Here is a 72,089-nt window from a genome sequence, read left to right as displayed (position 1 = left end):
ACCCTAGCTGGTTCGGTACAGCACGCCGGTACAACCCAAAGATCGAGAACGGCAGCCTCCCGGTTTGTCGTCTGCTAGCGGAATCGGGCGGGTGCCTTGTCTCTCATTTTACTGCGCCGAACCCGCTGAACTTCCCGGATGTGTGGAGAGGGCGCTGCGGTCGAACAAAATGATGCCGCCCTGAGAGCGCTAAATAGAATGGTCTATAATCAATTTAGACGCAAAGTTGTTGTTTTTTTTTACACTTGAGTCGGGTAACATTTTTTGTCGTCCCAACCCATGGCGTCCACTGTCCATCTTCCTTGTGGAACCGTAACATCGAGTGCATCTAAAGTTAGTGAGAGGAATGGCGAACCACTTAGCGTAAGCGGCCTCACGGCAGTATCACACACACAAACACACACACACACACACACAACACCACTTGAAAAGTTGAAGGGTCAACAAGTTATAGTTACCTGTCTGTTACGACAGTTTAGTTCGTTAAATAAACCTTTCTATTGGCATGAAACTTTTATTTACTTATTTATTTATTTGATCTCTCCAATCATCCAGCCGCATTACAGTAGATATTACGCATGAAGAAATCTCACAGAACAACAGCGATGAGAAAAAAACTTGGGGGACTCTTAGGCTTCGCCTTAAAGAGTGGAACGCGATAGCGTTACCGGACCCCTTTCGCAAAGCCTTCTCTAAAAATTCACGCTCGTTCCCAAGCCGTGCAAGCGTGTGTGCGTGGTCTAGTTGGCAGCGTCTCTTGTGATGTCATGTCACGTGCCGCGTGACGTCACACGTGGCTGTGTCCTGATGACCCTATCGTGCCACCAAACTTAGCGGAAATATTTCTGCTAAAATTGGTGGGAAAATTTTCCGCTAAACTTAGCGGGAAAATTTTTCGCTGTGACGTGTGACGTCACACGTGGCTGCGTTTCTTGCATTATGAAAGTTTTGGTCCCACCGACGCCGGATTTTTCGCTACACGAGCTCCTAAACGCTATCGTTTTAATATTGAAACAAGATGAACAGTAAAGACTTACAACAATCACATAAAATTCATAAATAATTTTAAAAAGCGAGCAGTGGGAAGCTTTATCAATCGATCGGACAGAACGGCAACAAGAAAAGAAACATATATATTCATAAAAAAAAGTTAAAAAGAGCGAGATTAACAAGCTCCGCCAATTTGTCCGGGAGCATATTTCAATCACAAATGGTCTACGAAAAAAAGAACCGCGTTAGCCGTTTTAGAGCGCAGCTCTTAGGCGCCCGTTTCCGGCTTGAGCGGCGTCGGCGTCGGCATCGCTGTCGGCGTCGGCATAACCGCGCTGTGCACTGTGGGTAAATTTCCCCGCTAAAGTTAGCGGAAAACTTTCCCCACTAAATTTAGCGAAAAATTTCTCCGCTTAATCTAGCGAAAATATTTTCCCGCTAAATATAGCAAAAAAACATTTCCTCGCTAAATCTAGCGGAAAAATTTCGCCGCTAAATCGAGTGAAACAAATCGTCTCGCCAAATTCAGCGGGAAAATTTTCTCGCTAAATCTAGCGGAAAATGTTCCCCACTAAACCTAGCGGAAAAATTTCCCCGCCATATCTAGTGGAAAAATTTCCCGCTAAATTTAGCTAAAAAATTACCCCGCTAAATCTAGCAGAAAAATTTCCCCGCTAAATCTAGCGGAAAAAATTTCCCCGCTATGATTTAGCGGAAAATCATCCCCGAAAAATTTAGCAGAAAAATGTCCCCGCTAAATTTAGCGGAAAAATGTTCCCACTAAGTCTAGCGAAAAAATTTCCCCGCTAAATTTAACGGAAAATTTTCTCCGCTAAATTTAGCGGAACAAATTTACCGCTAAATCTAGCGGAAAATTTTTCTCCGCTACATCTAGCGGAAAACATTTTCCCGCTCAATCTAGCGAAGAAATTTCGCCGTTAAATTCTAAATTTAGCGGTAAAATTTCCTTGCTAAATTTAGCGGAAAAATTTCCCCTAAATGGGAGGCGAGCAGCAGAGGAGGAGCGGCATAGCCTCCTTTCCGTACCTTATCCTCCTTTTCCTCAAGAGCTGCACTCTAATTCGGCGTTATGGGGAGTTCTAAACGGCTTTCATTTTTTTAAGGTAGGCATAATATGCGTGGTGCATTAGTGACTCTTGGGCCATACACAGGATAGAGGCATACAACATAAACTTGCTTCTAATCCTTAGTTGTAGCTAGGTTCAAAGCGAAAGAAAGAAATGTACATGATTGCCATTCTTTTTTTTTTTTCTCCAGCGTTTGCGTAAACAGGGCGAAAAAGGTAAGGTCAGAGCTGCCCCAAATACCGCGTTGAAACATGTTACACACTTCTGGTAACTTTCCTACGTGCCAGAGGGTCAGAATATCAATTCAAAGACAGCGGTAACATTGTAGTGTCGACTTCATTCATTGTATTTTTCACACGGGAAATTGCCCAATAAAGGCGCTTTTTCGGTGGTAGTTTGCCGATCGAAAACATCCGCCAAGGTTAAAAAGTTTCGAGGACACCGAAGCACTTCTTATGAGTTGTGAATGCGAAAGCATGAATGTCGTTCTTCCCCTTCTTTAGTTCGTCTACGGTGAACTGGCGCGGATGACCACTTTTCGCTACTGCCGAGGTTGCGACCGCCGACGATATAGATGCCTCAGGCGCCGAGAAAAGCAGAAGCGACTGATTATGAAAAATGTGTTTCCAATCGTCGCATTGAGTGCCTCCAAGTGGCGTCCATCGAGGCCAGAGATCACGGTTAGTTCTTACACTTCGGCACCTGATTAGGACTCGTGTTACATTTAGATGGATAATGAGCGTCCGAGCGTAGAAGGTTCGGCGTGTAGAACATTCTGACCTCGAACAAGGTCCTGGGCTTACTACTGGTCAGAGCCGCTAAAAGCTTCTTTTTTGTCCAAATACAAAATTTAAGTGGCGCGAAACATTTTAATTACATATAAAAATAGTTCTTGTTTACTATTCTAGATCAGAAAAGAAACAAATGCAGTTTAGAAAGTACGGAGACAAGAAATGATCGCGTCGACATACCCGCCACCAAGCGGTGGAAAAGGCAGCGCGTAATAGAAAGGTATTGTGGGATCAGGCCCCAAAGAGCGGCGAGCGTAGAAAGGTCCCTGATGTACGCGGCGGCGCTGCGGTCGTACGGACTGGAGGATCCGACCGGTCGCGAGCGTTCCCAAGGCCTTCGGCAAGCAGCTTTGGTTGCGGTTTGGCCTTTTGGCGGTATGGCTGCGTGAAGTGGCTCCCGTTTTGAACTGATCTTTACCCCGTGTTTGCTGTCATTTGTGGCCAATGAAGTGTCATGCCGAATTAGTGTTTAATCGCGAAGAAAATGCATAAAGAGCCGCCCTGGCTGCCCGCTACATACAGCCTATTAAGAACATGCTTTAGTGGCGCCCTCTCGATTCGTCGACACGGAGTGCGGCAGCCGTGAGCGCTCGCTGAGCTCACTACCCTTCGTCTAGTTCACGGCCACACAAGCAACCAAGGACGTTATGAAGAAGGCTATTTTTTGCTTGTTTTTGTAATTTTGATTTGCCTACAACTTTTAAAATAAAGCGAAATTCGAGAAAAGAAAAGTTTCATTAAGTTACTACGTTCGGTGCGCTTAGGTTCGGTGCAAATTAAAAACCAGTAAAAAAGTCCTTGCAAGGCCCCTTTAAAGGGCCACTGAAAAGAAGAAAAAAACTTTCAGCCTTTCCACTCTGATGAAGAAGGAAGACCAGCGAAGCTGTACTATGGTCAGACGACCTCAAGGACGACGTCTTGAACGACTTCAAGGACTACGCCTAAGGACTACCTCAAGGAAGACCTCAAGGACGACTTCCAAGACGACCTAGAGGGCGACGCCTACAGGACGACCTCAGGGACGACATCTAGACGACCTCAAGGAGAACGTCAGGGACGACGTATAGGACGACCTCTAGGACGATTTTGACGACGACGTCTAGGACGACCTCAAGACCGACTTCTTTGACGACCTCGAGGAAGACGTCTAGGACGACCTCAAGAATGACTTCTAGGATGACCGAGGACAACCTCTCGGACAACATCAAGAACGACTTCTAGGACTGCCTCGAGGACAACATCTACACTCTAAAAAAAGCCTCTGCGTGAACTTTACCGCACAGCATTCGGAGAGCCAATCACCGCAACTTACGGAGGCAGCTCAGCGAATGACAATGCCGCAACATATGTTTAGACTGAAAAACGCAGTCTGAGTTGTGACATTAAAGGGACACTCAAGCGGTTTTCGGAGAAGCTACTTTTTGGTGCGATGGTGTTAAGGAAGTGTCAGTGAATGAGTATCTTCAGTTTTAGAAGGCAGAAACGCCTATTAATCACGCAGGAATAAAATACGTGCGGACTCTTTTCTGTACTTGCGAGGACCAATGAAATTATCGTATGTTTGAAAATTTTGGCGGTCTTTTGAAAGTTTCGCTAAAAAAACAATTTTCAGTACATTTAAATATGTTGTGCATGATAATTTCACAAGACGTAAAATATTTCTAGTTTAGAATACGCGATAGCGCAATTATCGTTTCACAAACAAGGGACTATGTTTTCTATTTGCCTTCCTCCGCGGGGAGTGAATTTCCCGTTCCCCAGGGATGCGCGGAAGCGCACGTATCTCCGCGCGTTGCAGGCCGGCCGGCTCCTTCTATCCGCAAACGTGGCGTCGGTGGTGATCGTCGGAATGGACGGCCTGGTGAAAGCTCATCGTTCCGCGTAAAAGCGCTATCCTTGACTGTGAATTTTTTTTTCGTCGTGTTTCGCTATGATAACCCAGCACGTACTAGAAGGGAACATCCACCTACTCGTGCGGCGATGTCGTGGCGGCACTCTCAAGATAGCAGAAACGCCCGTGTCGTCGTGTTTGTTTACTTCGACTACAGTGGTGCTTTCTAAGCATTTGTGTCCTCGAACATCGCCTGGATTTCTGATTTGGCGCATTTCATGCGTGTGCTCAAGTTCAAGGTATTACTGGCGCGTACCGTATAAAGGATACGAATTTTCACGCGTTTTCATCACCGGAGAAAAGTGATTAGGGTTAGCAATCCTGAACGCTCGCAACGTCTATCTGATCACGAAATCATATTTCTACGTTGCTATATCGCTGCTAAGATTACATTGTCTTTTATAATCGTAGAAAAGGCGTGTGGCGATATTTGTTCTATTGCAATGTCGTGTATTAGAGTCGTGATCGTCCAAGACGGCGCTGCATCTTTTTATTTTATTTTTTTCATTCGCTGTACCCTGCAAGCCTATCAAGAAAAAATAATAAAGCTTTAGACTAGAAAACTGTCTGTCTGTATTCTGTTACGGCATTGAGTAGCAGTGCGTCCCCTTTTTTAGAGGGGCCGCTGACACAGCTGACGGCGACGTGCAGAAGCGGTCGCCGTGCTGACGACCCGCTGCGCTTGTTGTAGTGGTTACAGGTGTGTGTACGCGCGGCGCAGTGCGGTCGTTCCGGTTGCAACGGACGCAGTCGTAGGTACGCGCTCGTTGCACATGTCTGAACCAGCCTTCCCCCCGTTCTCCCGAGGCGAAAGTCAACGTGGCGACATCGTTTGACATCACGCACCAGAGGTAACGCTGCGATGTCAAACGTTGGTTTGGTTACGACTTGCCCCAACCGCAAATCGAAGAACGCCCGAAAAGGTCTGCGTTTCGTCGTCCTCGGAACCCGAACATGACTCCGAAGCGCTGCTATCGTCCACATCGCACGTCGGAGTGGCGTCATAGGAAATCATCCCCAGGTCGGCTGTCCGCCGAAGAACTTCAACCTCTAACGGCGTCAGGTCCTCGAGCGTAGAGAACTCCGCCATGATCGAAGCTCGAATGACAAAGAGGTTCGGCCGATGCGGCTACCTCGGGATCACTGCGCGACGGAACGTCGTCCAACGCCATTCGCCCGAGATCCTTTTGATAAGCGTGCGACGACCAATGAGAGTGGTTTCGTTTTCGGATGGATCCGAGGTTTGGCGGCCTTCAATTACATTTTTATTAAAGAAATAATCACCGTATGACTATACTTTTTGGTTTTTAGGGATACTTAAGGCGTCTAAATTCAGCTGTCATTATCAAAACACGAACTCAAAAACCACTTGACTGCCCCTTTAAGCAATGCAAAACGTCACGCTTGCATTGCTTAATGTCACAGCTCAGACTGCGTTTTTTGGTCTAAACATATGTTCCGGCATCGTCATTCGCTGAGCTGCCTCCGTAAGTTGCGGTGATTGGCTCTCCGACTGTTGTGCGGGAAAGTAGACGCACGAGCTTTTTTTAGAGTGTAGGACGACGCCTAGAGAAATTTAGCCTTTCCAAGCTCTGGTGAAAACCAGAGTGAAAAGGCTGGAAAGGTTGTCGCCATCTGTGAGCAAGGCCGGCAAGCCGATTGTCTGGTTGCCGCCGCCGCTCATCGATCGCGGTAGCTGTCCAGAGTTTTGTGTCGACATTTCTTAGTGGGGGACACGATCATGGGAAACTAGCCCTTAACAGCTCCGCTGTAAAAGTTTTATTTTAACATTCTGGTTGCGACACGCGTGCCAACAAAAAAAAATTAATTCTACGCGAAAAATACATTTAGAGGATTATTGACGGCGCGAAATTTTGAAATTAAGCGCGCAAAGCCCATGATGTCACAATATGGTCATGCCCTCTTTCCACATTAACGAGATGGTCATTAACTCTCTCCACCTCAAAGTGATGGCCAAGCCGATCCACGTCTCCTCCACGCGCCCGAAATACCGAGAGAAAACAAGGGGAAAGGATCGAGGTGACTAACGACTAAATCCAACTCAAAAAGGTAGGGCTAAGGTAACACGAATAGGGGAGGAGGAAGCAGACAGAACGCTAAAGAAAGGAGGAGGTTTCCCCCTCTCTTCTCCAGCGCTCCGTGTGCTTCCTCCTTCCCGGCTCATCTTACCCTCGCAATACCTTCTTGAGTTGCAACGGACTGTAAAGAAGCAGAAGGCCTGCGCACCGTCATCACAGTAAGATCGATTGAGGCCTGAGATTGGGCACGAGTGCTGCGTCACTGTTCGGCCGGGGCTCGTGTTCAATGAGCGCGTCGAAGGTCGGACTCGGGCCAAATAGCCGAGTTATCGCGACTCAACTGTGATAACATTTCATGAAGGGAAAGGAGGCGATGCGGAGGCTTCGATTATTGTAGGTCAAGGGACGCGGCCCGCAGGCAACCGGCTGTGAGTCCCTGTCCCTGTTCACATGTCTCGAGTGCTAGAATTTGAATGCCATATAGTGATTTCATGTCGTTGATACATTTTCTCTCGAAAAGTAGCTCTGATCTTTTAACGTATTCCCATTGCTTATACTTATTTGTGTTCATTTGCTTTTTGTTTCGCATCATGTTTTGCTTCCAAGCTTTTTGCTATGCACAGCAATTCCGCTATTAGGCTGCAAGTGCGAGCTATTCGTTAAAGGATGCCTCTCGGTTACGCGAGCCCTCAATCAGCAAGAGCAACTGCTAAAAATAAAGCTACAAACTCAAAATTCTCGCTTTCAAAAAAAAAAAAATATATATATATATATATATATATAACCATTGAAGGGGATACTGAACCAAACATGTTACTGTCCATGATAAGTGGCGCAGGGTTTTTCCACGAGTCAGCAGCTGCCGGTGTGCGCGAGCCCATGCAACGCAATTGACATCACAGTCCTCCATTCACGCTTAATACGAGAGTGAAATGTATGAGATCCGGGTAAGAGGAAAATAAAGACAAGCTTTTCATCTCCAGAAAGCTACGTGCTTTGTAGAGAACGCACATTTCACTGTCATCCTAAGCTTGAATGGAGGACTATAGCGCGAAACACGTGTGCGACGAAACCGTCCGATCCGACGTGCGGACTGCCGGAATGACCTTGGGGGGCGAGGGTTTTCGTAGCATCGGAGAGCGTTGAAAACCCTCGCCTCCGACCGTCGTATTGCGTGGTCGGACGTCGGATCGAACGGTTTCGTCGTACATGTGTTTCGCGCTTATGACATCAATTTCGTTGCGTGTGCACGCGCTCACCGGCGGCTGCTGGCTCGTGGAAAGATCGTGCGCCACCTATTATGGACTCTAATTGTTTTTGGTTCACCATCCCTTTAAAAGACAAGTATTTGTTCGAATGTTGTAAAAAATCGTCAGATACCCAAAAACTGTCAAATTAACGGGTTTTTTTTTGTTTTTTTGTTTTTTTTATAGTGACATGTTGAGCTAGGTTAATTCCTGAGTGAATTGAGCAACGCGAACGACAGTGCACTTGCTCTCTTGTTCTATTAAAAATTCCAGCACGCTGTCGGGGCGGTGTCAATTGAATTTTCGTTATCACATCAGGTCATAGCCCAAAGGAGTCATATAAACAAATAAAATCTAAAGATATCATTAACTAGTTCACAGCAGCGCTGATGGCAGCGTTCTGGATGTTTAATATCAAGTATGCTAAAGGGTGCCTCAATGCAGCATCTTCCATTGAAAGGTTGTTTTTCAGACTGAATATAACTAGGGTTCGGAGTTTTCGGTTTAAATCGATAAAAGTACGCCAAATCCATTTTCTTAAATTCGTTTTTAACCGAAAAAGGTCTGTTTTTAGGTTCGGCGTTTTTGGTTAAAACCGATAAAAGTAAGCCGAATCCATTCTCTAAAATTCTGTTTGAACCGAAAATGATCAGTTTTTTACGGTCGCCTCGAGATGGGCGGGGGAAATGGTGGGGGCGGGGAGAGGGGCGTTGTAAGGTTCGACACTGTGTGACCTCTTCCAAGGTTCAACATGCAACAAAAGAGGTCTTGGGTTGTCCTTCGCGGGACATCTGTGTCCTTTCTGTGATTGGGCTTAGTGTGTCAAGTTCCTGATCCTAAAAAAAAAAGGTTCGGGTGTGAGCTAGTATAAGGTTTTTATCTTTATGGGCAAAATATGCAGCCAGAGTTTAGTGAGTGCATGAAATATGTTGTGCTTCAAAACGGTCGCACGGTGGCCCTTCTGGTTGTCACATTTGGTTGACTGACCAATTCTGGTTCAGGCAGCGCTTCATCTCCTCAGCCTGCCAGATTCTAGTGTTAACGTTGAGAGGACACTCTCGAAGCCCAGGGGCGTGGATCAACGAGGAGAACCTGGGAAAGTGCATATGTGTTTATTATAATAAGAACACGTAATCCTTATGTACAGAACGTGAAGTTTCATGTTTTTTGGGCACTGACTTGTTTCGTTCGTACTTCTGTGTTATTTTCTTTTTTTTTTCTTTTTTTCTAGAGTTGCACACATTTGCCAAAGAAAGTGCCGATGTTTTTGTTGTTGTTTTTTTTTTTAATGTAATTTTACCGTGTTTCTTGAAGGATCAGAAATATCAGAGTTACAAGGATCATCTGATCCGGTGTCCGATGGTGTTTCTTTCACAATCACCGAAAAAAAAAACGGTAAACTTTTGGCTGCCTAATTATACACAAAAAAAACAAAAAAAAAAAACAACTAAAATTGAATCTTAAAATAAGCCCCAAAAAAGCACCAAAAATTTTGAAAAATAAAAACCGAAAACGCGGAACCCTAAATATAACGAACCTGAAGTCTCCTGCGGTAATGTTCATGACCTTGTACAGTGATTTTGTATCACAAAGTTGTTGCCAGGTTAGCGGTTTTCCCTCTAGCTTTAGCTGTGTTGAGAGTAATCTGGTTGGTAATTATTAGTTTTTTTGTTTTGTTTTTCTTGCAGGCGCCAGGTTTTGGGGGGGCGGGGGGGATTTTTTGTCATTTTGCTAATTTCTGATGGTCTATTATGTTTCATTTTATTTTTTTAATTTCTTCATCGTGAATGGTTTAGTTTTTCTGTAAGATAGGAGCCGTAGGATAAAGTCAAATTTGCTTACTCGTGGCAAAATTTTAAAAAAAGGACCCCTGTTACTACTGATTCCAGGCGCGTTTCCATACCTGCCGACGTAATCCACATGATTTGCAGAAAGTTCTGTTTTGGAATAACGGCATATGGGAGTCGTCTGATGATACATGCGATTTTCAGTAAGCAAGTCACAAAGTTCTGGGCTCTATAGCCCCCTTTTTTTTTTCTGAAGTGGCTAATAGGACCCGAAACTTATAAGACATGACTACTGGAAGTACCAAGTACTGTCAGACGACCCAGATACCGCTACTGCTAAACAAATCTATGGGCAAAACATGCGGATAACATCGGGATCGCATGGCAGCACACCTAGAATCGGAAGTAACAGATCACTCGGATGTGTATTGCTCACAACATATCGTGATGAAGCAGGGGATATCTTCATTGACCAGATAAGGTCTAACAAAAAGACAGGGAATGTGCAGGCGAGCTGGTTATAGTTAATCATTATGTGTAACAGACGAGACTGCGGCGAGGAAAAGAGTAGACAGTGACACAGAGGGGAACGTCCCTAGAAGAAAAAGAAGCAGGAGGGGTTCTATGGGACATGGACGACCAAAAGCGTCGTTTTGGTCGGCATTCAAAGGTTGCCCAAACGTTCATTATGATGTCTTTATTTTGAATAGTACTACTTTCGCCCATGGAAATAAGAACAATGTGAAACTGTCAACTTTCATGGTGTTATCTTAAGAAAGCGATGACTCCAAGCTTCCATCGTGCTTTTTACACACAACATCGAAATTAGTTCCCAACTGATAATAGTAGCCGAGATTACAACTCGTGACGTCACAGCGAGGCAAATCCTGGCGGTGACGTCACGAACGGAAGCTATAAGAGGGGGCCACCGAAACATTTCGGAGCTAATAATCTGTTGAAGAAGAAAGAGCTTTCGTTTGATTGTTTTATTGATTTATAACGTTTATGGACTACTAAAATAATCAACTGCATGACAATGTTATTCTTGCCTTTTCTAAATTTAGCGGTTTTTTTATTGTTGAGTTTGCAAAACTGATCATAAAAATGTACTGTTATTGAAGAGCCAAAACTTGGCTGTGATGTTTGGATATGAAATATCACAGTATGTCTGTTGAGTGCGAGTCCCTCCTTAAAGAGACATGCATGAAATGACTTTTCATCTTCTTCCTCCTTCACTTTAATCACCAACTCAAAAGCGAAATCACGTGGTCGTAACGTGCTTGGGCACCAGAGGCGATGACTCCAAACTTCCACCGTGCTCTTTAAAGGGGCACTGACACCCCAAAGGTCGTATTTATTTTTATTGTCTAAAACGATGCAAGTTGCAGCCATAGACACGCAAAAGAAACCGCATCGCGAAAAAAAATTTTCCCGCGCGCACGCGCGCCTTTTTATTTTTGGCGTTTGATTTTCCCGCCTCTCGCCTCCTCGCTTCTTTTGATCGGTGACGTCAAAAATCAGGAAATTTAGAAGCTTTGTAGGCGGCATCTTTATAACATTTAATGACGGCAATCGTAAAACATGTTTTTTAACGCAATTGCGAACGCACTACGGCCCTTCTTTTTGAAATACCAAAAATCGGGAGTTCGTTGTGGTGCCGTCTCCTGGATTTGTATCCTCCAACGGAAAACAAGCGACACCGCTCAGAACCGGTCCGCCGCAACGCCGGCGCTAGCCGGCGCTCGCTCCTTTCCTCCTCGCTTTGGGTCGCCATGGCAACAGCAGGGAGTGGTGACAGGAAAGGGGACTCTCAGGTCTCCGCAATTTTTGACGTCAAGGCACCCGCGCCGATCACGCGGGAACTTCGAATTCGGCATTTGGAAATTGTTTTTTTACTTCACGAATACTGAATTCCCAAATTTCAAATTTTGAGGGTAATGTCCCGGCATCGTTTTCGACCGTTTCGGATAATAATAAAAAATATGATTTTGATGTGTCAGTGCCCCTTTAAGCACACCATAGAACGTGACACTCTCAAGTGATGATAAGTGCCGCCGGCACTCATTGGCCACAAACGCGACTTCAAATCTTCGTCGACGGATTGATTGTTGACCAGCGATAACGTCCGAGTGACGCACTGCTCGGGTCCAGTGCTTGAGCTGCGTTCGGGTGACGCGCTTGGGCACCGTGGATGCATCATAGTTAAAAGTAGGAGAGCTTTTGATGGAAAGGGGGTACGAAATAGTCTTCTTTTTTAAATTTTATACCGAAAAGAAGGTTTTAGGCTTTCTACGCTCGTGCAGTAGTTTTATTTGGCGCACTAAACTAAATGCGATTAGTAAAGTCCTAATTTATCCCAGCCGAAAATTCATTTCATTGGCCCTTTAACTTTTCTCTGCAGTGCTACTCCTATACTATGAAAAATTTAGTGGATCAAATAACTTTGGGTTCTGCCCAAATATATTGGCATCCTTGATTGACAAAGCAAACACATCGACGGAACTGTTTTTTAATACGAAAGCATTAACGTCCCATGGAGTGACCCGGCGTTATCTGAGTGTGGCTGTCGTTATCGTTGTCTGTAGCCGCGATAAGCGGCACTTAAATTCCCATTGGCTGCGCGAAATGGCGCCTAAATTCCATCTGTAGGAGCAAAAACGGCACCTAAATTCCCCCCCCCCCCCCCCCCACCCGAGCGAAACGGGACCTAAATTTCCATTGGCTGTGACACGTCGTGTGGCTCCATAGCAACGGCGTCATCGTTGCTAAGGGGTCAGCCGAACTGCTGGCGGCGCAGCGGGAGGGAAGGACGCCGATATGCGCTGGCCTGACGTTAGGCCTAACGTTAGAAGGTTATGACAAGTGAGGCCGGATCTTTAAGCAAATGCCAATTTTGTTCCTTTGGTGCCTATCGTGCCTCTTCTACATATGAGCACGAACCATGAGTTAAGAAGCGTTTTAAGAGTGGTTTTATAGTGCCTATAAATGCCTATTTCGGCGTTTGAGCCAAAAATGACCGTTTCCCACCTATAAATGCCTATTTTGACTTTTTTTTTTTTTTTTTGCTTCACTACCCCAACATGACTTGTTGAGTTTCAATTTCAAGCGAACTATTTTTCATCTTGCTGCGACGCATGGCAACAGGCTTCTCTAATCTATCCCGAGATCCACCACAAACATCGTTGTTTTTTTTTTTTTTTAAACGGAGCTGTTAAGGGCTAGTTTCCCGAGTATCGTGCCCGTGGATTAACAAATGTCGACACAAAGCTCCAGACAGCTACCGCCATCTATGAACGACGGCGGGAACGAGACAACCGGCTTGCTGATTGTCTGATTCCCGCCGTCACTCATAGATGGCGGCAAGCTTTGCAGCCTTTTCACTCTGGCTTTCACTAGAGTGCAACGTGGCTTAAAGCTGTAGAGTAAATGCGCCATGACACTTTCGAGGACACTCTCGAAAGTGACATGGCGCATTTGTGCTCCAATTTAACGTTTCTGGCGGACAGAATCAAGAGCCTCGAAAGTGCTGGCGAAACCCTGGCTCAAAACATCAGGCTCATTTCGAACGTTCAAGAACGAGTCGACGCCGTCGCCGCAGGCCCCGCTGCTGTACAATCTCGTTTAAAGCATCGGTCTGTCTTGAGCAAAAATAGTGGGGTTTCTCTAGTCAAAGAGGTCTCGAAGGCTCTTACCAGGGAACACTGCATTGTAACAGAGGGTGTGGAAGCACTGAATATTTCTAAGTACAAGGATGCCCCACTCACATCAGTTGACGTGGAACAATTTTTTTCAGCGTACAAACTGGTTCTAAGCGACAAGAGGCAGAAGTTTGAACCCAAGAATCTTGAAATGGTGCTTGTTTGCTACTGTTGTCATAATTTTCCCATTGTTTCTAGTTGGACTGTGTACAGTAGGGACAGCTTAGTACCGGTATGGGCTTGAGTCGACTTTTTTTTTTTTTCGAATGTTGGACAGACTAAATTGTAATTTCTATTGTACCATTTTATTCCGTATTTCTTTGAATGACAGAGGTCATAAATGCTTTCAAAAGCACTCTGTGAATAAAAACCGATTACGTCTATAAATGCTTATTACGAAGTTTTTAGTGCCTTTTATAGACGCCTAAAAGTGGCTTTTTTAGTGCCTAGATATCCGGCCACTAGTTATGACGTTACGCTTTGAGGTCTAACGTTGTCAACCGGTACCGCGCAGCTAAGGCGATGATGATGATGAGAGGACACATGATTTCAGCACGCGCCGCGCCGAGCTTCACACTCCCGCCGCTGTCTCACCCAGCGGCGAAGCAGTCACCAGCAAGCCAGGGATGCTTTGCACTCGCAACTCGTAAAAAGTGCTCAAATGTCCTCGGCTTTTTTTTTTTTTTTTTTTTTTTTTTTAACCCTTTGTGAGGCGCTACCAGTTTTTCAAAAATATTTGCCAAAGTTAATTGCTACTTTGTATCTAGTGCGAAAAAGAAACCGAATGACATTTTTTTCACATTTGAATGTTACATATTTATTGAAAAAAAAGTGGTACATATTTGTACCACTGACTTTTCATATAGTTCATGAAAGTGGTACATATTCGTACCACCATCTTTTTTGCTCAAGGTCAAGTGAATTAAAGGGCGCTAATAACCTTATTTCCCCTTGTGGAAAGGTCCGAAACAAGTTACGCACAATGGCACACGGCATTCTTGACACAAGTAGTATGTGCGGGCCTGTCGCGTCTTGCTGGAGCACCATCTGCACCGCCTCCTGCTCGCACAGCGTTGGGGGTGGTGTTGCTGGCCGACAAGCCTGATCTCTTCGGGGACACCAGTCATCTTACGACCACTCGGCTTCCCGTTCTTCTTGCCTTTGTGGCTGTTTCCTGACTGGTTTGATCTGAAAGTTGCTCCGTCGATCAATTGGCGGCCAAGGGAAAGGCGAAAATTGAGATACGTGGTCTCATCTCGGGAGCAGTACTGCAGAAAGGCGTTGACCACCGCAGCATCGAGTAAGTAATAGAAAATCCTATGCCACCATTTTTTGGAGCGGCGGTCAGCAACGTAGGTGTTACGTTTCTGATCAAATCGGTCAACACCACCCATCCATTTGTTGTAGTCCGCGATCACCTTCGGACAGCTAACGCCAACCTTCGCACCACTGGACAGCCTTCTGTTGACTTCGCAGGTCTCCTGTGGGTTGTGGAAATTGGACATCATGTTGACATTGCGGTTTTCCTTCCATTGGTAAGCAGACACTCTGCCCTTTGCGCTCCAGATGAAATCTCCTTTTTGCAGCTTGTTGTCAGTCTTCACCTCACTCGGAAGATCTTTGCGGTTGGTACGAAGCGTGCCAGCTGCGAGCACGCCTTGCTCCGAGAGCTTCTCCATGAGGGCTGTGGTAGTAAAGAAGTTGTCGAAGTACAGCTGCGTACCTTCTTCAACTCCCTCGGACAGTACAAGCACCACATGTTCACCAAGTCCTAGGTCAGGAGGTCGTCTTGAATCCTTCCCTTCATATATTTGAAACTGAACAAGATATCCAGTTTCAGAGTCTGCACGACACCACACCTTGTACCCTCTCTTGATTGGCTTGATGGGCATGTACTGTTTGAGAGCAGATCTTCCCTTGAATGCGATCATACTCTCATCCACAGATTGGTGCGTTGAGGGCCGGTAGTGCTCAGCGAATTGCTTGTTTAGAGCCGACACAAGAGGACGAACTTTGGCAATCTTGTCATGACCCTCCTCTCCCTTCTTTTTTTCTTTGTTTCGGTCATTGATGTGCAGACAGTTCAGGATGGCTTGGAACCGCTTGAACGTCATTACGCGAGATATCTCAGTGACATTGAAGAAAGGGTCACTACTCCAGTAGAGGTAGACGTGATGAGCTGGGTTGACGCTCATCAAGAAGAGCATCCCCAAGAAAGCTTTGAGCTCTTCTTTCGTGACTTCATACCACTCTCTTCTCATTTTTTGACTAGCATAGCGGTTTGTTTCTGCGACGATTATATCCAGAATGTCGTCCGTGAAGTACAGTTGAAACGCTTGTCTGGCGGTCGTCAGCTCTTCTTTGGAATACTCCGGGCCCCACGTCTTTGGATTTTCTACGAAGTCTGTTGGAAGATTTCGGCTCCACTCTTGACCAGGATCCTCGCTCTCCTCTTCCATGTGGAGATTATCGTCGTTTTCCAGGCGCTTGGAACGCTTCTTTTTTGGTGTCTTTCGCTGATACGAGGATCTCTTACGTTTCTTTTTTGTGCTGGTAGAAGGTTCCGTAGACATCTCTAAATATTCAAGCTCCTCAGCTTCGACTGGCGCTAAGTCAGGATCAAAGTCGTCATCGCTCGAGGTGTCCGCTTCTGCTTCGCTAGCACACGTGTCATCTGGCAGGCTGAAGAGGAGATCGACAGCTTCATCTTGTGTCAGGCTCCTACCTACACAAATATAATACAATCATATACTGGCTGTGCACAAGATCGTGGTGCGCATAAATACAAATCATACGAGTTAGAGTTGTGCGTAAATATACATCCCTACTTGAAACAGAAATAAAATTTGTATAACCTATAATGGCTTCTATTTTCTAATTTTAGCACAACAGGGAGTTTTAGGAGACCATTATTGCACTGTGATAATGACACCCCAGAAAAATGCATTGGTTGTTTACATGCCAAACCGACGAAAGGCATGCAGCACGCCCCCAGCAGAGAACTTGAAATTAAAATTCACTACCCGGAGGCATTCTAACGTAGAAGCGAAAATCTAGCTAGCGCTGCATCTTCTCCACAATACTCGGCTGCGCTGCGGGCGCTTCGCGGCAAGGATCCGTCGCTCAGTGCATTGTTTCGGAAACTCCAAGGCAACGACGAAACTTGGTGTATTGTTATCTTGAGGCAAAAACAATCCGCTAAAGCTTCACAATAAACGTTCGCCAAAACACGCGTTCCTATAAAGTTGCACATTGCTCCGTCGACCACCACCACCACCTGCACTGCACAGGAGACACGTTAGGCTTAGCATTTCGGAAGCCTCGTACAGCTGCACGCTGCATTTTCGAAGTTTCAGCGAATATCAAGCTGTTCGCAAGTTCAAATTTGTAGTGAATGAAAAGAGCAATGTTGAATGCAAAATCGAGTAAACAGAGAAGCTTACCTGTCATTGCGGAGCAGCACAATAGAGTGTCCAGTCAAGCAGAAATTTTCGCGCTAGCCGACAGAAGAAGCAACGAAAAGAAACACCTGCGATAAATCTGCCACCTGTCGAAAGCATCTAGAAATATTTTGAAAGCTTGCCACAACTTTCACGAGATGGCACCACCTTTGAAAGTGGTACAATATTGTACCATTGCCGCTACACGTGCGCCTGAAGACAGGTTCGCAAGTGGTACACATGTGTACCGCTGTCTCACAAAGGGTTAAGTGCCGGACTGGAAGCGCACGCTCTCTTTCTCTTCTTGCGGCCTTTGCAATCGCCACCTCCCGCCGCAATTCGCGGGGGCGCTGTCACCTCACCCCTGGTAGAGTAACTGTATAGGCTCTGCTTGCAGAGCCAGAGTATCGCGTTCCTTTTCCTTTCGCCGCCATCTCCGTATTGGCGGAGGAGTGGTCACGTGGGCAGAACTGGAGCCGACCTCCGTGCGGGAAAGCGGCCTTCCAGAGCGCCGAGTTTCGGGGGAACATATTTTCCGCTTTGAGTTCGCAAAATATAGATTCTAGACTAAACTCGAACGAACCGAAAGCTTCCTACGTCATTGAACATTATGTGCGTCAGCTGGGTACAATACAATCCTGTTTTTCATAACGCGAGCGATGTTTTAGAACATCCGTTTCCAAGGTATGGGAAGCAGACGACACGGACGACGATCGCGTTCACAGCGATCAGTGATCGCGTTGCTCGCGTCTCCGGCTCTCGCGGAGTGATACGCGATACGCGACCGGCGCATCTGGCCTTCTTGGCGAGTCGGCGAGCTCTCGTCCGAAAGCGAGGGGACGGCGTCTTCGTCAGCCGTTGCGTCGTTTACCGCAATGAATTGACGACTTCACTTCACTCGCGACCAGCAGGATCCACGGGTGCGATTTTTGCAATCGAGGGGGAAATAGGAAACGACGGGAGAACGATGACGGCGCATGCGCGGCTCGTCGCCGCACGCCGCACTATTTTCCTTCCGCAACGCGCCGCAGCACGCCACAGCACGCTGCCTCGCGTCTGCGCCTTCGCGTCCCCTGCAAAAACCGACCGTGGCTTCCCGCAGTGCTTGGCTCCAGAATGGCACCATTGCGGTACTCTGCTCAGCAAGCGGAGCATATACAGTTACTCTAACCCCTGGTAGAGTTCCAACTCATGTTTACAAACAAACCGGAGCGCCCGGAGCGCCCCTAGCGGACGCCACGGGCGCCGCGCATGCGCGATGGGGGTGTGGGCAAAAAGCTCGCCGTCGCCCATAAACAAACCCTTGAAATGCGATGTTGTCGGCGTCGGTATGAGTCCCCCTGCCCTGTTTCGCGTTCGAATTGTTGGTTCTACGTCTTCCTGGCGATGTCTGACTACTTGACCGGCGTCAGCGAAATTACCGAGGCTCGTTACACCGCAAAACTTCGCGAGAATAATGTGACATGTAGAGATTCATTCCGCGTGGACGCCGCAGATTGTACGCTAAAGCCTGATTCGCATGATGAGATTTCGCTCGGATCAGTCGCGACGCCGCTCGGGCTGCAAAAGCGTGAACCGTAGCTGAGATGGTCGACGACGATACTGAAAATCGCAAGCAGAATCGGACCAACTGAATTAGGCATAACAAGTCGGTGTTGGTCTCTGGTAACAATGACCAACATCTCCTTGTATCTACTGTTTACATCGAGCCTGCTTACCAACCTTCAAATGTAAGTCTTTTGAGGCCTGCACTCACTTCTTATCGTAAGTACTGGGCCAACATTTGGTCTACAGACCGGCGTCACCTAAGAGAGCAGACGACAAGCAGAAACGTTTGAAAGAGCAGACGACAATTCGAACAATCAGGCGGCCGTTTGAACTCGAAGACGCACTGAACGTAGTCCACAGGTGGTCCGCACAACTTGACAGTTTTCTGGCGTTCATGTTGGAACAAAACAAATAAATCTGATGACCACAAGTATCCGTGAATTCAACCCAAAGTGCTTTCCGTCCAAGCAGTCGTTGTCCGACGGCGTCTGCTTTTCCCTTTTCATGGCACATATCCAGATTCTCGGACGAACTGAGCACGGGAAAACTGACCTTCAAACCTTTCTCGACACTTTTGGTACGGCCCCAGTCGCGGCGTTTTGACGAGAAGGCAGATTTTTGTCTAGTTCCTTTCAAAACAACGCAGGAATACACGTCTGGCATGGGGACTTGTGCCCACAGCCCCAGACCGGAAGTGCGACCGACGCGCCACCACCGCGCCGTGACGTCACAGAGATGAGTTCGTGTATAGGCTCCCTACGGGAGCTAGAGTTGCGCATTTGTTTTCCCCGCGCCGCTACGCCGCTATTCGCCGAGGTCCATCACGTGAGGAGCAAAGCATCCGGTGGCGTGCAAGGAAGCCACCTTTACGGTCGCTCCGCCGACGTTTCTCTTGCGAGAAAAGAGTCAAAGTACAGGCTAGCTGGTGGAAGTCAACCATTTCGTCGTTTACCCTGAGACTGGGGGGTTTTTTGAAGAGCAGAAGAAACATCATCATTTCATAGGCCGCGCGGCTCTAGACGAGGGTGTAGTAGTCTGTACAATTTTCGCACAGTGCATATTACAGCCTAAAGTGCTTCCTCGAGGGCTTGTGCACATGTCCAGCTGGTTTTTCGTTTCTGTCCATGACCGTCTTTGCATGGTTAATCAGAAGTATCCTGAGGAACCGTCGCCAAAACAACAACCTACGAAGCTCAAACACCAGCGCAAAGCAGCTCGAAGGGACTCTCCGAGTGGGGTGAAGTGGGGTGAGGTGGTTGCGCCCCTGTCGGCAAGCAAGTGAACTACATACGGACAAAAAATGCCATTGACTCCCGGGCGATTGCAAAGGACGTAAGAAGAGAAAGAGTGCGCGCTTCCAGTCAGGCCGCAATGTATGATGCAGTTAATGTTGTTACCTTTCTTTATAGGACCATACATTTCTGTGTTGTATCAACATCTTTTTTTTTTTTTTTTTTTTTTTTTTTAGAATGCAAACGCAAACAGCCTTGTGGAGCAGTTCAGCAGCACACGACTCTGTGTATGTTGCTTTTATCGTTACAGCGCTCTCTAACAATGAAAAATATTAAGTGTCATGTTTAGCTGAAGTGCTCTCCAAGGCTGTGTGTACTGCATTTGCTTTCGAAAAAAGTTTCCACAACAGAGAAATGTAGCGCCCTACAAAGAAGGGATACAACATAGCTTCATGAGGCGTAACACCACCTATTAAAAGGTGGGACTTATAGACATTGGATAAATTGCCGATTACACCTGTTTAGGTGTTTTGAAGTTTACTGTGTGGCGTCCGGGAACGGGTGGCATTTTCTCATTGAAATTTTTCTAAAAATCGCTTGGAACTTTTGAATGAGATGAGAGTTAAGATCTTGTTAAACATATACAATAGCGCAAAAAAGACAAGGACAATAGTATACAGGACAAGCGCTTGTCCTGTATACTTCTTCTTATCCTTGTCTTTTTTGCGCTATTTTATATGTTTAACTAAGATGAACCAACTAGCCCAACAACGTGCCCTACTAAGTTAAGTTCTTAAACTTTTGCACCTTGTCCCCACCGCCAGCACTACATTTGGGAGGAAACAAGCGCTCGGTAATGTGTGTAGTGTATATTTCCAGTGAAAAAAAAAGCATGGCTTTCTTTCCTCCCAAACCTCCGGTATTTTAACCAACATAAAAGTAGTAAAAAAAAAAAAAAACTAGTGCGCTGTTTGTAGATAATGAAACTTGCTCTCGGTGCCGAACCAGCAGCCGCTGCCAACCACCTGCCTCTCTCGTTCGTTTAAGCTCGCCTCGTGGCACTATGCACCAGAAACCGCGTTTTTCTACGGAAAATATATAGCTGCATCTTTTTTTTGCCGAACATTCGGGTGCAAGACTCGCTGTACAGGATCGTAACCAGGCACTTTTTGCAGTTTGTTGAACTTCCTTGTCTCTTCGAACTCAGCCATGGACACAAGCAGAAACTGCGAAGCACCAAAAAACTCCACGAGAACGAGAAGCAGCTCGAAAAACAACTTCAGAAACCTCGAAAAGAAAACTGCCTCTTCCCGTCACACTTTGTGACAATCAAGTTGAAGAGATACGTCCGAAGTTGCCACTGTGCTACCATAGCCATAGCCAGTGTTCTTAACTTTAGCAGCTCATCTTTCTGCTGCCAAAAATGGAAGCTGAAGCTTTTTAATAATACTATATCTCATTCAAGCTGCGTCATGCTTTTTTTTTTCTTGATCCCTAAATACTATTACCAGTAATAACCGGGTGTCTATGCAGCCAGGTGAACAGAACTTCTCCAGCCTCCAGGAAACACCTCAGAGATCGCCAGGGAAAGGATAACAAAGTATTGGCTACAAAACATATTATTTTGTAGCATTCCCATACATGAGCGGGCATGTACCGGAACTTAGACGGATATTTCGTGTTATCTACCATTCAAGCGGCCGCGATAGAAGCATCAGGACGTTTCACTCGCTTGTCGGCGATCACATGGTTGACCAGCCCACTCTCCCTTTCCTTGCTCCTCATAACTACTGCAATTGGATTGTTCTGTGGCACTCTATTAAGTTTATTACTCTAAATGAATCCAGAAAGTTAGTTCGAGTCTTCAATATTTCTGAAAAAAGTGGAACTGTATTTTCTTATTATCACTAGAAATATTTCTAAAGGTTGAAAAATTTTAACTAAAATTTAAAAAAAAAAGCTTTATATTTTTCTAGATACTCCAGCGGTTTATCACCGATTATCAAGAACAATTTAGTATTTTTTTTTTATATTTCCTTAATGGCTGATTCACACGAAGGGCCGAATAGCGACTTTCGACCGCAGACCGTGTACCACATGGCCGTCACGTCACCAATCCCTGCCATCCGCGCCTCGTCCTTGGATGCGCGGACCACTGATTTCTATTCTAGGGAGCTGGATGGCGCATAGCCGCTCTCCGATATGAGCGCAAGTGAAGCCACCGGAAGTTTGATGCTTGTCCCGGAAGTCGGACGTCTGCTGGGCTTCCAAGTGCACTCAGTCGATGTTTCGGTACGTAATTTCCAGTGTCTTTGAGTGGGTTTTAATAACCATGCTCCGAATTAAGTCCCGAAAATGAGGCATTTGAACTTGGGACATATGCACACTCGATCGACTAGAATGTTTACATTGTATGGTTTCCCATGATACTTTTCGGGTCTGCATGCGCTCTTACTGCGCAACAAGCAGGCTCTCTCGAGGTGACAAGTGAAAAGCCAGCGCCCTCGACGCTTTTCGAACCAGCACTCAGGAGGGTTACAAAGCCTGCCAAGCGCTTACTTCCGGTGACTTCATTCCAGCGCGCTCGACGCGTCATCTAGGCCCCTAGAGTAGAGATCAGTGGTGCGACTAAAATGACCGATCGCCTTTTCACTCGCGGATTTTTTTTTTTTTTTTTTTTTTTTTTTTTACGCATTTTGAAACGCGTTCAAAATGGCATCGGTACGATTTTTTTTTTTTTTTTTTTACGAGCAAAACAAGGATGACACGTCATTTTGTTTGCGCTTTCGCTGATTCATGTTACCGCGCGATTCTCGGTTCCACGCGTGAAAGGAGCTGCAGAAACTTTGCCCGGCTGACGCGACGCGGGTTCGAATCTTCCAATGCGCCGAGAAACTGGGGGAGAGAAGGAGACGGGAGCGCTTAGAGACGTCAGAACGCCGAGCTCTGGTAGGAATGATTAGCGGGTAGGCCTAGCTGCCTTTGTCCCCACTGCACTCGTCGAACGCGTTCGCATGCGAGAGCCAAACGTCTCACGCCGGCGTTGCGCGTTCTAGAGGGTTCGCAGAGTGCAGTGGGGACAAAGGCGACTAGCTTTATGTCTACCCACTAATCGGTCCAATCAGAGCTCGGCGTTCTGATGTCTCCTCGCGCTCTCGTCTCCTCCTCTCCCTCAGTTTCTCGGAGCACACTCCTCCGGATTCGTGCCAAGTGGCTTCTGTCAAAACTCATCTATCACGCCGCCATCTTCATATAACGCCCAATCAGCCTTTAACCTGTCGTATAAAGAAGAGCATGCGTGGGGACGCGCGTGTACAAAGGAGAAAAAAAAATACGTGGATTGTACGAGCGATATAAGGACAGTGCATGTTCTATACTCCGTTCACCCTTAACCAGCAGTGAAGCTCCGCCTTCAGCGCGAGCTCGCTGCCTACCGCAGTGCTTTGGTTGCGCTTGGCTGTGCGTTCACACTTGTGTTAACAAGGGCAGAAAGCTAGCGCCGAAGGCGGAGCATTTATACCCCTGTCAGACGGGCTAGTTTAGTGACACTACAAGCGAGTGCACTTCAACCCGTCGAAACACACTCCAAGTGTGTTGGTGCTACACGGGAAAACTTAGTGTCACTCCAAAATGATGGCAATAACGATGGGTAAGTAATGGGCACGCAACATAATACAGTGCATACGCATTTTTTTCATAAATAACTTCGTCGTCTTATTAGAAACACGTTACCGCAGATTGTTGCGCTAAGTCACGAGTTTTAATCCATATTTAAATCCAATTTCATCATTACGATCAGCCATTACAAGCCAGTGATACACGTCCGCACGCCGGTACGATACTCTGTTTCACCTTATAATGTATCGCAGAAAAGGCTACAAGCGCGAGCTCCTTGCTCTAGGGCATATCAAGGCTGCGCAAGCTCTCGTGCGTTAAGAGTAGCTCCCAACGCTATGAGCTCGCGCATCTAGCCTTGTCTGCGGTACAACATAAGGTGAAACGGAGTACAGTTCGAAACGAGCAGAAGTAGGGATTGAACCCAGGATTCCTGGGTTCTGCAGCGCGAGCTTTCGTTCCGCGTGCTCCGAGCTGGTGTGCGCGAGCCCACTCGGCCACTCGCCACTCGCCACAATGAAACATCACGGAGTGTGTGGACGACGAGCTGGAGGGCAATATCCGCGATGTTGGACAGTGGAAGCGCATGTTTGGGGCACTTTTCTCCGTGAGAGCCCAACGCCTTTCAGATAAGAGGCAGCTGGACCTGGATGCCCACGCACAGACAAGAATTTCAAGTGACATCGATCAGCAGCTGCAGGCCAATGCCTTCACCATAGCCACTCTCATGACCGACAACCTACCCGTGATCAGTCGACAACGGTGGACTTCGAAGACACCTCGCCCCATTTGGGCGAGTTCTACTTCAAGCAAGCGTTTCGCGTCTCTCCTGCCACCTTCAGATTCCTGGTGGAGTCGTGCAGGTGCCTCCTGACCTTCGTCGGCCGTCGTGCAGGGGCCAAGGCTGGAAACTAGATTAGCCGCTTGTTTTTCTACAACGCACTACTTTCCTGCCAACAGGAAACAAGTGCGCGTCTAATATTAGTCCTATCAAAATAATACTAATTTTACGCAGCGTTAATTTCTTCTATTATTTTAACTCCTTGAACACTGCTATCGAGATTACACACTTGGTCTACCGGAGCGAGCGTAGTGTGCTCCCCGAACTCACTTCATTGGAAGTGTGTTCTTCGGGCAGGGCTGGGGATTGAGCTCAGGATCACTGGGTTCTCCTTCTCCAGCGCGAGCTTCCTCTCCACGTACTCCGATCAGGTGGGCGCTAGCCCACTCGGCTTCGATACCCCTTAATAAAGACACGTTAAAAAAATTGACGTTTACAATTCTCTGAAATGCCGAATTGGAGTGAAGCTCTTGAGGAGGAGGGAGGAAGGGTACGAAGGGGAGGGTATGCCAGCTGCTCCCCCTCCGTACCCTCCCATCCTCCTCTCCTGTTCCCATCCCACTTAGCGTAAAAATTTCGCTAAATTTAGTCGGGAAATTTTCCCGCTGAATTGACGTGTGACGTCACATGACACGTCATCTGAAATTTTAAATGTGACGTCACGTGACGTCACACGGGTAAAATGTTTCCTTTAAATTTAGCGGAAAAATTTTCCGCCAAACTTAGCAAAAACTTTTACCGCAAATTTTAGCGGGAAAATTTTACCCTCGTGACGGCACACGTGACGACACGCGTGACGTCACGTGTGACGTCTTTTTGGGAAACAGCCCTTAATGCAACGCGCGGTTACGCCGACGCCGCTCAACCCAGAAATGGGTGCCTAGGAGCTGTGCATTAAAACAACGTTACATTAATGAACGATTTTTATGCAAATTGAATGATTCTGATCGATCATCGCAAGCCAAGATAAAGAACGAAGCATATCCAACTTTGGCGTTCCGCTTCGTTCCACGGAAGTCTACGAGGAGGCCCTGACACTGCCTAATCAGATCATAATTATAGTGTGGTCTCGAATAGTTACATGCTGAAACAAAAGTAGGCTCTATCATTCGCTGCGAACCAAGATAGCCATGAATGACTGACTTTGTCGTCGTCTTTTATGAATTCAGCGATCCGCTAATCTTGATTCAGATCAGCCTAAACTCCAAGTCCACCCCACTTTTTTTTTTTTTTTTGAAATGCCACTTTTTTACAGTCGTCGCTTTCTCGAATTTTTTTTTTTTTCTCTATAAAATAAAACTTATGCCACGCTTTTGGTTTCTGTGTTATGTTTTACTGTTGAAACACTCCTACTGATTCCACGCGCTCGGTCGAGCGAAGTGAGTTCGTCAAACTCACTCCAAGCCAAGTGTGTTCCTCAGGAAGGAGCCGTGTGGCACACTACAGAAATGACACTAAGGGCGAAGTGCACTCGCTTGTAGTGACACTAAACTAGCCCGTCTGACAGGGGTATTAGTCTCAGCTTAAAGGTGCTGTGGTGTCGGAACAGGGGAAAGGCAGGGAGGGGGGGGGGGGGGGGCGACCGCTCCACTCCCCCCTCCCCCATTTAGTTGAGAAATTTAATGGAAGCGATAGAGGGGAGGGGGCACAAAATCGCCGTCAAGTTCACTCGACACAATGGAAGCTACTCTCAGTATGTACCAAAAGTCTTACTGGAGCACTTTAGGAGCATAGAACCCCGACAGGCGGGAGGAATGTGCTTCTGCCTCAACAACTTTAATCATATATAAAAAATAAAAATAAACAGAAGTTGCTAGTTTGCAGCTCATACCCTCTTTCTTCGTAGGCATATCCGTCAAATATATTTCTTTACAAAATGAAAAGGTCACTCCCAAGCCAAACCTTCAATCGGGACAAAAATATCCACATACGTGTACTTACAGCAGTAATTTCCAGACCTTTGAGGAGAAACCCCTTGACAATCATCCGATACTTGATGTCAGAATTGCCCCTCCTTTAAACGCAAGCAAAGCACCAAGAGTATTAGTCGTGCGTGGAAATTACGCTGTAAAGGGAAAGAGGCGGACAGAGGGAGAGATGTTAAAGGGATTCGTTCAAATAGCTGACAAAAAATTATTACTTCTATGCATGCCACAAGTCACAGTTAAAATAACGAAAAACCAGTCTTCTAGAAGTAATTTATTACCTCAGCATTACATCACCTCATAAAAGATTTTAATACCCTGTATGCAAAAATGCTTTGTATATAAAATGGAATTAAATAAATACACAAAACAGTGTAAATACGTGATTGCCGTATTTCCAAATCCGGTTGATTGGCTTCACTGAATTCTCGATCATGATCACTGCTTTTTAACGTATTCTATTACAGGTGCACATTTCTGCGCACGTCCGAATACCCACGATACCCTTCCGGAAGCGAGCACCCCTCAGCGACGATTGTACCTTGGCTCCGAGTCGGTGCCTCTTACATGTTTTGATTTTAACAGCTTTGCGTTTTTGAGTGACTGCATATTCCTTTTCCAAAATATAATGCACATGTCCACACGTCCCGCAGAGACTAATGCACGCACAACCCACGGGAAGTGATTGTACTCTCTCTGCCTTTTGCACCAAGTCAAAAAGTGCACATCAGACATGAACAAGGAACTCTGAATAGTGCGGTGACAATGACAATAAAATCTGTACATTTATGCTACTACAAAAACAAAATCTAAGATGTGCAGAAAATAACAAAACCAACTGAGATACATTTAGACGTTTTGTGTGAACAGCGTCTTCTGTAGTACACACAGGCAAACGAAACTGGTTGCAACAACGAATTTTCAAAAAATAACCGGACATCCAGAATCGAAATAACACGTCCATAGAGAAGAAAGAACAGTCACAGAAACATTTGCAGACGTACTGATTTTGTACATAGGAACTAACTGCTGTGCCTCACAGCATACATTCCAAGATTGATATCATCCACGAGTTTCTAACAGGAGTAATGTTCCAATATATGCTCACATGTCTTTAAGTACCATTGGTGGTAACAAGTGCTTTCACAAACAAATCGGTATATTTTTGTATCGGACGTTAGAAGGGTTTCCGAATCCCACCAGATTCCGACAGGGGACATTTGGCGTAGTCCAGGCCATTTTAAATTGGCCAGTACGAAGGAGCAGAATACACAAGTCCTTGAGTTGTACATGACTGTTAACTGCTTCAGGAATTTCGTTGCACAACTTCAGAGGCCGAAATGTAAAGCTTTCAGCTAGGTCTCATGCAGGCAAGTGGCTTAAAAAGCTTAACCATAAAAATCCTTCAAGGAAGTGGTGCTCTTGAATTTTTGTTTTTCCATTTGACTTTGTGCCTAAAATAATTAAGATTCGTTAGACCAGTCTTGGTTCATAAGCCTCTACAAAGCTGACAACATTCCCATTTTTCTCGCTGCTCAGTCAACAGTGTTCTGGAAATGAAAACTTAAGGCAGAGTGCTGGATATTCAGCGTTTTCGTACTTGACAATTTAAAATGGTGTTCAGCAAGGCAAATGCCTTGTAGAACCTTTTCTCAACAGTGCACAAAACAGATAGAAAATGAGGACCTGTTGTCACAGTGATACATGGTAGGTCAAGAGCACTGCTAGTGGACCTTTGCTTGTAGGAATTATCAACCATGCAAATGTAACAATAGCAAATGCCTCCCAATTCACTGGAAAAAAGCTATCATAAATATATTAAATAAAAATCGTAACACGACTAGCTACACCACTGGTGTCGTTGTTGTCTCTGTGGAGTTTACAAAGTGTATTTTCCACTTTGGAATGATGGCAGGAAACACTAGCTCTAAACATAACCCAACGCCGAGATACAACCTAGTCACTTGTTTTCCCTCCCAGGACGTTAAAACTTGCAGGGCCTAGTTTTAACACACACCCAATCCACTTTGGTGTTGGTGCAAAAGGATGGCTGCAAAATTTGCAAGCTTAAATAAAGAAGAGAGTGAATAACTTCTGGAAAAATATATTAGGCTTTGATGAAACTTTTTAAGTGCAAGTGGTGGTACATATTTATGTAGCCTACCAGAGCAAGCAAACAAGCTCAAACTTAATAAATATGACATCCCCTAATAAAATAAGACTAGGTCTGCAAAACACAATCCTCAAGCTAGCTGGACTTTCTGAACACAAGTGCACACACAGTTGCCCGAGAGGCGGCATTCTCCAACCAAAGAGAAAGCCAATCGCTTTTAAATAAACTCTCCAATGATCTCTCGAACCACAGCCCTTGAATGGCCTGCTTGGAAATTCGACTGTGCCTTGCTTGAATGTAATGTTTAGTAGCTACAAGTATACTTGGTAGCTTTAACAAAAAAATAATGATATGCACATTTTAAAGCCAGTGGTGATGCGCAAGCAGATAGTCAATTTGCTATGCACACTTTAACATTGAAAAATAACCACAAACAAGCACTATCGGTGGAATGCAATTTGCATGTACAGCCACAGCACACTAAACTTGTACTTGTAGCAATTAGCCAAGCATAAAGGCAGAACATTATACACCATGGAAAACAGAATGGTTGAAATGTGCAGAGGAACCCAAATGACTGTGAGTACTGCACTGCCAGAGAAGGCTGTCCTCCCTGATGAACTAGTGAAGAATCTAAAATAAGCAAAACTAAAAAGCCATTTCGCACCTAAATGCTTGCAAGCCTTATGGCCGGGAAACATTATCACTTGTTAAGCTCATTCGTCAACATTACCCTGTGCAATAAAGAAGGTGATCCCTTTAACAGTCGAGCATACAAAGGCATCAGTTTGTCTATGGCATGAATAAAAAAAAACAATGTGTACATTGGACACGTGTTTCTGGTCACATGCTGGTCAAAAGTACACGCAGTGGAGAGAGTTTGTACAAAGTCTTGACCTATTCAAATCAGACTACTAAGCACTTCAACCACACACTAATATATCACGATTTGAGTGCAACACATAAATGCACTGTGGGTGGGGAGGAGAGGGGCAAAAGGTACTGTCTCGGATGCTAAAAGTCGAGAGCTCTTTGGAATATGCCATATGAATGTCACCAGAACGTTTCTTTCCATTAAAAATAGAAATAGTATATAGTATATATGACATTTGTGTGTATACATATAGATAACTACACAAGTCAGCCCTTGCTTGCTCTCAACAAGTAAATCAGTATAAAACAGCAAGTGATCCTTCCTTGCCATAACTTTTAGGGGTCTTTTTAACAGCACAAGCTTCCCGTGGGAAGAGAAAATCGTAAAGGCTGGCGCTCAGTCAGCTCAAGGCGAGTTCAAGGTCGAGAAACCTAGCACTTCACGCAGCACCTTCTCCATCTTCGAAGAAACTAACGTCTCCATGTGGCATTGGGTGGCAACATCACATTCCCACTATTCTTGTGAACTGGGTCTGTCTGGAGCAGAATGGCAAATAAATACAAATCGAAAGTCTTAAACCTCGGCACCCTTCTTGTGGGACCTCACATGCTTGTCGTACTGATCTTTCCGGTAGAAGATGCGCTGACATTCGTCGCAGCTGTGTGTGCTCAGCCCCAAGTGCTGCCTACGATGGCGCTTCCAACTGCTGTAGTGGGTGAACAGGCGCTTGCAGTCGTCGCACTTGAGGACCACCAGGGAGCTACCCTGATCGCTTGGTGGGGAGCCCTTCGACTCATACTCGTACCAAGGCCTCTCCATCGCCGATGCCGGGCCTTCACTCTCCGAGTTGCTCGCAGGAGTGACGGCCCTGGCATCTTTGTCCCACTGGAGGTCGGTGTAGCTGCCAACAGACTTCTTTTCACCAAGCAAGGCCTTGAGGATGTTGCCGTTGCGGTCGCACGTTGAGAAGTCTTGTTTCCTGGTTGTGGTGAGCGCAGACCGAAGCTGAGAGTATGGCTCCGTGCTGCCATCGTGGGAGGGGTTCTCGGCTTTGATTGGGATCATTGTGATCTCGCCATTCTTGGGCAACAGGTCGATGATGTCTTTGGAGACGTGGCGATCATTGTCTCCGTTCCCTACCGCTTCCTGCCTGCACTGCGGTGGGAGAAAGCCCCGCTGGGCCTCTTCGATTAAGATCTCACTCCTGGTTTTCACTCTCTTTTCAGGAATTGACCTTGGGGGCTCTCCGTTAGACGGACTGGAACTGTGCTTTGCTTCTTGAGCTCGGGAAGATCCATTTCGGCACCAGCTTAGAAAGGCCTCACGCACGTTGTGGAAAGGCTCGGAGGTTCCAAGAGAAAGCTTCTGAGTGGCAGAGGGACCTTCGGGAATGACGAGGTTCCCAACTTTTGAGAGGTGAGACAGGACATGTTTCTCCATGACATCACGAGGACCACTAGCATCGCATGCATCACAGCAGAACCAGTCCACAAGCAGGTGATTCTCCCCTTGATGTGCCTGAGCCTCCAAAGGGTCGTCAAATGTGCGTAAGCACAAGTTACAAAGTGGCTTTACACGGCAGACATGCAGAGAATCTGTAAGGGGCTGGCAACACTTGAGGCAGCACCGTCCAATAGCTCCCGGTAAACCGGTCCGAGAGCCAGCGGTGTACACTCCAGCATCACCCGCAATGTTGATAACGCTGTGGACCTCACGAAAATGGAGCATCATTGACTTTAACTCTAAAAAAGTTTCCTTGCACCATCCGCACTTATATGCATCCTCCCTCTGAGCTCTACTCTGATTATCTGTACCTGTTTTGATTGAAGCATGGTTCTCAAGGTCGACGCTTCTCCGACCTGACTCATGCGGTGATATGTCAACATTTGGAAGCATGGCACTGTGGTCCTTTAATACATGCTCTACCAGAGCACTTCCATCCTCTAGTGTAAGGTCACAACAACAGCAGACATGATTCTGAGGCTGCACAACTTCTTCGTGGGCGGACGTGATGTGCTCACCCAGCTCACTTTGCTCTTTGAAGCACCGGCCGCAATAGCTGCAGATGTGTATGACCATGTGCTCTTGAAGGTGTTTTTTCGTAGGGAACTTTGCATAGCACAGGCTGCACGTCTCCAGGGACAGAAAAGTGTGGGGCACATTACGAAAAGTTGTACTGCCCTCCCTTTCATCCTGACTAGAAGAATCCTTGCCTTGCTGAAGACCCCTGGCGGTCGCATCTGTTTCGTCCTTGCACTGATGGTCGTAGTAAGACTGTTCATCCGGGAAGAACTGGAAGCATACCAGGCATGTGTACTTGTCTGCAGCAGAGTTGAGGGAGTCCCCATCCCCATTGAGGCCTACCAGGACAGTGTCGTCAGAGTTGCCATCACAATCTTGATTTCCAAAGTCAAATTTCTTTTCAGGCAATTCGTCGGCAGTCTTCTGAGCCGTCATGCCACAGACAGGCTGTGGTAACGTCATGTACTTGGAAGGCCTCCCGCGCTTAGAGCGCACAACCGTGTCCTTGTCATATTCTTCGGGAAGCTTAGAGTGAGAAGCCAGAAAATGGGAAGACAGATCGGAAGCAGACTCGGCAATGTGCCCACAAACGAAGCACTTGAACTGATCACCGGAAAAGTGCTTCTTCTTGTGGGTGGTCAATGACTCAGAGCGAAAGAAGCTCATGCAGCAGTTTTCACACGTGTAGGGGCGCACGCCTGTGTGCATCTTCTTATGTCGTAGGTAGCTGCTGCGGTTGATGAAGGTCTTTTTGCAAACCTCGCATAGGAAGACACCCCTCTTGGTGGGATCACACAGCCCCGATCCTGCGAAAGTCGGGCTGAAGATGGCTGTGGCAACAGGCTCAAGGACGGGACTCTTTGTTTCTTTTCTCACCTTCTGTGCGTCAGTGGAGAGCATTCCCTTGAGACTAAACTCTGACAACATTCCCTGAAACACCTCTTTGGCCACATCCTCGATTCTCAAACGCTTATTGTCTTCCAAGTCGGGCGTGGGGGCACTAGGTGCCCAGACACGCTTTCTTCCATGCTTGTCCTCCTTGTGCTTCATCAGCTGGGCTTTTGCACCAAACACGTCAGGGCACAGGTTACACATCCACTGGTGGCTCGCCCCATTCACACTCTTGCTGCCATCCCCTGCCTGGTCAGACTCGGGCATGGTCACATCTGTGTCTTCCTCAATTGGTTTCAAGGAAAGTGAGTCAAGCACGATTGTCTCTGCACCTTTGATCTGGTCTGCAGTCATTTCTGGGGCCGGATTTGTGGTGTACCGGTGCTTTGTACGAATGTGCTCCTTCAGGGTGTCGCTGTTCTTCAGCCACATCTCACAGACAGTACATTGGCACATGTTTTGCATCATGCTGTTGTGTATCTTTTCATAGTGCTTGATCCATAGGTAGCGCCTGAAAAACTGCTTCCCGCAGATGTCGCAGGTGTACCTATGGCCGCAGGAGTGCATTCGCAGATGGCGACGGTAGCTGCCATAATTGGTGAAAGTCTTAGGACAAAGCTTACATAAATGCAGGGTTTTACCGTCTGGTAATGAACTGGTGGAAGGTGAGTCCTCCCTGGCTGGGACGTTTTCATCGCAGTCTGCCACGTCATCCCCTAGATCTGGCTGCGGGCTGGCATCGCAATTCGCTTCGTCGTCTTTGGTTTTGTCCAAGGCTGGCTCGTCTTCAGAGTCCTTGGAGGCGTAGTCCTCAGAAAAGCACTCCAGACAGTGTTGCTGCAGCTCTGTCGGACTACTGAATGAAGTCCAACAGAGCCCACAGACGTGCTTTGGAGCATCCCCAGCATCACTGTTGTTGCTGCCAGTGTCCATGTTGCCATCCGGCATGACCTGCACCAACCATTCCGCATGATTAGAAAAGCTGAAAGGCATGGCATTCAAATACAAAAACAAGAGACTACAATATTTGACAGGGCTTGTAGAAGCCAGTACAATGTTGCAAGCCCCTCTTTGATGAAACACATTAAAAGTTGATACATACATTCCTGATTATAATACTCGCACAACTGTAAGCACATTGCAGTGTTTTAAGGAAACTGCACGCTGTCAGCTTTTAGTGCCTTACGAGACTACAAACTTCTGTGCAAAATAGGGCATCAGTTTTATCAGTACTTGTCATCACAGGTAGTCCTGCTAAGACCTCTATACTTCTTGAAGTGTCACATACTACTTCCGAGCACATTTTTGCGGTTACATTATGAATGGCTCAGAAGGTATCAGGTATATTTCCAGCCTTATTTACTACTCCCCAATTAAGAAAAAATGTAAAAGTCAAGCTGTTTTTCTGAACTTAAGCCAGGCACGTAGCAAGGGGGGGGAGGGGGCAAGAGGCTTGCCCCCCCCCCCCCCCAAATCTTCTATTTTGCTGGGACCTCCTCTCCCCCCTTCCCCTGATACAGCATATTGTCACTGCCCCCCCCTCCCTCTCCCTCCCCCTCCTCCCCCCCCCCGAAGCAAAATGCTGGCTATGCGTCTGACTTATACATAGCTCCAATAATAGAGGCAGGTTACTTCGAATCCAGAGCTATTAACCCCATGCACTGGCCTATACAGATCCAAGTAAATTCATCAGAAGCACAAGTGCATCTACAAACTGACAGTCAAGATATGTTGTTGACAATCCTACTACCTCATTCTATTGCCCCATGGTATTGTACAAAATCTACCGCAAGGCTGACCACAGCCTAACATTCCTTGCAAACAAATAGGATAATTGCAAGTAAAAGTGCAACAGATACACAGGATGTTACCGGAGCATTTTTTTTTTAATGCCATGGGCCACACGGAAACAAAGAATTCAGAACCATTGGGGGCAAAACAAGGCAAGCCAAGGGGCTCCTCAGCCGACGAGAAAAACCATGCACAGCTGACTGCACAATGCGAAGGAGCAGATGTATAAGGGAGTGCACTCCCGACATTTCCAATCAGAATTGAGGGCCACTGTCCAGCCCGAACAGCTTTGCAGGCACGAATGTGCATCATGCATTTAGGCTGGAGTCACGAATTCTCCGGTGCTGGGGATCACAACGCAGCTGGAGAGCATGCATGTATGACTTTGCACAGAGCAATTCTCTATAGCCTCAGCGCAGCAATGCCCGCCGTAGAGGCACCCGAGCAAAGTTCGAAGTACAGGACGAAAGAGCTGCATCAGCATATGCACGTGCCCTGCCTCATACTCTGCTTGCCAGCTTTCCTGCCAGCTTCCCCCCCCCCCCCCCCCCCCCTCTTTCTTGTTTTCCACACCTGCGTAGTTACCCGTACATCTGTGCCCTGCTTTCAGGACCCCTTCCTCCCCACCTTTTGTGCATGTGGCAGACAGCAAGTGATTGCAGCTGAAAATTTTGCACGCATGGAATGGAAAACCTGCATAACAAAGATGCGTTCAAGGGAAAAGAACGAAACTACACACATAGTTCTGTCCCATATACTGGGATGGTCGCCGTTCCACCTTTAAACCACTAGTATGGGGCATTGCTAACCGCACAAAGGTTTTAAAGGGGCCATGAAACGAATTTTGGGTTGGCATGAATGATTTTAAATTCGGACTTTACTAATCGCATATCGCTTCGTTGGCCAAAAGAAAGAGGCTAGAAAGTCAAAAGCCAGCTTTTCGGTACGAACATTTGAAAATACAGCGGACTATTTTGTACCTTCTTGCCTTCGAAAGCTATCCGCCTTTTCACTATGATACATCCGCGGTTCCAAAAGCGCGTCACCAATGCCAAACTGACGTCAGCAGAGCCCAGCTCACGCATTGGACATGAGAACTGCGTCACTCGAACGTATGTGCTCGTCAGCAATCAATCCGTCAACGAATATTCAGATTCGCGTTCGTGGTGGCCAATGAGTGCCCCGACGGAACTTATTGTCACTGGGGGATGACAAGTTCTATGGTGTGCATAAAAAGCACGGTGTAAGCTAGGAGTCATCGCACCGGTGCCGAAGGAATGTCACGACGTGATTTCACAATTCGCATTTGAGTTGAGGATTAAAGCTAAGGAAAAAGAAGAAGGAAAATCGTTTCATGACCCCTTTAAAAAAGGAACTGAATATGCTGAAGCTCACGGTGCACATGCATAAACAAGTTTACAAAGTGTTTCACGAGAAGAGGACAAATTCGATATTGCGAAAACTATGCATCGCACCAAAAATAGGTGTGCGTCGTTTCGGTCCTAAGCCAGGGGCCTATTTAGGAAAATTATAAAGTTCGAGATTACTAAATTTAATTATTTTTGCATAATTAATTTTTTAAATATTGAGTTTAAGGGCATGGTTTCAATTAGAATCTTGCTGAGCATCATCGAAAAACACTAAATCAACAAGCTGCAGAACGATAGAAGGCACGCGCGGTATTTTACAGCTTTCTGAAAAACCGCACAACTTCGACGGGTTTTTAAGTTTCGGTTTGCAATCGGAGCACTTCTCTGCATCGACCGCACCGCACCCCGTGGAGAAATTGTGCAACCAGCCTCTGCTGCGTTGCACAAGGACAGTGCAGCAGAGGTTGCTTACTAGAGATAGGCTATCTTTCGGTGCTTTTGAAAGAATGGCAAATCATGCCAAAAGGGTGGGCTATCTTTTGGGGATGGGACATCTCTCCGTATGTTATGGTTAGAGGCCGGATATTTAGGCACTAAAAAAGCCACTTTTAGGCGCCTATAAAAGGCACTAAAAACTTCGTAATAGGCATTTATAGACACAATCAGTTTTTATTCACAGGGTGCTTTCGAAATAATTTATGGCCTCTTTCATTCAAAGAAATACAGAATAAAGTGGTACAATAGGAATTACAATTTAATTTGTCCAACATTAAAAAAAAAAAAGTCGACTCAAGCCCATACCGATACCAAGCTGTCCCATACTGTACACAGTTCAACTAGAAACAATGGGAAAATTATGACAACAGTAGCAAACAAGCACCATTTCAAGATTCTTGGGTTCAAACTTCTGCCTCTTGTCACTTAGAACCAGTTTGTACGCTGAAAAAGAGTGTTCCACGTCAACTGATGTGAGTGGGGTGTACTTGTACTTAGGAATATTCAGTGCTTCCACACCCTCTGGTACAATGCAGTGTTCCCTGGTAAGAACCTTTGAGACTTCTTTGACTAGAGAAAACCCACTATTTTTGCTCAAGACGGACTAATGCTTTGAACGAACTTGTACAGAAGCAGGGCCTGCGTCGACGGCGTCGACTCGTTCTTGAACGTTCAAAATGAGCCTGCTGTTTTGAGCCAGGGTTTCGCTAGCACTTTCGAGGCTCTTGATTCTTTCCGCCAAAAACGTCAAATTGGAGCACAAATGCGCCATGTCACTTTCGAGAGTGTCCTCGAAGGTGTCATGGCGTATTTACTCCACAGCTTTAAGCCACGTTGCACTCCAGTAAAAGCCAGAGTGGAAAGGCTGCAAAGGTTGCTGCCATCTATGAGTGACGGCGGGGACAGACAACCAGCAAGCCGGTTGGAACCAGACAACCAGCAAGCCGGTTGTCTTGTTCCCGCTGTCGTTCATAGATGGCGGTAGCTGTCTGGAGCTTTGTGTCGATATTTGTTAATCCACGGGCCCGATACTGGGGAAACCAGCCCTTAACAGCTCCGTTGTAAAAAAAAACAACGGTGTTTGTGGTGGATCTTGGGACAGATTGGAGCAGCCTGTTGCCTTGCATCGCAGCAAGATGAAAAATAGTTCGCTTGAAACTGAAACTCAACAGAAGAAGTCATGTTGCGGTAGTGAAGCAAAAAAAGTCAAAAATAGGCATTTATAGGCGGGAAGCGGTCATTTAGTCTCAAACGCCGATATAGGCATTCGTAGGCACTATAAAACCACTCTTAAAACACTTCTTAACTCATGATTCGTGCTCATATATAGAAGAGACACGATAGGGACTAAAGGAACAAAATAGGCGTTTGCCTAAAGATCCGGCCTCTAGTTATGGTAGCTGTCCTACTGCTGACTTCCATAACATCAACAGGGTATCTGCTAAATTGGGTTTTTGAAATTCCCTGACCTTTCCAGGTTTTTCCTATTTCAAATAAATTTCCCTTACCATTACAAAAAAAAAAAAAAAATGCAGGGGATGGGTTTGCAATAGTTGCTCAGGCAGGTCCCATATAATCCAGTAAATCGGGTGGTGGTTGTATTTGCTGCATGACTATACCTCAGGCCAACTGTCACTCGGTGCAAAAGCTATCCACGTCACCGCCATGCCGCACTCTCCTACTTTGTTGCGTGTCACTGCGCCGTCGACATTGGTAGTTTTCCCTGACATAACCAAATCTCCGACGATTTCCCCGACTTTTCCAGATGCATTGAAATTTCCTTATAATTACAGATTTTCCAGGCTAGAAGACACCCTGGTCAATCTCTTACACCCACAGGAAGGGTATGACGTCAGCCACATAGCTTTGCCATGCCATCCTCCCGTGTTGCCCATCTCTTTCCTATCCTCCTCGCCGATTTCTCTTTCTAACATGAACCACACATGACCACTGAATGGCATATGGTTGCATCTACAAACTGAGGGGCACGAGGTTCCACCGTGGTTCTGTTCATGATCACGGCAGCTGACTGCACCTCCTGCCTTTTATTTGGTTGTGTAACAATAAATTCAAGAAATTATGTTTTCTAACACTCCGTTTTCATTGTGCAAGTGGATACAAGCATTCTAACGATAATCATTCAGCTTGAGAAATGTGCTTTGTATAGAAAGAAGATTTAGATATACTTGCGAATTTTGACAGCAATTATTTTTTCCGTGCCCGTGTAAAATATTTTGTGGAGCATTTACACAGTTGAGTTCACAATACAGTTGGGGGTGTTCTTGGTATGTCTCGCAACCAACATAGAACCATGCAGTTGAGTTTTACTAGGGTGTTTTATTAATAATGGATCGTGACCAATGCTACATCAACTAAATTCGAAATCAACCTGTGGATATTTTGCTGGGGCATGCCAGGTGATGTTTATTGGTTTGACTTATAAAACCCTAATATCTGAATATTTGCTCCACTTTACCTTAGTTCAGAGCGCAGCCAATGCTACGGGCTGATGAAGCACACTGAAGCAGTGCCAAGAGTGCAACCTAGGGCATACCTGGCCTGGCTATCGAATTAATTTAATTTGAAGCGAACGAAATTCCACTTCCATAAAGTCCACTCACTGTTGCAACAAAAGGCCAAAATCCATCGTTTGAGCAGCTCGATGGCTCTCAGAAAGCTAAGAGAACCGCTTCCAAGTTCACATTACTGCGAAGTTCAGGATGTAATTCAACAGGGACGTGCCAGTGAACGAAACTCGCCACGGAAGGTTTCTGCAGCCGTTCACACTGCAAATTCCCATCTTGGTCTCGGCAACGCCGCACACTTTCGTTTATTAACTGATCAGTGGTTCGGCTCGTCCTCTCGTCGTGATCCATCGTCCGCCCATCAGGGTTTTGCATGCCTCGCCGATCTTGCCTTCACGCTGCGCTTGATGAACCTACCAGACGGAGCGAGCACAGTACTCTGGCATGCACAGCTGACACATCGCACACCATGTCCGCTCCTCGAGTTCTGTTTGGTAAAACTTTCCGGATGCATGACGGACCGCGACGAGCTGATCGTGCAGTCTGTCATCTGCTCCTCAAGGTTGTAGGGGAGTCGGGGCTTCACCGCCTCAGCCTCGCCTTCTCTTCGCTCCCGTAAACCCTACTGGGAGGAAGGAAACTCAATGCTACGGCCCCATATTCTATACAACCAACCACCCAACTCGCAAGTGACATGGTCAAATGCACACCATGGGGTACAAGTATAGTTTGAACTTTTGATGGCTAGGCATAAAAAACTCATGTGATGCCCTCCCCGTGCTTACCTCAAACATCCAGAACTCTCACTCAAGATAATTGTGCAAAGTGAGGAGTCATTAATTGTCAATAAACGAATATTGATGTAACCGTCCACAAGAATAAGTACTGACATTTATGATAAGCATATCATGAGCTGGCACTCTTCAATTGGGACTGAAGAAAGGGTCATAAGCCAACTAGGCCGGTTAAAGCAAAAAAGGACAAAAAGGGAGAACACAAATGATATGTCGTCAATGTCCCATTTCTTTGTCGTCTATCTTGGGGTCTATGATGTCCAACACATTTAGGATGTCCACCTCAATTAGATTTAAAGAATCTTTCTTTTTTCAAGGTTTTTGCTGACTGACATAGATTAAAAACTAAAGCTCCCGAGATGTAAATTATAATGACAGTGACGTGTCACAGTGGAACGTGACATCCTGTGAGCTTATAAAGAATGTGATTTGTCTTTCTAGTTCCATTAGCAGTTGTATGCCCAGCCACTTATATGTGTCGGGGCATTTGGAAAAACGAATCACTGCAAGCATAGAGGGAAAAGTAACATTTACGTGTAAATTTATCTGACTCTTATAATTCTTTGCCCACATTCCCTCATACCTCAAGCTTTGTTGTGTTGCTAGGTGTGCTGTCGTTACACACCCCCACAAAATGCAATTTTGGCAAGCATCGGAGTCAATATTTAGTCAGCGGTCTTCAGGGAGATGGCCTCAGTAGATGATGCTAGTGGCAGTCCATAGTGCTGCTGCTTCCCCACCAACCATCAAAGCAAAAGTTAAATAACTAAGAACAGGGCAGTGATCAGAAGGCACAGTATACAGAGATCATATAACTGGCCCCTAGGCGACTCTTGGTGACACTATGGTACACTTAATGTTAATACCAAAGCGGTAAAGGCTGGTTCACACAGCACAGTTGTCTTACATGGCGTTACATTACAAAAGCTTTTGCCGGCTCACGTCGAGTCACCAAGACATATGCGCCTTCAATGAAGCGCAGCGTGACGACCAGTTCGAGGAGTAGACTGGTATGCGACATTCAAGGGAGTAATGTTCAGGGGACTTAAACATAACGTAAAAAAATGCTGGAGACACTCCTGTGTGAATGGGACTTAATTCTCCCACGGAGGGCATTCTTATTTTTCACTATTGATACCTCAGCCCCCGACAGGCTTCACCTAGATTTTACACAGTCTCTTGCCACTCAACATTTTATTCGTACAGCCGATTTGAGATTTCTGTGTGCAATAAAAGCACAAAAGCCAGAAATCCCCAAGTCTTGTGCAGCCAACAAACAGTTAAGTCCCTGGTCCACTAGCTGATGTCTGAGTCCCCTAATAAGAGCCAGCATTGGCTTTAACTATTCAACACGTTTAGTTAAAAACACTCATAGCCCATGATGTAGCAGCACCGAAAAATAACGCAAGAAAAAAGAATCTGGTCTTATGCTTATTCACTCTTCATTGGCAGTACAGTATGTTTTCACTCGGGCGTCATAAATATTTGGGGATACGCCACCCATAGGCCCGCCTGCTGCATTTCTCGTCGACACTACCGAAAACATATCAGTTCAATTCAAAAGCTTGTGAGATGAATATTCCTCGAGGCACAGACACCCAAAGCAACAGGCAGCGCATGAGTACGTTAGACTGTGCTCTCCCATCCAAAGTACAGGTCTAGGCAGCGTCCGATGAATGTCTCATATTACGAGTGAGCCTGGCGAGCGAGGCTCCAATTCCTCGTTAGTCACGACCGAAAAAAAAAAAAAAAAAAAATGGCACGTTCGTTCGTCATCTTTATATTCACCACGGCACGTATTTCAATCGGCACACGTCCGTACGCGACACAAAAACAATTCCATGTCTGAGACGTGCGTCTACCGGGTTATTCACGGGTGGACGGCCGAGAAAGAAAAAAGAAAAAACAGAAAAACGACGCCGATCTCTTACAACAAATCACCGCGAGGAGGAAAACAATCCGAGAGCGCCTAAACGTTGTGTAAGCGGGCGACACAGACGTCCTAATCAATCATCCAAGTTAATTAGGGGGGCTTAACACGCGACAGCGCACACCGAGGGGATCTCCGAGCGAGTTCGTCCGGCCAGCGTCGGGAGGAGAGTCCGTGAGGTAGGCGCACCACCACACCGTCCATTAGTCGCGGTCAGCTCGGCGTCTGATCAGCGCCGTGGTACGTCCGCCGAAACGGAAACCCGCGCCGAGCCGGAGGGCACGGTGGCGGGGGCGACGAGCGCCTCGAGAAAACCTAGGGTTGGGCCGACCCAAGTCGCCATCATAACGGAACCACGGGGCCTCTTGTGGCGAGCGCTGGTCACGGGGTCAGTCGCTACGACTGGCGCCGGAGCGGGGCCGAAGGTTGCGGCGGCACCTACCTTGGCTGGCGAGTCTGGTCGTCGTCGTCGTGGAAGCGGCACGACCAGCAGCGAAGCGCCCCGCTGCACCACTCGGACCGCACATATGAGACGGCGGGCACGACTCGTAGGCGCGTCGAAAAAATGCCTCGTCGCCCGCGGCTCCCCGGTAGACTCGCCCGCCAGCAACACCTGTGCCTCGCGCCACCCCCGTATTGTAGCACCACCCTGGTAGTGGCAGCGGCGGCGGCGACTACGGCTGCTGCCATCTAGCGGACGAGCCAGATGGCCGACCGGTTTAATGCGCCACGAGCCGCGGACCGGCGGGAGAGGGAGCGCACCACGGGAGGCGGCGAGGGGGAAGGCAGCTCGCAGGCTGCGGCGGACGCGACGCCGACGTTGCCGACGCCGCCGCGCCAAGGGGAGGCCACCACTTCGGAGGCTTCGCTGCCGCCTGCTGCTGCTGCTGCGGCAGGCCTGGAGCTGCAACTCCGTTGCACCTGGCGACGGACCGCGGAGGACCCCAGGAGCCACGGGAGCCAATCCCATGCCGCGCGAATGTCACTTGCCCTTCGGGAAAGGCGTAGCGACGCGCCGGCCTGGCCGGGCGCGTTGTCACGTGATACATTAGGAGCGCTGGATTGGCTGGGATGGCTCGTAGGGTCCGCTGCAGTCCATCGCTTATGTGAAACGGAGTACGGCGTCGCGCAGGGCGAGCTCGCTCTCGCTGGCCGACCGTCCGTCGGGGACGCTTGCGCAAGTGGCCTGCCTGCCGACGCAGCAGCAGGCCCGACCGACTGCCACGCGGGCATCGCCTCTCTTTTTCTTTTTGTGATATTTGTATGTTTCCCGTTCTGAGCGAGCGCAACGTGCCAGTATGCGCCTCCTCCGCTGTCACGCTGCTGGTGGGTAGGTGGTGGTGCGGCCTGGAGGCACGGTCGTCGGCGCTCGTGACCACTCGTCCCCGTTTGTGGCGGCATGTCGGAAGTGGAGCACGGGCCACGCGCTCGTCACAGTTCGGGATTCCCGGACGGTGTGCTGCAGTTTCAATGCGATGCGAAGAGGTGGCATCGGTGCTGTCCCAAACGTCGTTCCATCAAAAAGACTTTTCTTTTTGCTTATTTTTCAAAGAATCGAATGTTTTTTTGTTTTTTTTTAATCATTCCTAGTGCTATGTGGAAAGGGCTCATTTAGGGCACACACTTCAGCAGTAAAGTTTGGTGCACGTCCATGCCGTACAGTAAAATGCGAAAGAGTGTTGAGTTCGAGCTAACCGGGTAAATATATATATGTATATATACATTTCTTTTTTCTGTCATAATTTAAAGTTTGTTATTGAAACTACCAGTGCACTGCAAAATCCTCACTTGAGACATTAACTCAATTAGTTCTCTCTAATTTCTATCAATTTGACGTTCGCCGTCAAACTCCTTCGGAGTAAACGGCGGAAAAGCGCCGACGTGGTCTTCGCCTTGGCGTCATCGACGGGGAAAGGCATCACGATTCATGGTTCGACCTGGCAGGGGTTGGAACGCGATGAGTAGGTCCAAGGGAGCCTGCAGGTGCGTTAACCTCTCTCCATGTGAAACAGCAGCTGTTGATGTAAATCAGAGTTCGGATGAGAAATACCGCTGCATCCTTTACACGCTTCACCCTACCAACGAAGGAGCATCGTCTCGCTATCTCTTTTTTCTCTCTCTCGGTTTATTTGTTCTACACTTCGTAAAACTTCAGTCGCTCTCATTCGCTTACGCAATTCCCTTCGGTTATGCCCGTAACCTTTCGGCACCATTTTAACAATTCTCCGGGAAGTATCTAGCCACTTCGCAATTCTCGAAGCGCGTCTCGTCATACCTCATTCCAAAACCTCACTATGTTTCTGTACCAAACCTTTTCTTCTTCTTGTTCTTTTCTTTTTGAGGTGATGGTTAGAGTCGCCAAATAAGATCGGAGCCCCATTCTCCGGCACCTTCTTGTGAGCGCCACCATTCCGGCTATTTGCCGGAAAGGCGAACAGGCCATTCCGGACACACATCGACTTTTCGGCGCACTACGGCAATCCGATGTACGACGCGTGAAGGAGTAATAGCAGGAGAGGTTTATATTGATTTGGCAATGTGCGATTTCAGAACGCAAAGAAGGCAGGACGATAACAAAACAGGATACGTATCAACTCTGTGATGTTTCTCTCTCTGAACTTGCAATGATAAGAGTGAAAAAAATGAGCCACTTCCAGCACGCGCGGAGCATTATACGAGCTGGCACGAGTGCACACCCGTCAGCGATATGAAGGTGAACAGCCCTCTTCTTGTATTTGACGCTCCTGCAAGTTTTGGAACAAGCACTGTTCCAGAAGAGGGCTAGAACGAAAAGTTTAGACCCCCAAGCCACTTACCATTTGAGACGTTGAGTGTTAATATAGCTTTAGGGAGCCGTAAATCAGGCAAGAAACCAGGTAAGGTGTTCACCTTCATATTTCCGGCGGGTGTACATCCGAACGGCCCCACAATTCTCGGGCCGCGCGGTGGAGTGTGGGATATACGAGATGCCTCGTGGGATTCCCGGAAACGTACGTGTCACAAAGCTCGGAGGATTCCGTTTTTCTCTGCCGCGAACGGTTTTAGCATTTTTGGAAGACAGAAAGGCGTTCCTTGCGCTTTCGCATAAAACTTCGTCTTACTGGCGATCACGATGTTAAGCACCAAGACGGTGCTTAACATCGTGATTCCGCAAGGTGTCGCAAGCTAGCGCCAACTATAAAGGGTGCAGCCGTTATCATCCATCCATCTATCAATGGCTGAAAACGGTCGTTATTCTGAGCAATTCCAGTTCTGGGCTCTTGCTAGAGCCACTTCATAAGGTATGCGCGACAGATTACCATTACTTCGGTCATCTTGGTGCTTAAGATCATGGTTTAAGCTTTATTTGAAGCAACGGTAAACGGTTTCCTGTCCTCCAGAAATGCTGAAACGGTTCGCGACAGACTATAAAGCTGAGGAAGTCACATTTTCTAGGTGGCGGCGCCCTCAAGAAAAATTGGGGAAAATGAATGCCGTTACGCCGAAAGCAGCTTATTTCGCGGCTCCATAGATCGTGCCACTCCGCACGTCAGATCCCGCAGACGCGAGGACGAACGGTTTCCCAGTACACCACACGGCGCGGCCGGGAACAATGCGAGCTGTCCGTCAATAGCCAGGATGAATTACCGGCTTTCTAGAACAATGGCGCGCTCGGGCGAAACCTCGTGGCACGCGTCCCCCGCCGAAGAGAACCACGCGTGGCTTGCCGTGCTATATACGACGCACACCGCGAGAGGTATACAGCTCCCATGCACCAGGCTGTGCGTGAAATTCCCAGGCACCAGAAAAAGAATTGGGTTCAGGATAGAAAGTACGGAATACAGTTACGAGCCAAGTGGCTTTTACGTGATCCCCTTGCAACCTCCTCAAGAGGCTCCAGTGCTTCCCTTCTAATTCTTATAATCTGAAGTTTGACCGCATGCCAAGGCCACAACCCCGAGGAGCCAACCAGGCAGCGACAAAACTGCATCGTCACGGCGCTGCTCTTTGTGCGACTAAACCGAAATGGACCCGGACAAAATGGCCCGAAATGCAAACCGGGACAAAATCGTTTTCAGTGATTTGTTGTCACTTTGGACGCTGTTTGATAGTTTCTGTGAACGGCTACTCCAAAGCTTCATTCGACACACGCGGAATGTACGTGTGTATTTTAATCTTTTCGGGATATATTTTAGGAAACAACGAAAGGAGCCCAAAAGTTCATAAAATGTCTATTATATAGGCCACTCGGATCTATGGCTTCCTTCTATTCTCACAAGTCAGAGTACCCTATAAAGCTGGAGCCTGCAAGTCACTACACAAATACGTATGCGTACTCAACGAGCATGGTCGCGACGCACTCTCTGCGCTTGATTGGACTATCCGGTAACAACGTACAAAAAAAAAAAAAAAAAAACGGTCGACGCCAGATATTAGTAAGTTTTGTTTTAAGCACTATACCTGATCGGTCCTACCATCTCATAGCGTCAGCTGCACTCTGACTTTCGTGAAACCTAGTATAGGTGTGCCACGAAAATAGTCACATCTTGCAAATTCATTTTCTTAAATTTCGAATTAGCACAACGGTGCTGTCGGAAAACGCACGCATATGATGAATCAAAAGCGTTATCATGCACGTACCTTTATCTTTTTTTACGTGCTGAATAAGTATAGTGTTAAAAGTATACGTTTTGAGAGGATATATTTATCTCTTCTAATGACATGTAATCTGTTTTAAGTTGAATAGATTAGCTTAAAAATAGTCAACGTTTCATAACTTAAGTATTCAGTAGAACCTATTATTGTCTCTATTTTGAAAAGTTGCATCAAGTACTAACAATCGACTAAACCGCTTCCCCAGCACGTAGAGCAAGCGATCATAATTAAGCTTGGTTATCCTAGTCGACTTTCTAATACATTTCTATCTTTATCCCAAGAGCAAACAAACCGCACGTGCTGCAAAATTTTACCTGGAATCATTTGTCCGGGTTGGTGCTTGGGATAATTTTGTCCGGGGCCATTTTGTCCGGGATCATTTTGTCCGGATCCCGCATCCGCTGCAGGGTATGAATGCTTCGACGCACCGCTCGTGATGATCTTTGGGAGCCACAATCAAGCTACGCTTGGACAGCCATGCACCCTGAATTGCGACATGTCCTCTGCACGGGCAGGTGCACAGGCATGCAAGAACACACATTCATTGCCCCGCTGGGTGTGGTGACGTATACAATTTGGCACTACGGCTTTCTATGTGGGTGCTATTGGCCATCTAGGTGTGGTTTGTAACTGTACGCATGGGATGACCAAACATCTCGTTTCGGCCGAATTTCTGTCGTCTCGTCATTTTGTCTGAGCGAAGCCTCCTCGTGTCCCGTTTCCGTGAGAACGCACCGTTACAGACGTCATTTAGAAAAAAATTAACGTATCATCAAAGTGTTACCTCCCGTATGGTACACCTTGAAGCTTTTTTTGTAGCGGCAATTGCGAACACATTTGGATATTTTTGTTTGTTGCATAGACGTGGGTACAGGAAAATTTGTTTCGTATTACTGAATCACGCTTGCTTCGGCTGGTAACATTGCTTCTCCATTCCTTAAAAATGTGATAGTGTTCTCGACAAAGATCCCCAGAAAATGTTTTTTTTTTTACGCTTAATTGAATAATTGGAGAGCTTTACCTTCAGCTTGGCTTTCCTCCTCCAAATGTCCCTTTCTCTGCTCTGACGATCATGGTCACCCTAAAATGCGTATTTAAGGTGAACTTCAGCAGCTGAATTAATCGAGTCGGCGGGGTTCGGAGCTATACTTCATCGCTGGAGGCACGTGGATCGAGAGGCCACGCTGCGACTGCGAGTTCACATCTGCCAGCTGTGATACGGACACGTGTTGTGCTTGCGTGCTTTAGGCAATCACGGAAGGTAGCAGGTCATCAGCGCACACCGAACGAATCGACTCTCGGTGGCGGAGGCGCAAGTGGCACCAGGCAATACAGAGCAGAAAAAGTAGTTCCCGCTACATAAAAATCTTCACGACCAGTTTGATAATCCATTACAAGAGATGGTACGTTACAAATCCTCTGTTATTTTTTTTTTATTTGTAGTGCATTTAAGTTTTTTTTTTAAACTTAAGGTTTGCATAACTGCGTTATCATTTCACAACAGGGATTCGTAACTGCATTACAAATTCACTATAGCCTGTTCCAGGTTCAGGATAGAACGACAATCTCATCCCGCAAAGCTTTCCACTCTTTCCTCTTTAAAGGGGTAGTGCAACGATTTTAGTGTTGAAAGAATTGGCAGTTTGTATTTTTTATATTGTTTATCCAAGTTCAAGTGACCAAAAACACGTCACCTTGCCCCGAAAAACTGCTATTCCGGTGCGTAATCGGAAAGAAGAAAACGAGTATTCGCCGACCTGCAGCCCCGTGTTGTGGTTAACGGAACTGAAGTGTGACGTACTCTGGGGGATACGCGGAAGTGAACAAAACCTGTCCCCCTCAGCTGCTACACTCGCCGTCACCCCTGTGGCGAACCGTCTTTTGTGTCGATCGCTCGCCGCCCTTTGACGATGCTAATCCTTTAAAAGTCGATAATCGCGGAGGAAGCGGCTGGGGAGAACCCAAGGGGAAACCACGTGATCCCAAATAGTACGTCACTCGAAAGGCGAGGTGGAGAGTTGAGAGGCACTTTTATTTTCTATTTGTTACATTTGTTTACATAAAAACTAGCGCTCGCAAGAAAATACGGTTTTCTGTTTTTCGTTCCATGGGTGACACAAATTAATTTCCGCAGTTAATTGGCAAAAGTCTGAAAATCTTTTCACCACCCCTTTAAGAGAGAGGGTGTTGTAGAGGAGTCCAGAGGAGGGAAGGAAACAACCAACCACAGCGAGCAGAGACGGTTGTGGGCGTGGCTTATTCTGCTACCCTAAACCTACTACAGGCTGCAGTTGTAATGGGTTTACAATAGCATGGGGCTTCGAGAGGCTTATAGCCGTTTTGCTAAATTTGCCCAAGCACCAAGGTTCATGACGCTAGTGTAGTCACACGCGCTTCGTGGCCTGGTGTCTGCAACATTGACTTCTCTGAACGGCAAGAATCTTTCATTCAGATGATGCGTCTGCAACTGCAGATTTTCTCATCCGCTTTGAATCTTTCATAAACATGTAAGACGAACGCGCACGCAGCACGAGTACCTACGTTCTCGACATTCTACTTTGTCGCTGGGTAATTTGGAAACAAATGTATATTTGCTACAGCGTGGGAAAACAATATTAGAGAGAGAGAGAGAGAGAGGAAGGGGGCAGTTATTGCTACTACTTATCCTGTTTTCACATCTGATAATTTCAGCACACCTCCGAACGGACTTGCACGTAACGCGCTACTGGTATTTGAAATAACGAATTCGTTACTTTCTGAGAAAAGGAACTTTCTGCCGGAGTAAAACATCGCAATAGCTCGTTCTTTCGACAAAAATAAAAGAGAACGACTTCACCCAACTTCGCGCTCTGGCTCTTGGGCCTCAGATGCGAGCAATCCTAAGAAAAATTAACGAAGCACAGACGCGTTTATCGTTGAAATCGCCAATTATGCTTTGTTATGAATAGTGTTTCATCTCAAACTGTCAGAAAAAAAATATGATGAACAAGGTTTGATCAATTGATTTTTCGTCCTTCTTCAGGCTTTTGTTGATTTCTCGATCTCTCTCTTATTTAGCGTCACACAAGCATATTAAAGGGACACTCGATTGGATTCTGAGATCGTCTATTCATGGTGATATCTCAATTTACGGGTTTTAAGCATCCTAAAAGAATAAAACCGAAATTACTGCCATGGGCGGACGATTTCCCTATTAAAAATCTAATCAAAGATCGTGACACGCACCTCTTTCTGCTCCTTGGAGACAGACACCAGGCAGCACCGTCAGACGGCGTTTTTAAACAATAATTGCTGCATTATGTCTCCTACACCCAAAGATGTGGCGTTTTTATCAAAATACAATGCACCACGGTGTCCGAACCGGATACTTCAGAAGGCGTGAAACGTTCTCCGCCATATGAAGTGAATGTTAAGAGTCCAACAATCCGCACTCTCAAAAAAAAAAAAAAAAAAAAAAAAGCCCCGTGAGTTTGTTTTTCCGCACAAAAATCGGAGAGCCAATCAACGCAACTTACGGAGGCAGCTCAGCGAATGACAATGCCGAAACATACGTTTAGACTAAAAACCGCAGTCTGAGTTGTGATCGTTAAGTAATGCAAGCGTGACGTCTTGCATTGCTTAATGTCACAACTCAGACTGTGTTTTTCGGTCTAAACATATGTTTACATGTTTCGGCATTGTCATTCGCTGAGCTGCCTCCGTAAGTTGCGCTGATTGGTTCTCCAAGTGTTGTGCGGGAAAGCAGAAGCACGGGCTTTTTTTTAGAGTGCGTCTTCTGTTTGGACGTGCCCCAAGCAAACATTCCGGCTTCCCTCCTCGCCTCGTCTGCTTTTTTGTGACGTCGGTACTCGTCATACTTGACGTCACACGCCACCTGCCGATGGTGTGCCTGTTGCCTGTCCATCTGTTCTGCCGCGGCTGCGTATCCTTCCCTTTCCCGTTTTCAGAACTTGAACAGTAGCGATGGCCTTTAAGCGGATTGACAGCCAACACACCGTGTGAATGGCTGTCCGGACCAACGAGGTAGAGGGACTTAAAGCGATAAACCGGTATTCAGTTGACCAGGCGAAAGTGACCTCCACTTGGCTGCTGCCACGTTGTACAATTTTAACCACTATTAGTCCCGAGAGCGAACACAAGCGTCGCTGCGGTCGCCGCGCCCTGATTGGGTGAGGTGTACCGTGACGTCAGGGCGATGACTCCGCTCCGCGATCTCGCATCGGGTCGCTTCCCAGCACCGGTTTCCTGGTTTGGTGTTGTGTGCCGCAAGCTCTTCGAGGAGCTGGACTTCGTTTACTCGGTGTGCAGGACGTTGAGTTAGGCCGATATTGACGTGCTTCCGTACATTTTATAAGCCTGCTCGTCCCTTTTACCTTTAAAATTGGGTAACAAATCCCGAAAGCTATCGGATGAGGCAGTTCCGCCGATGAACCTCTCCGTCCGTCCACACGACACAAGGCAATTTTGCGAGGGATCGGTGAAGCAGTGGCGCAGGTGTTTCAGACGCTGGAATTCTGTTCCTTGCATGTTCATGATTTAGAACGATATTACAACCCGCTTTCAAGGCATTTAAAGTGGCATTTATATCATGGGCCTTTAGGTGGTCGGCCAATTAGCTCGCGACCCCGACTTTGCGCTGCCACTCGCATGCGCTGGTTCACAGATGATTTAAAGGTCCTGTGTCTGATTATCTTTGAAGTGCTCGTGGAACAGGGTTGTTTTGCATAAATGTAGCTTCTTCGTGAATTAAATATATAGTTTATACACGTATGCAGGCATATTTCTTAGAAGATGCCCAATTACTGGAAATTCGTTTGTATGGTAGCAGCAAAGACGGCCGAATCGCCCCCAGTTGCCCGTATGATATGTATTGAACTGCGCAAAATATGCACAGCAATAGTGCCGTAATTTAGAATGTTTATACTTTTTCCGGACATTTCATTCCCGCCTTGGGCATTCGGAAAATACACCGTTTATTCTGAATTGTCATTTCCGATTAAACGATACACTGCTGCAGGACTCCAAAAGCTTCCTCAGCCTCCAAACTCCCTACAGCTGGACTCTTCGACAATAGAGGAAAACAGGAGTAAAAGCAAGCATTCGAATGGCTGTCCAGTGGTAGATACAGCACTAGTAGCAGAAAACGTGGAACCCGTGAAGGGCGACAGTCAGCGTGAGAAAAGCTTCTGGTATTTTAGCTTTAGGACAATTCGATTTAAGTAAAATCTCAATTTTAGGGCTTAATGGACTAAGAACGAGCTAGACACCTTCGCTTAAGTTTGTTATGCATTACTTGAGGGTTGATATAAACAAGTCCAGAGATACCACCCGTGTAGTCCATTGAAATACTATTCGAATCCAGCAAAGGTCAAATGCGAGCAATGTCTATAATAAATGTTCCTTGTTTTTTTTTTTTACTTTGCACCTGCACTTGGGCTGTCATACTTGTGATTCTCTCCCCATGGCCCAGACTGTGTTTAGCATGTTGCTCGAGCAGCATGGAGCTTTTCTGCTTCGGCAATCTTGTTTAAAAACAGATACAAAAAAAAATACTAAACAAACCTGCGAATTCATTCAGACCTTCAGCAGCATTTATTGTGCGAGATGTAAATCTATAGTGATGCTCCTACAATTGTGGCCATATTTCTTTATTTTCATATACCACACCGATTCATGCGTTGCCTGCACTGTCAAGCATGCTTAAAATGATGGTTGAAGTTTCGCCTGTAGCAACAGGCCATACCTAAATAAAGGCACATATAAAAATTTACACCTCCTACGAAAAACACGCCAAAAAAAAATTAAATAAAAACGAGCGCGCCGGCAGCTAGCGTCGTCCCAGCCTCCACAGGGCGAGCGGCGGGAGTCAGGGAAAAATTCTCTCCTCGCCGTGACGTCACCCCGGTTCGCCGTAAGGGGGCGCCACGCGAACTTCTCGGGGCTATTAGTCGGTGACAGGTCAAGAAAGAAGTGGAAGCTCCTCCCACCTCTTTCCACTTTAGTAGTGCAAACGCTGGAAAGGAAACGATCTCCTCTCCACCGTTCGCTCCGCTGGAGTGGAAAGGGGTGGGAGGGACTTCCACTTCTTTCTTGACCTGTCACCGACTATAGACACCTGATCGTACCAAATCCTGAGGATTTTACGCAAAACTGAGCCGAGATTTTTATTGCGATCGTTGTAAAAAAACATTATAAACAATTTTTTTTTTCAATACTGTGTCTATCTCCTGTAAAAATCCAAAATACAGCACCGCGGCTGACGGCATCTAGCGGAGGCAATGCGAAGCTGCCCGAGTTTTTTTTTTTCGTAACAGCACGATTTGCGCTTAAAGGGAAGCTACGGAGCTTCTTGGAAAAAATGAGTTAGAAGTGAATTCTGGTGTATTTTTACCCCGTGAACCCGAATACCCAAATCATTTGCTGCGTAAGTATTGTTAAACGCGAGAAAAACGCGAAAGACAGTCGCTGTCCGTGACGTCATCGACGGCTCTTTTGGCTGCCCAAGGCTAGGGAGGCGGGGCTTCAGTCCTATTTTGAAATTGCTCGTATGGCTCTCCGGCGCGTCGCATTGAAATACAATTTTGATATCTGTTAATCTAAAGGCCAAATGAACGCAATTCAAGCGTTTTTTCTGAAATGTAGAAGTGCCCCATCTTCCCTTTAAACGAAACATAACTTACCTCGTCGGTACTTTTATAAAAAAAAAAAAAAATCAAAGGGCAATTATTTGTACGTGGTATTTCGTTAAAATCTAGACGTAAAAGTATAAGGTCACTCGCATAGTGGTAAAAAATGTGCAACATGGCGGCGGCCAATCGGGGGTCACTTTCAGCTGCCAGTTTATCGCTCTAGGCCCTCTACCTCGTTGGGGTAAACAAGTGTCGCTTGACGCGTTCTTGAAGTGTTGTGCTAAAACAGCCCTTAAAAAAGAACAATAATAGTAACGTTCAGAAGCCCGACGCAATTAACTATATTCATTCAACAAAAAATATGCTATCAGAAACAAGTTTCTACAAGAAGCACTTGATCGTGATGGTTTCCAACATCTTCTGTACAAGGTCGGTTCTAATTCTTACTATACCGAGTGTCAAGTGCTGAATAAGTTTAATCTGCCTGCCCCCCTACCCCCAGGTCTCGGTAGAGAAAAAACAAATTTCAGAAACTCCCTAGACGAAGCTTGGTCTGACCAGGACAGAAAGGTTTCTAACTTCGCCTTTTATTATTTCGCATTACACAATAGTGCAATGCGATTGCGTATTAATACCTCAGGGTCATGCTTCCAGCGAATCTTGCAGGTTGCGGGTGCAATGCGATTTCGCCAAGAAAGGATTGCAGCGCATTCGATGTTGAGGACGGAAGAGATGTTGCGTCCGACTCCCAGCTTAGGTGTAAACGTTCTGTTTATTCTCCCGTGCCTCCGGGCTCGTACCGACGAGTAACGTCGTCGTCTTTTATCGGCGGCTTGGCAGACCGATGGACCGCCACAAGGATCATTTCCTTTTCCAAACAAAACGAAACGACAGCAAATAAAATTAAAAAAGAATCGCCCCCTTTCCCGCACTAAAACCGTGGTGGAGAAAGCGAAACAGGCGCCGTGATGCGGATTTCTCGTCAACGATCCTAATTCAGGAAACGCACCAAACACCTGATGGGGGAAAAGAAAAAAACAAAAACACAAGAGCGTCGTTTTATGCCATAATTTAAGCCCTGAGACAATGAAAATAAAAGTAGAAGCTGACACAAAACATTAAACGTAGCTGAGTTTAGTCGCGAGGGAACAGCAATTTATAGCCGTCCACACAGACAGGAAATAGGGAAGACAACAAGACAAGCCGCCGCAAAGCTGGCGGAACTCACCCAGACTGACTGACGTCCACCCAGACATCACACCACCAGCAGACACCCACCGGCGTGCTACCCGACAAGGTATTCCCCGTCAAGTCTATACTCAGAGCTTACGTCGCTACTTTATGAAGGAAAAACGCACGAACATAATTTATTTACTTTTAAGTAACGTGTACATGCCTGCCCCTGAATAACCCAACGTTCGCATACCTTAAAGGATACTACAACGAAATTTCGACGCTCATTTTTTGGTCTATATGTGTTCAAAATTGCAGTATCACATTGAACATACCAATATCTTGTTAAAAAAGTCTCGAAAAGGAATTTTAAAACGAATTAAACGATTAGCAAAGAGCACCTGGTGGATGTCGCTAATGCCTCATTTGTGATGCCCGTCTAGGAACCTTGACAGCTAGTGACGGAGGTTGTCTCGCCTCCGGCCACGACGAAAGAAAAGGGAAAGGAGGAACTCCCCTCTTCCCGAGAATGCCTTTTGTGTGTCGCAGAAGTCACTATTGGGACAATAGTGACTTCTGCGACAAGATTACAGAAGATTAACCCGTCTCTCAAAATTCGTACAAAAGCAGCCACTTCAGTGGCTGGAACGACTAGGCCATCCTCTCGACGTCAGCCTCGCCGTAGCTTTACTCGTCCCGAGACGACCTACGTCACGATTGCATTGGATGTCACGTAGTCTCCGCTGGGCGTTCACCGAGCGCTTGCCAGGGTGGGCCGTTTATAACGAAAAATACAGCCACCAGGCTCAAAATACAAACGTGCGATTGTCATTTACGGATATTGTGGATCATATTCAACCTGTTTTTGAACACGACGGGAATATTTCAAATTTCGTTGAAGTATCTCTTTATTCATGTATGTCCCCTGGTTATTTCGGCACTGGTGAATAAACCCATGAACGAATCCTAATCTCGTATGCATGTCCTATGTTATTCAGGACATCTCCCAAATAATCCCGCTTTTGTCTCCTGAACGCCTCCTGATTAATTCGTCACTGGTAATATGCCCATTCGTCGCAGCGGAACATTCGACATAGGAAGACTCGTTTCTGTAAGAACTCGTCACCCATAAACACCAACGTGCTCACGTGTTTTGTTCAATTCGGCTCACCTAAGGGGATCGACCTGGTTAAACCCAAATAAGGTCAGCCTGGTGGCAGCTGATAAAAGCCGTTTGCTCTACCGACGTCTAACTCCTGCTTAGCTCAGTTGGAAGAGTGCTATACTGGGAATGGAAAGGTACCTGGTACGATACCAAGACCAGGCGGATTTTTTCGGTCGCGCACCAGCCTCCTATTTGTGTTTGTTCTTTGTCCCCCTTGTTCCCCTTCTCGAGGGATTATTATCGTCATTCTTATCCAGCTCGCTTGCACCTTTGCATTAATTGCATTATTATCAGAAAGTCAGCGAAGTTGATCAGGTAGGAAAATTTTTTAATAAAAGCTATAAGAACGACGATCTAAAGTTTTCCCTTATCACTATATTGAAAGTTTATCCAAAGAACTAAGAAATAAAGAAACTTGACAAAAGGTCCGGGTGGTACTGACAAAGTGAGCCGCGAACAAAAATGCCCATTAATTGATTCTAAAGTCGCTTCTCAACATTGAGTGCAAGCTTCCAGGAGGACCTGTCATATAGAGCTTTGTTGTGTTACCGAGGTCATCGGATTTGTCAACTTGCCCAGTCCAGGATGTTTCGGGATTGGGTTTTGGGGCTAGAACTCGGAAGTCAACGAAAGAATTTTGTATGGCTCTGCCGGCAAAAGGGAACTTTTAAAACGAAAATTGCGACCGATCTTCCAAAAACTCAGTATCTTATGCGAGTGAGCATCCCCATGCCGGAGACTCGGCTGAGTAAAATGGACCTCGGGTTCGTCGTGAGATGAAAAAACAAAAACAAAAAAACGCGGGCATGTTCGTATATATCCTTTTTATATTCCTGGATGTTTTTATTGCCAGCCACTTTTCTAACGCGCTTCTTTATTACAGTGGAGGACTGCCTAACTCCACACGCTATACCTTTAGATGCCGCCGCCTTTTTCACTGACGACGATGGTTCGCAGATTACCACTGCGAAGCATTGTTGCCATCTGCAATGCGGCGAGACAGTAAGAGAGAGGAGGAGACGTCAGAACGCCGAGCTCTGGTTGGAGTGGGTAAACCTAAAGCTGGAATACGGTCAAAATGGTCCCAGACAAAATGGTCCTGGTCAAAACGATCCCAAGTGCGAACCCGGACAAAATGGTCCCAGCGTGGCATTCTTTCTTTGCTGTTCGCAGGCTTCTAGCTTGCCTGCTCTCAATGGATGTTAAAGACGTAAAACATGGTTTAGGAAATACTTGTCAAACAAAACGATAATCTTTTTTTTTTGTTCTAAATAAGTAGCAGTCAGGTGGTTGGGTCAAGCAGAAGAAGACACATACAGTGTCCATTAAATCAATACTTTATCCAATGAAAAACGGCACGAAAAAACTTGTAACAAGAAGGAGGGGCACAGAGAGACGGCGTTGGCAGAGTTGAATAATAAAAAGGGCGAAAAACAAAAAATGAGGTACAAGAGCGAGGAGGCAGTGTGGTGTCTCTATCCGGCCTTCTAAACCCTAAATTTGTGTGCTTTTTTTTTATTTTTTAAGCAGGATACACCGGCGGTCAATGGCGAGGGCACTTTTCCTTTCATAGACATTCATGCCCCATTGTTACAGTCAGCCAGTTTTTCAGAAGTATGTCGCCCTTAAGCTTTGACACTGAAGCGTGGCCCAAAAGTCACGTTGCGCGGTATCGGCCAATGTGGTCGTCGGGTGTGACAAGGAGTGTTACAAGGTTGGTCCGTCGCGGAAGTTGTGTTCTTGCTAGCACTGTGAATGTGCGTGGGCCAAAAAAGAAAAGGAGCGACGCACAAACTCCATACCGCCGCCCCTTGGTAAACTGCGAGACGTTGTGAAGATTGCTGCTTCGTCTCCCCGCAATGAACTCCGAGGCAAGGGAAGTGAGTAGCGCGTTTATTTATTATTTTTTATTATTTTTTAAGCATTACCGCGCAAAAAATTGCTCCAGTTTTCGGTTTTCGGTCGGTGAGCCGTAACTAAGTTAATAATATCATAATATGCGTCAAATTTATTGCTAAAATTTAAAGAGGGACTTCCATTTTTTCCATTTGGCACGTTGTTCTCGGCAACCTTAACCAAAAATGCTTTCCCGGTTGGGAACTTTACGAAATATGCCTTGCTTATTGAGGACTTTGCTTCGTGCTTCGTGCTTGCACTGCTTATTTTTATTCATTATGATTGTGCTTGACTGTTTTGTTCAAGAAAGCTCTCCAAACGTTCAAGCTAGCAACCGGGGCTCAATGATTGTCGAGCTTTTCCAACGCATTGGTGGCCTTAAATACCTTTTGAATTAAAAGATAAATGATCAGAATGAATGTTCATTAGGGTTGTTTCAAACAACACCTTATTGTTTTTAGAGTGCATTTTGTGTTTTATCATTCCGGGTTTTCAAACGTCGTCTTGTCCGCCCTAATAATTTTGACAATTCGCAAAGGTGGTTATGAATCTGGTCTTTAATTGCGCTTTGAATATTTGCTTTGTTTTTTTTTTTCTAGGAATAGAGTTCAGCAGTACCAATAAGAAGGGCATAGAGCTGTTTTCCGAGAGATTTTAGTACAGGAAGCACAAGGCTGTCTCCTCCGGCCCTCGGTGGCGCTGCGGGAAACAAACAAGAGGCTGCAAAGGAGATGTCGTCATAGACGGAAGCAATCAAGACCCACGACTCCCTGTACCTCATGCGCACCCTCCAGATCCAACGCCAAGTTTCGGGCAGCCTTGCAAAAAAGAGCTGCAATTGAGACGAACGGGCGTCTAAGTTCAATCTGCGCCGAACAATTGCAAAACCTACAAGAGTCCGCAAGAGCTCGAGTCATATCGGAAGGAATCCTGAAGAGAGGCATCCGTCACCAAAGGAGTGTCTGTCCGCCAACACCAGCGGGTCTCAACGACCTAGTCATCAATAGTGTGTGGAAGACAACCGCTTGATTGCCACCGGTCATTCCTGATCTGCGATAATGGATCTCAGGCTCGCTCGAGAATCGTCGCTTTCGCCACAGCGGAGTGCTTACGGTTGCTTTGTCAAAGTACTTTGCTTATGAATGGCAACTTCGCCATGGCGCCGTGATTGTTCCTGCAGCTCTAAGTTGCACACGTTCACACGTCCCTTTGGGTGAGACTGGAGTACCAGTGTTCTACGCTTTTATGGAGAACAAAACCCAAGACTCAAAAGAGGTATCACTGAACGCCGTGGTTGCTGCTGCGGAAGCCGTCACCGGAGCATCACCAGACCAAGGCCTTGTCATCACCGACTTCGAGACTGCTACTATGGACTCTGCACGTGGCTGTGTTTGGAGAAGAGGATGCTATTTTCATTTTCGCCAAAGCACATGGCGAAAAATTTAAGAGCTGTCTTTAGTGCCTCTTTGTAAGTAGAGCGGCGACGTCTTTCGCCTCTTTTTTGGCATGATGAATAGACTTGTATTCCTCCCTTTGGATGACATCGCAAGTGACCTGGAGTTTTTGCGGACTACAACTCCTCCAGAAGCGGAAGGCCTAATTGATTACTTCGACAGTACCTATGTCACTGGTACGTTTCGCAGAGTACTCACAAGGAATGGAACGGTGAGGATCCGAAGATGTGCACCAAATATCTTCCGAGAACTTGGAACATGCACGTTGCAACGATGACCGGCGACCACAGGACGAACAACCTCGCAGAAGCCCGGAACAGAAAGTTTTCAGGCATGGTTGAGCATGCCACCCTACCTTTTCGAGGGCGATTGACGCTCTGCGGTCTCAACAAGCCTCTGTGGCTACGGTTATAACACAGGAAATGGCCGGACATCCACCAAAGAAGAGGACAAAAAAGAATCTAAAAAGATGCAGCAGCGGCTTGAAACTTTGTGCACACAATACGTGCAGGGGCTCCGCCCCATGAACGACTTTTTGAGAGGTTGGTCATGCAAACAGATTAGGCCTCCGCTTCAGCAGAGTCTACTTCTTGTCTCTTAAGTGATTTATGTAATAAATAAGCTCCTAATTTCGATTTCAATATTCGTTTTCTTTAATATAATTTGTTCATAAAGAGGGATCTTGTTTTTGGAAAATGAAACACAATAGATCGTTTTGAAGTTCGATAGCACTAATTTGAAAACCAGTCTAAGGAAAGGAAATATTGATAACAGACGTGGAATGTATCGGTAGAAATCAAGGACCTCCGAGAAATAGAGACACATGATATGGATGGAACGGATTTAAAATATGTTTCAAATGATTATTAAAAAAAAAAAAAAGGTTGATAGTATTCTTAAACGTGTGTCGAAATAAATTTCGGGGTACCAAACAAATAGAGCTATTAAGAGCGCTCAAAGTATTGATAAATTCACCTGGGACCATTTTGTCCGGGTTGCCACTTACCACCATTTTGTCCGGGGCCTGTCTGCCCAGGACCATCTTGACCGGGACCATATTGTCCTACACCATCTAAAGCTAGCAGCCTTTCCCTTCACTGCACTCGTGTAACGCGTTCGAACGCGGAACGCAGGTGTCCGGTGTTCGACTCTTGCATTCGAACGCGCTCGACGAGTGCAGTGGAGACAAAGGCAGCTAGCTTTATGTCTACCCACTAATCATTCGAATCAGATCTCGGCATTCTGACGCCCCCGCGCACTCTCGTGACCCCTCTCCCTCAGTTTCTCGGCGCAAGCGCATTCAGGTCATTGTCAGCCGCTATCGGAATGGCAGCTGTTTAAGAACAGGACAGCAACACGTAACATTGCATTTCGAGTGTGCCAGTGACTTGTTTGGCTCTACACAGTACAGCGGAGTTAAATGTTGTCCAAACAGCAGTTGCGGCACCTGGTGTGTCCAAAACAGGACACACCAGATGCTGCGCACGGCACTTGCTGTACCGAAAGTGGAGGTTTTCCTCTGGTTACGGTCCGCTTGAGGACGTCTTTTTTTCTTTCCCTTTTTTTCGTGTCGGGGGAAAGTTATCTTTTACTTCCATCCTAAGAGAGAGGTTTGGAGCGCTTTCATCACGTGGGTTTGGATAGCAACTCACACGCTCTGCTAGCAGCCGTCAAGGCCTCCCCATTGCTGTTGTCCGTCGCCAATCCTCCTGAAACAAGAAAGGGGAAGAGACGACAGCGATGAGGCGAGGACGAAAGCCGTGCTGTTTGCGTGGTTGACGTCCTCACTGAAAACAAATTTAACGCGCGCGCGCGCCACAACGTTCACATTTAATGGGAAGCGTGCGCGCTAATGCTCATGCAACCTGCCAAGGTGCTTGAGTGGGGAGAACCAATAGGAGAAGGACAGTCAAGGAAGCAGACTTGTACGTAGTTCAACTACTCTACAGAAGTTAGTGTAATTTAGCGCCTTTTCTGAGTAGTTTAGTAACTTACAATTACATTTTGATTCTAGTAATTAGTAGTTTACTTGAATTACTTTTTCCGAGTAACTTTTACTCAAATTACAAATTACTTTCGAATCTTAGTGGTAGGTTTGATTATCAACAAACGTTCCTGCACAAAAAGAGCTATGTTGGAAGATCAGCTGATATTTGCGAAGAGGGGGAAAGGTGGGGGAAGGGAGGGTAGTAATTCGAACGGTCCGAAACTCCCTAAAATTTTCAGGAGCCCCCCACTGCAACAACCATGCTACGAGGCGCGGCGAGCGGAGAGACACGTCGCAAACGATGACGCGATTTTCTTTTGTTGTGTCCCGAAGTTCAAAAAGACTTAAGGAATTTGAAGAAAGGGCTTGTTCCTGCTTCTCCACAACGTAGGAACTCTTGAGCACTACAGAAGGTGTACACATTGCATCCTCACTCAAAGGAGATAACAAAATGCAGCACCCCCTCTGAAGCTCATCTGGCGCTCGTTTATATAGTTTGTGCTGTCTTCCGACACGTACGTTATCTGGTAATTTCTCTGTGTGAAGTAATGACGGCTACAAGACCGATACAAATAAGTGCCTTATAAGTTGATTGTGTTAAATAGTTCGTCAGCGAGAATGAAAAAAAATACTCTGTGGCAACTTACATTACTTGCCGCCATTCCTGAAAAAAAAAACAAAAAAAAAAAAACGAATGTCTGATTTTGCCGCTTTTTCCAAAAAAAACTGATGCACCTCCGATGTTCCCTAAAACACTGCATACCAATAAAAAAAATAAAAAAAACTTTTGTAAGGGATGAAAGGGCATTCTGAAAGATTGTGTTACAAAGTACATCTATTTTACTTTGAAAGCACATTGTATTTATAATAATTCACTTCAAGTACATTGCACCCGATGTACTTACTACTTTTTTTGAAGTACATAACATCTCATTTACTTTGTATTGCCAAAGAGTTTTTAGAGTTACTTTACGCAACACTGTAAACAAGCAAACCCTGTTTGCAGAATCCAGCTCAGGGAGTGCTAAACCTCAAAGAAGAAATGATACATCCGCAGTACATCACTGACCAAAAAGAAAAAGAAATACAAAACAATTAGGCATGCAGAAGCAGAACCAGCCATTAAAGCATTTTTTGTGAAAATACAAGCAGCTTTATAATCGGCTAGCAGAATTTCGCTAACGGATCAAAACCTATATATTGCCTTGTTAGCATAAAAAAAATATAAAAGTAACTTCAAAAGTAATTCGCTAGTTCTTTACCCTAATTAGTAATTTACTGAATTACTTTCTATTTGAGTAATTTCTACTAGGCTAATACTCAGTAACTGAACTTTATTACTTTTTGAGTAACTTGTACATGTCTGCAAAGAAGTAACAAAAAATAGGAGCCCATGCACAAGTATATAATAGGCATTAATAATTATGTGCACTTATATAGGAAGAGCGTATGTTTTAGACACCGAAAATAAATTTAAAAGATAAACAACTTAACAACGGCAGATGTCACGGCACGAGTGGGACAATCATTTTAGCGTAAATTCGCCAGTATAGCGCGGAGCAGACAGTCTGTTTTTGGTTGTGCTTCGTGTTTTTTTATATTTCTTTTTTTATATCTAAGGCAGTGATTGATATGCTTTATTATGACGGTGGACTTCATGTCTCTGTTCGGAATGGGGCAACTAAGGGAAATATTTCAAAAATATAATTGGTGAAGTTTAGGTATTAGTTTATTAATTATTACATTACACTTGTACGTTGTCTCTCGCCGCGGACAATGACCTTATCCTGAGAGAATATATATATATACCTCTCTCAGTACGAATGTTTTACTACGATTTGCATGTTTTTTTTTTTTTTTTTAAGTTTTACAGATTTGTCTAAAAAAAGTCGTGAAAGTTGCACTTATGCGGCTTGTGGAGGTGAGTTAAACGGCCAGGGGGACATTATATGGGTGGAAAATCTTTGCGATAAGTCGACTAATTATTTAAAATTTATTAATTAAATTTTAATTAGTGCAAATAGAGACATATGGTTCCAACTAGAAACTTATTTAGCGTCGTCGAAAACCACTAAATTAACTCTTTTTAGAACGACTTGAGGCTCGTGGGAAACTCAGGGGCGCACCCAAGTTCCCAGTCGTGCAGCAGGCGCAAAGCTAGCAGTGGCGAAATCAAATCAAATTTGGGGGTTTTACGTGCCAAACCAACGACGGGCATCCGGCACGCCCCAGCGGAGGACTGAGGATTAATTTGGACCACCTGGAGATCTTTTGACGTGCAACCGAAAGCTCGGTTACACGGCGCCTCCTCCGCAATAAGCTTCCGTCAAATTGCGGGCACCTCGGCCGGGATTCGAACCCGCCACATCCGTAGGCCACCGCTCTCGCCTCGGAGCCACCGAGGCGGCTCTAGCAGTGGCGGAACGCTATGATAATCTAATCATCCGCGTTCCGCAACCGCTAGCCTTGTACCTGCTCCACGAGTGGTAACTTTAGTGCACCACTACACTTCTTACGCGCTCAAAGTCTTTCTGAAAATTACCGATTTAGTGGTTTTCGATGCCGCACAGCAAGTTTCTGATTGGAACAATATGTCTATTTTATTGTTTAAGAAGTTCTAACTAATTCATATAATTAGCCGATTGATTGTTACGATTAACCCTCTACACTATGTCCCCCTGGCTATATAGCTCACCTGCACAGACCGCATAAGTGTTACTTTCACGGCTTTTTTTAAAACAAATCTGTAAAGCTTTAAAAAACACCATATATATATATATCGTATACGAAGAGGGGAGGTAGTGATTATTGAATTTATTGCATTCATGCTAGGGGAAGGCAAAGGGAAAGAGAGAGGGGAAAAAATTGGGCCTGGAGCCCCGCTCCTAGCTCAATTTTTCGCCATCTCTCTTCTCCGTTCCCTAACAGTAATGCAATAAATTCAAAAATCCCTGTCTCCCCTCTTCGGTCACAATTTCACAATATTACTACAGCCGCACTTGTCAATCTTCCCTTACTATATATATATATATATATATATATAGAGAGAGAGAGAGAGAGAGAGAGAGAGAGAGAGAGTAAGGGAAGAGCGCTTCGAACTTTTGGTATTAAGCACCTAGTTTGGAAAGTGGGGTTCCCTCTTATACTGTACAGGGGCCTCAACGGAGGGTCTTTCCCCGCCAAGAGTAGCGACTATTGAGAAACCTTAAAACGGCATTCATTCGCTGAAAGTAGTGCCTAACCTTAGCTATACCTCGTTGTAGCATATGAGACCTTGAGTAGATTACCCTCTAGCACGAGCTATCTATCTTCGATATCACTTCGGTGCAGCCGTGGGCTTACCAACCGGGATGCAAGGGGGCGCTTGCCCCCCCCCCCCCCCTTTCCCAGTTCTCAAAAGGGAGGGGGGTGCAAGGCATGTGTCCTGCCGCCACCCCCCCCCCCCCCCCCCCCTCCCCCGAAACAGCCGCCACTGGGCAGGGCAAACACTGGCTGGCGGCGCCCAAGGAATACCAAGGGTAACGCCCCCCGGCTTTGGGGGGAGGAAAGGTAAGTCTGGTTTTCCTCCCCCCCCCCCCCAACTCAAAAACAAGTTGGTACGCCACTGGGTGCAGCCCAAGACGGAAGGCGACGTGTGCGGGCTGGAGGCGAAGCTTCACTTGGAGATATTAGCAGGGCCGGATTAAGGTACGGGCTAAAGGGGGGCTGCAGCCCAGGGCCCAGGCTGCCAGGGAGCCCCGTGCTGGCCCCCAATAATTTGAAGAAAAAAAAAAGCTAGTCGGTTTTAATTTAAGACGGCTTGGACCTACAGGAGGAACAAAACGCAGAGGAGCCTCTGGGCCCAGGAAATGCCTTTCCGTCCTCCACAAATGTTTAGACAGTTCGCCGCAGAGCAAAACAATGTTACATGAGCTTCCTAACACCGAATCCAATGCTGAGGAAGTCGCGCTTTTGAGTTATGACGATCGGCAATTGCGTCTGCGCTGATCTAAGCATCAAGATGGCGGCGCCCACAACCAGTGATTTCCCTACGCCCCCCCCCCCCCCCCTTCCCTTCAAGGGGAGGTGTACACCCCCCCCCTGGTTTTTCTGAAGGCACCCCCTTAATTCGGAACGACTCCTCTATTCTCAATAGGGAATTGTAATAGACCGTTCCCGCAGCCCGCTAGGCACCCGGATAGCGCTCCGTAATCCGCCACAAGACCTTGAACTATGCAGACAAGGCTGGCGGCGCGCATGCGCAGCTGCGGCGTTTTCTACGGGGTTACCGTAGCGGAGGAGAAAAACGATCTACTACAACTCCCTAGTGCCTCCTACTCCCTAACCCCCCTTCCCCCCCCCCCCCCCCCTCCCCTAAAAATTTAAACACCCCCGTACATTCAATTCCCGAAGAAACCTCTGTCCACAATATCGGGGAACAGAGTGCCGATACTCTGAGCGTAGCTCATTTAGTCGCTCTAGGCCCTGGCTTTCTAATGTCGCCCCTACCCCCCTTTCCTTTCCCTTCTTTTTTTTTTTGTTTTTGTTTTTTTAACGGGGTAACAGGGATGGCATAAAGTTCCCTACTTTAGACGAGCTGGTGTTTGTGCAGCTCATTGTACACGACTGTGCTAGATCAAGAAAACATGTGTTGCCTGCCACCCTCAGTGTCGACGCTGGCGTACCGTTGAAGTATCTTTTACTTGAAACCAGACGGAAGGACGGCAACGGAGTTCCCTGTTGTCGTCAGCCTCCCTCTACGCGTTTTACGGACAATAGTCAATTGGAAGGCAAGCAAGTGTTGCCGAAGGCTACACGAGCAACCTACATGATACGGATTATTTTATTTTTATTCTGTCCTATAGCGTAGTTCTATACCGAAAGTTTCCTCCGCAACGACAAGTTTAAAACGAGGAACAAGAAATATCGGCTACCCTCCCCAAGCCATCCTTTTTAACCACTAACAGGCGTTTCAAGGAGCCGGCTTTTGAGATGTCACCCAAAAGTTTTCGAGAGGCAGTAACTGCAAGCAACTGCTCTGGCGCCTGTGTCTGACCCGTAAGTGCGAGACTACCTTTCGCTGCAATCGAGTTCGCAGCAATTATTTTTTTTAAAAGCCTCTGATGTATGACCTATTATTTCAAACTTATTGTAATGCGTCCAAATGGCTGCGACGTTCTAAATTACTGCAATTATAAGAAATAATACCAACTCCAAAATGAATTGTGTCATTTTTCTCTTAAAATAGACAGCATGTAGTAGAGGGTTTTGAAAATATTTCATTGATCGTCATAAGAAATGCCCGTGAATATGCCCAAATGACGGGTTGCTATATTACAACCGCATTCAATCTCAATTATTTCTTTAAGTTTGGGGCACGAAAGTTCAGTTATTAGAAGAGCGTAGACGAAGCAGTTTGAAACCAAAATAATTTAACCACCAAGATTACTTTGTTGTCTGTGTTGCTTCAGTAGTTAATTAAACAAAGGCTAGGCGGACATCTTCAATTAATCGGAGCGATTACTGGAATAAAAACACTATTTTCTCGGAACAGTTTTCGAGTTGCGACTCCCGAGGCATATCGTTACGGGTAGCGAAATCGTTTGTTTCTTTCTGCGACATGACCAGTGAGAAGTAATGTGCTCTGCAAGTTTAGTAAAGCATCGGTGCCGTGTCATATAATATATCTTGCCCTTATACACTCATCGCTCCCTTGATGCTAAAGCGCCTTACGTTTTCGTTGTATTTAGAAGTACATCTATAAAGGCCATAAAATTAAAAAAAAAAGAACTTGCAGACGCGCTTGAAAGACATTGATCCGATAAAGCAGCTCCAGCGCCAAGACAACAATCCCTCAAAATGAGGATCAAAAGAAAATTATTTTATGAGAAAACGTGAAAGAAAACGGTCATCTGAAAATCCCTCCGTGTATCCCTGCAAATTACTTCGCCATAACTATTTCGTTATACGCCACCATCTGTCCCTTCACATAATAAACGCGCAAAGAAAAAAGTAAAAAAATAAAAAGAAAGAAAAGTTGCAGCATTATTTTACATTTATGCTCTGTTTACTTCCATCTAAATAGCGCCACTTCCGTTCCAGCCAACCCGAACATCTGATTGCAATTAAAAGCTTTACGGCTCTCCTCTTTCGCGTTTTAACCAAGTTCACGGCGATATATCTCACGAGTTTAATTAAAACCAGCACCGCAGTATAGTTGTACTAGATGTCCGCGAGCTAACGACCTTTCGCCCGAATCCTTGCGGTTAGTAAGTAAGCCTAAGCATGTTCGAAAGACGTCGTGTAGTTTCGACAACGTTCCGTCCGGGCAAGGCTTGCGAGACAGCGGTGATTCGTCACACGCGTTCTCACTGACACTGAAGAAGAGGAAAAGGAAAGCGGGAGGGGGATTCTCTTTGAGCTACTGCTGGCACAACAACGGGCTCGTAGTTGATGACAGGGCTTGCTGGCAAGGTATCTGTGCCAGTTCTGGGCACCTCGTCTTTGCTGTTCTTTATTTGTTGGTCTTTTTTATTCTTTTTTTTTTTTCTGTTGCGTGGGAGAACACGAACGTGGCTGTGAATCACCCTCGTCTGGCTTGCTGGCTTCGCAGTTTCTGCAGCTCCGAAAGGAGAATGGAGCAATCCGAAAGACCCGTGAATCTGATCGGCCACGGGACAATCGGCACCATAACGGGAGCTGCGTCTAAAAAATTTTCGTTGCTTTTTTTTCTTCTTCTTTCTTTTCACGTGTTTGCAGGGGCATGGTGCGATGAAGCATTCTCGTACTCACACTGCCAACCTCACCATTTCGCCACAACCTGTATAGCTGGCCACCAAATTTGCACCAACTGAACTATCTGACGTCACACCACTGTGGTGGCGCTGCTCGCGGCACTGCGCATGCGCATACGCTTCCTCTCACGCGAATCTGGTTTCTGCGCACGGCAGAAACCACTTTGGTGTGGACAAGACGCGCGCTAGTTTTGTAAGCGTCGTGTTGGTGTATAGCTGGCGTGTAGCACAAAACGATCTCGGTCAAAATGATCCCGGACAAAATGGCGCCGCAGAAAATGGCCCCGGACAAAATGGTCCCGGTCAAGATGGTCATGGACTAAATGGTCCCAAGTGGAAACTTGGACAAAATGGTCCCAATTGATTTGTTGACACTTTGGGCGCTCTTCGAAATTTCAGTGTATCTGCATTGAAGCCTTGTCCAACAAACGTGTATTGTGTATTTTAATGTGTTAAGGTTTTTTGTGATATATCTTACGAAACAACGAAAGAAGCCCACAAATTAATTTCGAGTCTATTATCGCTCACCCGGCTGTAAGGCTCCTATTCGCAAAGCTGGATCCTGGAATTCACTGCACAAATACATGCTAAAAGCGCGAGGTCGCGATGCACCCTGCGCTTGACTGGACTAGCACAAGTCTAGCAGGTAGCAACATGAACAAAAAAGTCAACGAAGTTCGTTTTTTTTTTCACACTGCTTGATTGATCTTATCAGCTCGTAGCGTCGGCTGCGCATTTGACTTAAGTTAAACGTAGTATAGGCGCAATGGCTATGCAAGAAGACGCATGCACATGATGAATCAGACATTATCATGCACATGCTACAAATTTCGGGTGGCGTGCGGGCGATCGTGCATCGCTACTAGGTGATGCACGTCAAAGAAGCCAGGCTATACTTCACTGGAAAAATTTCTCATGTACAGTGTAAACCAGTGTCGCCGCTCGGGGTCAAAGCGGACGACCCTCAGAAATCAAACACAAAGAAAAGCAGAGCAACACGAATGCTTCGTCACGGAAGCCGTGGTGCCGGCGGGGGTGCCGCGCCTGCGCAGTGGGCGAGAGTGATGTCACCGCCGGACCCGCGGGACTATGATTATGGTTCCTGGAGCGCGTCTGCGACTGGCGTGTTTAGCGTCCTATCCCGCCCATACATCAAAAGTGGTCCCAAAGTGGCAACAAGCGACGTCACAGAAGCCGGAGTGTCATGCTGTTGTCTGTCGCGATCCTGACGGCTGGCCGTAGAAATGCTAACGAGAAGGCTGCGTGTAGCACAACCGAACACGAGTGTCGCTGTCGTCATGGCGTCCCAACTTCTGGCTGCCGAAACTTCCGTGTACCGCCGCACTTGAGAGCGACTTGAAGCAGATCAGGCATCTGCTACAAACACCACCGCTATTGAGACGCCGCCAGGATCGCGACCGGCGACAGCAAGACACTTGTATGACGTCATCAGGCGGAAATCGAGGGACCACTTTTTTGGGCGCGCTAAACACACCAGTCGGAGACGCGTTCCAGGCACCATAGTATGATGTTTTCACATTCCTACACGGCAAGTCTTAAGTGTCTTCGGTGTGTTTTAAGCATAAGCGCCGATAAGTACCAATTTTTTTTTTGTACGACAGCGGATATTGACACGGAAAAACGCCGAATCTGTGGAAAAAGAAACCCCAAAAAACCACCACCGAATTCGTAGAAAAATAAGCCCAAAACACGGACGCCTACTTAGAATTCGTGTTCTTCGTTTTCAGATAAATCCCTAAGTTACCCGATTACCCTTACCTCATGTCCCTCGATCAAGCGCGAGGCAAAGAGTTCGCACAAGTGCTGCCCGAGCGTTCAGCTTGAACTCCTGTTCAGTCGGTGCTTTGCCGAGAGAACACTGAACACAAGCCCCAGCCGAACGCAGTCGGCTGGGGTGCAAGCAGCCCTCGACTACTTCAGGCACAGAGAAGTAGTTTATGCTTGACGCCCACATGGCCGAAGGGAACCGCTAGACGCGTTGCTGTCTGATCCCTTGCCCACCATCAAAGCCGTTGGAGTGAAGTATCTATGTCATCTATCGCAGGACAGCGCGGGGATGAGACATGGCGCCTTGTCTCCAGGCTGCACCATATATTTCTTTTACGTGGCTTCCTTCATCGATAAACTTAGTACTTGAGGGAGGTTTCGCTCCGCGAGGCGTCGATGGCGTCTGGAGGGCCGGAGGTCGTCGCACTTCAATTGGCTTTGTGGACATAAACATTGAGCAATTTTATAAACACGAGACACGAAATATTGGGAACCGCGGACGAAACAAATCGTTTGTTTTGTCAGTGTCCCAATATTCCCCGTCTCTGCATGGCTTTATCAAAATGCTCAATGTTTACCAGCTAGTACGCACCTGCACCGTCGCTTCGATAAATATTGAGCTGTTTTAGAGCGCAGCTCTTAGGGGCCCGTTTCCAGCCTGAGCGGCGTCGGCGTCGCCGTTGGCGTCGCCGTCGGCGTCGCCGTCGGCGTCGCCGTCGGCGTCGCCGTCGCCGTCGGCGTCGGCGTAACCGCGCCCCTCCCTCTCCTCCTCCTCCCCCTCCTCCTCCCCTCCTCCTCCTCTTCCTCCCCCTCCTTCTCCTCCTCCCCTCATTGTGTAGTATGGTCCGGGCGGGTCACGTGACCTCGGGGGGAGGGAGTCACATGACCCGTTTCCAGCCTGTGCGGCGTCGGCGTTAGCGTCGGCGTCGCCCCTCCCCCTCCTCCCCCTCCGCTCCTCCCCCTCCCCCCTCCTCCCCCGCCAAGGTCACGTGACCCCGGGGGGTGACTCCCCTCCCCCCGCCGAAGTCACGTGACGGCCCGCCCAAGGTCATGTGATCCCGTCCCCTCGAGGTCACGTGACCCCCCGGACCTCTGCCCTCCTCCTCCTCCCCCTCCTCCTCCTCCCCTCATTGTCTAGTATGGTTCGGGGGGGGGGGGGAAAGGGTCGCGTAAGAGCACAGCTCTTACGCGACCCTTTCCGGCTTGAGCGGCAAGGAGGAAAGCAGTACGAAGGTGGAGGAGGGGGGGAGGAGAGACGAGGAGGCGGAGGCGAGGGGAGGGGAGGAGCTTGAAGGACGAGGAGGTGATAAAGGAGAGGGAGGGCGAGCAGGAGGGGAGGAGGACTAGCAGGCATGATCACGAGGGAGGAGGAGGAATATACCCTCCACTCCTCCTCCTCAAGAGCTGCGCTCCAAATCGGCGTTACAGGAAGTTGTAAACGGCTTTCACTTTTTTTTTTGTTTTTTTGTTTTTTAAGTTGCAGACCTATAACGTTTCATGTACTTTTGTTTTTTCAACTATGAGGGAAATATAAAACTTTGACAGTCGGATCAAGATCTATAAGTCGCAGTGGCTAGCGAACCTCCCACACTCACATTCTGCTTAATGAACAGTTTGAAACCCATAAAACATTCAGGGGCTCGCAGAAAAAAAAAAATAAACAGGTGTAAGAATTCAACAACAGACCATGAGCAAGGACCTTAGCTGCTTACCCTTTGTTGCCGCAACTTTTGCAACAAATCTGGCATCGGAGGGGCTGATAATCACCTCTTCAGTCCAACTTGACCAGTGGGGCAGCTGTTAGATCAATATTGGTGGCTCGAGATTAGTTACTGGTGATTGGCATTCGCGCGACGCAAGGTGAACAAGAAAACCAATCTACTGTTGAGTGCGCCTCAAATTTGCAGGCTCCAACGGTAACAACGAGTCACCCCATGTAGTGAAGATAGCCGAGTAGTAAAAAAAAAGTCTCTTAAGAATTTTTAAAAACAATATATTTAGGTTTGGAATAAGTGACGCAATCAGGAAAAACATTTCAGTCATACGTGATCGCTTCTCCGGGATCGTGATAGTTCATATACTACATGCGGCCACACGAAGGTGGCATGATTATTCAACTATACTTACACCTCTTGGTGCTAGCATATACTCGCTTTCCGTTGGCCTTCTTTAGGTTACGCCGGAGATTCAGCACTACGGCTTTACTGGTTATAGCGGCTTGACTGCGTTCGGGGACAATCGTCTGTCATATTTGAGAGGAAAGGAGTGCGCGCACACAGCTTAATCAGTGCTCAAATCGATTGAGGAGACGTATTTTAGTATCTTTACCTATATAATTGCCGTAGAAGGTTGCCCTCGAGTTTACTGGATCAGTGCCACCTGCAGGCACTGATCATTAGTCGGGTGGTTCACACCGTCCCCTGTTTGACCCTTAAGTTTCGGGAACGGGAACACCTCGAAACCTTCATTCGCCGGGCCTACAAAAAAGCCCTAGGTCTTCCACCCAACACCTCGACGCAGGGTCTGCTGGCCCTAGGAATTCACAACACCGTTGCAGAGCACGCTAAGGCACACCGCATAAGTCATCGCTAAAGACTCAACCTGACACCCGCATGCACGCAGGTTCTAACTCGCCTGGGCTATCCGACCCAAACCTCAGGTCACGTACGGTCAAACGTTTTTCCTTAATATCATTTATCACACTAAAATTGACATCGTTCCAATACCCAAAAACATGCACCCCGAGTTTCATCAAGGGCGACCTCGTGCTCACGCCCGCGCTCTCCAGAGTAAATTTCAATATGCCAGAAACGTCCGATACACTGATGACACTCGATACCCGGGTCGCCTGGCTATGGCTAAAAGTGTGATCGGCGAGGGTATGCAGGCAATAACCTCCGCGACCGTTTCAACTTCCAGCTGAGGCAGAGGAAGCGGCCATAGAGCTCGCTGTCACGTCCACCTGAACTACCAAAACCGTAGCTTTGGCAACGGTCGTCTTTCCAAAATTGCCCACCAAATCCAAACCACTTACTGCCCCGATCAACTCCCCGCAGTATCCCTGATTTCCACGCCAGGACATGATTCTCTCAACGGGAATGAACGCGCTCACGCGTCAGCCCGAGTTTTAACCATCTGGGCCCCGCCACCGCGGCGAGACCAGTTCCTGATCCCTATCCCGATCCCGCTAACCTACCATGCTAGACTTCCGCAATTGGGCTACAGTCGCCGCACCTTCCCCCCGCCACAGGAAACCCTAACGAGGTAGGACGCCCTAGAATGGCGCCTGTTGCAGACAAAAAACCTTCTCCCCCCTCCCCCTTAGTCTTTTACATTGCCATATACCCTACAGTCTACCCCAGTAACACATGCCCTTGTGCACCGCAAGCGGTACACTATACCACGTCACTTGGGCATGCCCTAGGATCCAGGCTGTCCTCCTCATCACCAACCCAACACCCGAGCAGTGGGAAGCTGCGCGGTCGAGCTCGGACGCGCATGTCCAGCGCGAACTGTTCCTACGGGCACAGCAAAACCTACAGAAGTCCTGGACTGAGGGCTCCTCTCGCCTCGGCAGAAAACGAGCTACCTGCTTGTTCAATTAAAGATATATTAACCTCTCTATCGCTTCTAGGTTAGCGACGATTTATCA

At 46.7% G+C, this 72,089-nt stretch overlaps 2 protein-coding genes across 2 annotated transcripts; both read right to left on the bottom strand.

The window, feature by feature from the left end:
* Nucleotides 1-14,288: 14,288 nt before the first annotated feature.
* Nucleotides 14,289-17,109, bottom strand: LOC120838537 (piggyBac transposable element-derived protein 4). Its single transcript, XM_040208514.2, has 2 exons — nucleotides 16,975-17,109; nucleotides 14,289-16,256 (listed from the first exon to the last, which is right to left on the bottom strand). The coding sequence occupies exons 1-2, from the start codon at nucleotides 16,979-16,981 to the stop codon at nucleotides 14,473-14,475; spliced, it is 1,791 nt and encodes a 596-aa protein (XP_040064448.2). The 5' UTR covers nucleotides 16,982-17,109; the 3' UTR covers nucleotides 14,289-14,472.
* A 9,282-nt stretch (nucleotides 17,110-26,391) lies between these two features.
* Nucleotides 26,392-41,822, bottom strand: LOC8028811 (zinc finger protein Xfin). Its single transcript, XM_029969601.4, has 2 exons — nucleotides 41,380-41,822; nucleotides 26,392-32,983 (listed from the first exon to the last, which is right to left on the bottom strand). The coding sequence occupies exon 2, from the start codon at nucleotides 32,978-32,980 to the stop codon at nucleotides 29,693-29,695; it is 3,288 nt and encodes a 1,095-aa protein (XP_029825461.2). The 5' UTR covers nucleotides 32,981-32,983; nucleotides 41,380-41,822; the 3' UTR covers nucleotides 26,392-29,692.
* Nucleotides 41,823-72,089: the final 30,267 nt, after the last annotated feature.

The sequence above is a fragment of the Ixodes scapularis genome, unplaced genomic scaffold (assembly GCF_016920785.2).
Source record: "Ixodes scapularis isolate PalLabHiFi unplaced genomic scaffold, ASM1692078v2 PGA_scaffold0__279_contigs__length_252992795, whole genome shotgun sequence".
Classification (NCBI taxonomy): Eukaryota; Metazoa; Arthropoda; class Arachnida; order Ixodida; family Ixodidae; genus Ixodes; species Ixodes scapularis.
Note: the sequence above shows the minus strand (reverse complement) of the source record. Positions and strands in the feature narration are given on the sequence as shown.

Coding starts and splice junctions, on each gene's coding strand:
- LOC8028811 (XM_029969601.4), bottom strand. CDS start 32,980: ATGCCGGATGGCAACATGGACACTGGCAGCAACAACAGTGATGCTGGG.